The sequence below is a fragment of the Lactuca sativa genome, chromosome 4 (genome assembly GCF_002870075.4).
Source record: "Lactuca sativa cultivar Salinas chromosome 4, Lsat_Salinas_v11, whole genome shotgun sequence".
NCBI classification, from domain to species: domain Eukaryota; kingdom Viridiplantae; phylum Streptophyta; class Magnoliopsida; order Asterales; family Asteraceae; genus Lactuca; species Lactuca sativa.
Genome location: NC_056626.2, coordinates 58,957,152 through 59,029,240, shown reverse-complemented (window position 1 = coordinate 59,029,240; position 72,089 = coordinate 58,957,152). Strand labels below are relative to the sequence as shown.

The 72,089-nt window shown below is 33.6% G+C and overlaps 2 protein-coding genes, 3 long non-coding RNA genes and 1 other non-coding gene across 30 annotated transcripts; 3 read left to right on the top strand and 3 right to left on the bottom strand.

Annotated features, from left to right (window-relative positions):
• Positions 1 to 14,004: 14,004 nt before the first annotated feature.
• LOC111878466 (uncharacterized) lies at positions 14,005 to 20,824 on the bottom strand. The gene is made up of 13 exons (XR_008231524.1): positions 20,220 to 20,824; positions 19,488 to 19,875; positions 19,329 to 19,410; positions 19,182 to 19,233; positions 17,775 to 19,104; positions 17,605 to 17,692; positions 17,261 to 17,451; positions 16,129 to 16,209; positions 15,963 to 16,042; positions 15,709 to 15,755; positions 15,585 to 15,637; positions 14,542 to 14,716; positions 14,005 to 14,457 (listed from the first exon to the last, which is right to left on the bottom strand). It is a non-coding gene; the product is annotated as an uncharacterized LOC111878466 (long non-coding RNA).
• A 2,815-nt stretch (positions 20,825 to 23,639) lies between these two features.
• On the top strand, positions 23,640 to 28,231 carry LOC111878492 (uncharacterized). 20 transcript variants are annotated; one of them, XR_008231518.1, is made up of 10 exons: positions 23,640 to 24,099; positions 24,665 to 24,783; positions 24,881 to 25,196; positions 25,319 to 25,418; positions 25,842 to 25,959; positions 26,781 to 26,875; positions 26,969 to 27,090; positions 27,204 to 27,280; positions 27,373 to 27,738; positions 27,927 to 28,231. It is a non-coding gene; the product is annotated as an uncharacterized LOC111878492 (transcript). The 20 variants fall into 20 exon arrangements; XR_002845800.2 differs by having other exon boundaries at positions 26,948 to 27,090; XR_008231519.1 differs by having other exon boundaries at positions 26,745 to 26,875.
• Positions 28,232 to 34,838: 6,607 nt separating this feature from the next.
• Positions 34,839 to 39,598, bottom strand: LOC122197296 (uncharacterized). The gene is made up of 2 exons (XR_006190324.1): positions 39,475 to 39,598; positions 34,839 to 36,164 (listed from the first exon to the last, which is right to left on the bottom strand). It is a non-coding gene; the product is annotated as an uncharacterized LOC122197296 (long non-coding RNA).
• Positions 37,219 to 39,895, top strand: LOC111878464 (uncharacterized). 6 transcript variants are annotated; one of them, XR_006190323.2, is made up of 5 exons: positions 37,223 to 37,424; positions 37,489 to 37,582; positions 38,147 to 38,271; positions 38,540 to 38,605; positions 38,696 to 38,949. It is a non-coding gene; the product is annotated as an uncharacterized LOC111878464 (long non-coding RNA). The 6 variants fall into 6 exon arrangements; XR_006190321.2 differs by having other exon boundaries at positions 37,219 to 37,424; positions 38,147 to 38,605; XR_002845771.3 differs by lacking the exons at positions 38,540 to 38,605; positions 38,696 to 38,949 and adding an exon at positions 39,470 to 39,605 and having other exon boundaries at positions 37,225 to 37,424.
• Positions 39,896 to 43,477: 3,582 nt separating this feature from the next.
• On the top strand, positions 43,478 to 47,070 carry LOC111878590 (protein FAR1-RELATED SEQUENCE 6-like). The gene is made up of 8 exons (XM_023875110.3): positions 43,478 to 43,625; positions 43,732 to 43,872; positions 44,159 to 44,280; positions 44,355 to 44,458; positions 44,543 to 44,676; positions 44,900 to 44,973; positions 45,412 to 46,041; positions 46,708 to 47,070. Exons 1-8 carry the CDS (start codon positions 43,478 to 43,480, stop codon positions 47,068 to 47,070), a joined length of 1,716 nt encoding a protein of 571 aa, XP_023730878.3.
• A 14,321-nt stretch (positions 47,071 to 61,391) lies between these two features.
• LOC122197462 (thylakoidal processing peptidase 1, chloroplastic) lies at positions 61,392 to 65,095 on the bottom strand. Its single transcript, XM_052770877.1, has 13 exons — positions 64,287 to 65,095; positions 64,091 to 64,159; positions 63,935 to 64,003; positions 63,755 to 63,841; positions 63,588 to 63,655; positions 63,438 to 63,466; positions 63,192 to 63,367; positions 63,079 to 63,140; positions 62,923 to 62,981; positions 62,698 to 62,840; positions 61,727 to 61,848; positions 61,558 to 61,671; positions 61,392 to 61,455 (listed from the first exon to the last, which is right to left on the bottom strand). The coding sequence occupies exons 1-13, from the start codon at positions 64,968 to 64,970 to the stop codon at positions 61,392 to 61,394; spliced, it is 1,746 nt and encodes a 581-aa protein (XP_052626837.1). The 5' UTR covers positions 64,971 to 65,095.
• Between the last annotated feature and the right edge of the window lie 6,994 nt (positions 65,096 to 72,089).

Here is a 72,089-nt window from a genome sequence, read left to right as displayed (position 1 = left end):
GTAGCTATTCCGTAGCTAATTAGCTACGGAATAGCTACGGAATTGCGTCCGTAGTTATTTCGTAGCTATTCCGTTACTAAATTAGGGTGTACCATTCTGTAGCTAATCCGTAGCCATTCCGTAGCTAATTAGCTACGGAAATTTTCCGTAGCTATTATCCGTAAGAAAACACCCTTTTTTCTAGTAGTGTATGTCCACTTACGATTTGCTAATATCGTCTTTAGTGTCTTGTAAGTATAAAATATATAGATCTTTGGTTTACTACCCAAAATAGTTTTAATGGAGAGAATGAAACCCCAACATATATAATTGTAAACGTTCTTCAAACCGATGTTTGAGTACCATAAATCCAAAGTTTGACGAGAAAGCCGAGGTTTTGCCATTCAAGTGTGGGATTGGCAAGGGCGCCAAAGCTCATGCAACATGTCTCAAAGAGTTCAATCCAAGCATCATTATTTAACTCGTCAATGTCAAGCTAAATAGGAACACAGGTTTAGATGTTTGTGAGTCTGAAGGGCTTTTTATGGCATCTTTTTCGGAGACGTCGCTAGAGAAGGTTGAGCCACGAGGATGATAGAAAATATTAGACATAAAAATACATATCCACTAATAGTAAAACATTATATAAATATCATGACAATTGACATAAAAGACGTTATATTTTAATTTTTTACTTTGACATTGATTTGTCTTTTTGTTTTAAATCAAATATCATATTTTCTTTTTTTTTTTTCCTTTTTTTTCAATTTTGACCATTTCACTAGAACCCTCTAACGGTATCCAGATTCCGGTGTGTCATGTTATGTCAAAAAACTTTTGAAAAAATAGTGTCTTTAATACAATATTTGGAAATGACTGTCAAAATCGGAAAAAAAAAAACATAATGTTTTTTGTATTGTTGAAGAAAAATGAAAATATCAAGAATGAACAAAATTGTAAAAATGTGATGTTCAATTTAACTTGATATTTATATTTGACATGTAATTTATATAAAATTCCTAATTCTTTAATTCAATATAATCTAGTAATAATTAATAATATCATATATCACGCTCATCAACTTGTATTATACAAGAAACATTTTGATTTTATTTTCCCATAGAAATGTTCTCATTTTCATTAAACGTCTCAAAAATAAAAAATTGCTTGATGACAGTTGAACTGTTGAAGTGTCCTCATAAAACAAAAACACTACTAGTAATATTTTTTTATTATTATCAGCATAAAGATTTTTGTATTCATTTCAAAACACACAGATTCGCCGACTGAATATTATAATGGAAGAAACATATAGTTTGTGGAGTAACTTTTACGTTTTGAAGTTTAAGGTCCAAATATAAATAATGGTATATAATTGTTTGACAGACACAGCTAAAACACATTGAGAAGAATCTCTCATTTCAAGCATTTACTACTAAAACTATTCTATTCGTAAACCAATTTTTATGTGCTACAAATACATTAAAATCAAATTTAAAGTAACATTTCATTTTCATCAAGAAATAAGAGTAGCTGAAAAGCATTATCCAAATTAATTAATGTTGGTAATATAATGCCTAAAACATATTTGTTTGATAAGACATAGTTGTAGAAAAATAGTTTAACACAGATTATTGATGGACATGTTCTTAACCTTCAGCAAAAGGAAACTTTTATAGAATAGAAGTGGATTATCAACTATCTGTTTTTGCTTACTAATTTGTCGTTATTATTTTTTACCAGCAACGGATTTTCATGGTCACCGACTCTCCGATGTGTCGCTAATTCTTGAAATTACGCATCTTCAATGCAAACTATTTTTATAGTTTATTACTATTTGTTTTTTTATTACCGCTTAAAATAATTGAAGCACATAGTTATTTGTTTATTTTTATTGACCATTTAATATATATTAAATGGTCAATATATTTTTATGCTTAGGGGCTATTTGTTTACCACTTAATTGAACGATTTTGAGAAAAAAAAAAAAAAAACAAAATGTTTAGGGTGCATTTAGTTGCGGAAAAATGTGTCGTCTTCCGGAAAATTTTCCTAGAAAAATGAGAATTTTGAAAACGCGTTTAGTTCGTCTCTTTTCTAAATTTTTCACGAAAAATGAAATTTTTTGCGTTTTTCTAAAATTACAAAAAAAGCTGGAAATTTTTGTAAAACTGATAATCATTGTTTTCCACAATTTTTTAATTCCAAAATTTTTATAAAATATAAACCATGGTTCTAAAAAGCGCACCATGGCGTGCCTTAAGGCGTGCCATGGCGCGAGGCGTGGTGTAGCCGTTACGAAAACGTCCAAGGCGGGTTCGTTAGGCGTGGTGCCCAAATAACGTGTCAAGGCACGTTTTATCGTGTTATGACGCGAGTTTTTTTTGTTTTTTTTTTGTTTTTTTTTTATCTGTCCTAAAATAAATGAGTTTTTAAAACTTTTTTTCTATTAGATATCAATATAACACTTCTAAAAACTTCATATATATTATAATATTCAATAGTTATATGATTTATATTTTTTAATGTATATAATATAGTCACGCCTTGAAAAACGTCATGGCTCGCCAAGGCTTGGCAAGGCTTAATTTTTACCTTACCGCCAAGTCGCGCCTTACGATATTTAGAACATTGATACAAACACACACCCACTCTCACCTCCATCCACCTCTACCTATCCCCACCCACCCACCCATTCACATCCACATTTTTCCAAAAAATTTCTAAAATACAAACACCACCAACCCACCACACCCTTATCTGCCCACACACCCACAAACATACACACACAGATCCCCACCCCTACCCCCCCCCCCCCCCACACACACACACAAACCAACACCTACCCATACCCCCACAAACACACCCACCCACCCAACACCACTACCATAATCACTGACCTACCATTATCATCATTGTCACCACTACCACCACCCACACCCACCCACCCCCCCCCCCCCCACACACACACATACCTACACCGACCCCCACCTACACCCACCACGCACACACACCCCACACCCCCACCCCTACAAAAACACACAGACACACCCACCCACCCAACACCACTACCACAATCACCGACCTACGATCACCATTACCACCAGCATTACCCCAACCGTCGCCTGTCATCACCACCATCGCAGCCACCACGACCACTGTCGCCATCATCGACACCACCACTGCCGGTCGTCGCCGCCCCCACCTCCATCCTACCACCACTGATATTTTCTAAAAATGAAAACGAAGAGAAAAATACACATCTAAACACGTTTTGTAATTTTTTTAAACTGAAAATGAAAAATGAATAAGTTTTAACTAGACACGTTTTCTAAATTTTCCAATGAAAACTGAAAACAGAAAACAGAAAACAAAAACTGAAAATGGAAAACGAAAAATGGAAAATGAAAATTGTTTTTCCATAACTTAACACAATTAATTTTCCTTCCACTTCTTTCCAACTCGGAAACACCAAAGACAAATTTTTTTTCCTTTCTTTCTTTTCTTTTATGTCCTTACTTTCTTTTCTCCTCTTTTATTTTCTTCGCTACAACTAGAAAAAAAAAATGAAAGGTGAATGATAAATACACATCTGGGCCTAATTGAATGTATCTAAAAATACTAGCGTAGTACTCTAAATCTCAAGTAATTTTCTAGTGATAACTAAGTGTGTTACATAGCCATCCATTTCCAAATGGTGTAGATTATCATAGTTTCCCGAGAACCCGAGAACTAAAAGTGGACCGTTGGATTGGATTTAAGATCATAAGGGTAAGATTGTCTTTTACGTTTTATTTGAATATTACATTTGTACGTTTTTCTTTCCAAAATATCATCTTCTAACCTTCAAAATTATCAAAATCAACGACGAAATCATAACAAATCTACATCGATCGAATAGTTGTCGTTGTTAACGCAAATTCGAGATTGATTACAAAGTAAAATTCATACGATTCGTCATTGATTTCTTTTGATTTTATCATGTTATCTTAAATTCATGCGATTCATTCATTACAATTATATCAATGAAGGAAAAACAGATTACCGAATATTTTACGTTTTATTTGTATATTTAAGTACAGTAGCATTCGGATTTCTAATACATTGTTTTATTGAATGTAAATTGAGATTTTTTTTCAGCAATTTAATGGATTCAGGAAGAATAATTGAAGATCTGCAAAGCGAGATAAATTTTTTAGCAGGTAACGATTCATAATTTTTTTAATAATAAACGTATGGTATTAAAATATTCTTAATTGATATTCATATTAAAATCACATATGAATAATATATGAATCATATATAAATCCTATGTTATTCATAGTTGATTCATTAAAAATTCATGTGATTTATACCTGAATTAGAAGATATATCAGTTGTCTCCAGTTCAGGCCAAACTACACTTTCAATTTCTAGGAACCTGTTCTTGACAAAGATGTAGTACATGTGATTTACTCATGATTTACATGTGAATTACATAGAAATCACATGTAATTTACATATGAATTCACATGTAATACACTTGTGATTTATATGTGAATCACATGTGATTCATATGTGAATTACATGTGATTCACATGTAAATCACATATAATTCATTTGTGAATTACATGTAAATCAAATGTAATTCACATGTATCCTATATAAAGGGTGTTATGTCCCTCCCTCAGCCCCCATATCATTCCAGAGGACCTGTAAACCCTATTTTCATGTGAGCTTCCATCTTGGAGAGATCAAGAAGGCTGCTTCAAAGGAGAGGTGTGTGCTCGAGATCTACTTCAGTTTGTGTTCATCTTGGAGGTATTAAGCTGCCATTTTCCCTTCTTTGCATCTAGACCTATTTTGTCATGAGATTTGGGGGTTTTATGGTTGTTTGAGACCCAAATCGGGTTAGGGGCTTAGATGTGTTGTTGCCACTTCAGATCTATTGTTGGGATGGTCCAATATGTCATAAAGCATCAGGAGATGAGTAGTTGGTGAAGCCCTTTTGTCCTTAAACCAAACCCTAATATGTTTTGAGCCTAGATCTCTTTAGTTATACGTAAAGTTTGCAACTTTACATAGGGATTGAGCTTTGGATGTATGGATCTATGGTTTGGAGTCCCTGCATGACTCAAAAGCCCTCTGCATGTTTGGAGATCTGAATGGACTCGGCGAGTCCTTTGAGTGGACTCGGCGAGTACCGTGAAGATGAGGAGGAACTCGACGAGTGGGATAAACAACTCGTTGAGTCGGATGAAGTTGGGCATGAACTCGACGAGTTGGATGAACAACTCAGCGAGTTGGATGAAGATTGTCTTGTACTCGGCGAGTCTGTTCTTGGACTCGGCGAGTCAGGTCGCGAAACCCCAAAACCTTTGAGTTGAGACTCGAATCAGTGAGTCGGTTAGAGACTCAGCGAGTTGGACAGGTCAGGACTCGGTAATCGTTGGGCTCGGCGAGTCATGGACTGACTCGGCGAGTCATGTCGCAAATGGAAGGACCCCGAGTTTATGAACTCGGCGAGTCGGTAAGTGGACTCGTCGAGTAGGGTTGACCTGGAAAGGTTGAATTTGACCAGGACTTTGGCTTAGACCAGAATTGACTTGGTTAGCTATCGGGGGTCAGTTAGACTAAGTATTGCATTGATATTGATAGCTTGGGGAGCCAGTAGAGCAGGAGTTCAGTGAGTGGTCGGGCAGCAGGTAGTGGGATCATCAGCAAGTTCAGCCAGTGCAGGTGAGTTTCCCTTTGTATGAATGGGTCTACGGCCACAATGCCGGCCCATGTAGTTAGGAGTAGAAGACTCGGGGGGTTAGCCCTAGGCACAGTTTGCTAGTATGATATTCGGACGAGGTCCAATGATAGAGGGCGGGTGCCCAAGGAATGGTTTATGCGATAGTTTATACTTGTTGTCTGTGTGATACTTGTATGTGCCTGGTAGGGAGGTGAGGGTGGGCGAGGTCCCGTATCTCACCAATAGCAGAGTGTGGATGGTGTTCCACATCTCAGTAGCAGCAGTCCAGGGGCGAGGCCCAAGTTAGGAAAGGAGTGAGGGTGGGCTGGGCCCGTATCTCACTATCAGCAAGAGTATGGACGAGGTTCCATGACTCAATAGTAGCAGTACACGGGTGGGGCCCAGAGATAGGCGAGGCCTTAGAGCAAGAGTTGTTAGTATATGTTTAGCTTATGTGATGTTATGTGATATGTTTATGTGTTATTATATGTTAGTGGGCGAGGCCCTATGACAGGAAAGGCCTAAGTGAAACAGATCTGTATCCGAGCGGGGCTCGAAGCCAGGCGGGGCCGTTGTAGCGGGCGAGGCCCGAGGTAGGGGGCGAGGCCCAGGATAGCAGGCGTGGCCCAGTATGTGCAGTATGTGGTTTTGCATGGTATGTGGTAAGGTGGGGAACTCACCAAGCTTCGTGCTTACGGTTTTCAGTTTTGTTTTCAGGTACTTCCGGTAGCAGAGGGAGGAGCTCGGGGTGATCGCATGGCACACACCATAGATTAGTCAGTCTGGGAATGTTTACTCTGATAATAAACATGTGTTTTGAAAACTTATACTCAGATTATGTTTTGGAATGATGTCTTTGCTTAAAGTAATGCTTTATTAAAAAGAAATTTTTGGTCTTGAATTTTGGGACGTTACACATATCTTAATGACATGTGATTCACATGTAAATCACATATAATTCATTTGTGAATTACATGTAAATCACATGTAATTCACATGCAATACACTTGTGATTTACATGTGTATCACATGTAATTCACATATAAATCACATGTAATTCACATATACATTTACATGTAATACACTTGTGATTTACATGTAAATCACATCTAATTCATTTGTGGATTACATGTAATTCACATGTAAATCACATCTGCCATTGTCGTTTCCCCCTTAAACCACCAAGATACATGATCATCTTCGCCACATTCTACCACCCAAGTCTTCTCCTTTCCTTTTATTTTCTTTTTCTTCTTTTAGTTTTTCAATTTTCTGTATTTTAGTTGTGAAATTGGGTTTTAGTTATCAGTGAAGCATGTCACTAAATGAACAAAGTTCAAATACACTTGAGATCATGTGATGCAGAGGAAGAAGTGTAACGCCCTGTTTTGAATCGTTTCCCATTGCGGGGTGGTGATCAAGGAGTGGGTATTAGAAAACTTAGTACCCTTGAAGAATTGATTTTGGGCTCATTTGGAGATGGATGATGTAGTTTGGATGATCTGGGTATTCGGCTTGTGTTTTGGAGCCCAAGGGTATCAATAAAGGCGTTGGTTTCGGGCCTTTTATGAATTTTGGATTTAATTTCGGTTGGTTTTCAGACTAAATAAAGTTTATAGAAGCGTAAGGCTTCTCATTACCCTTTCGTGGATATAAAGAATGTCGAAAACAGATAAGGGATGCAAAAGTTATGACCATTTGAAGTTATAGGGGTGTTGGGCCAAAACGGGAACGCATGGCGTACAAGGGAGGTACCCATGGCATACACGGGAATTCGGACGCAAGTGCATTTGGGAACGCCCTATGTTCCGCAAGGGAACGCACTGCGTTCGTCAGGCCAGGTTAAAACCCGAATTTGGGGTCTTGGACCCTATTTAAAGACCTTAACTCACCTCCAACCCTCATTTCCTTCGGCCTCCATCCTCTCTAACCTTAAGAATGAAACCCTATCCTCCATTTGAGTGATTCTTGAGTTTCAAAGTGATTTATGTGTGTTTTTGGTGCTTGAGGAAAAATAAGGAACTTCTTGAAGAGTCATTTCTTAACTTGGAGCTTTTGGATCCAGGCTTTGTGCACCCAGATCTATCTTCTAGAGGTATAAAGTCTCAACCTTGACAAATCTTTCATATAGATCTAGCTAAGTGGTATTTTGTTATGGTTTTGGTCCCTTCGAGGTGGTTCTTGTGAGTAGAAGTTACTACATAACCTTTGATCTTCATATTTGGTCCTTGTTGAGGTATGGAGTCATAAAGTTCAGATCTTGATGGGTATAAACCTTCCATGCATGATTTGGTAGTCATTTGATGAAGTTTGGGACTTAGGGTTTTGATTTGGGTCCCATTGAGTTATGCTAAGTCATAAAGTTAGAAACTTTATTACTTAAGAAGTCTCTTGAAATCAGATCTGTAAGTTTGGGTTGAGGTCTTAAGGTATTAAGAAGCTTTTAAGACATTTTGGGGAGATTTTGACCTTTGGGGCTAATCTTTGTTGTTGGGCTTCACTAAGCCATGCAAAGGCTTAAAGCCTTCGACTTTATGGATCAAGTCACTTGTATTTAGCTATTATGAGGTTTTGGACGTTTGGCTTAAGGATTAAGTCATTGAAATGATTTTTGGGTGGTCGTCGGGAACGTCGTACGTATCACTACGGAACGTTGTGCGTTCCGGCGATGATGTCTGTTTTGGACCTGCGACGTATATCGTGCGTACAAGCCATGTATGCCGTGCATACGTCGGATCAGATGGGAATTGGGATTTTTGGACTTGGATTCTTTTGGTATGGGCCGAGTTGTTTCTTTTAGTCTTAGTTAACTTAGGGCCTATTGGGCCATCAGGTTTTGGGTTGATAATTATTTTGAGAAGGCCTACAATGGGTCCCAACTTGGAAAATTGGGCCATGGGTTGGTCCTTGGATGGTTGTTGGTATTTGGGCCTTTTAGATTATTAGGTTTGGACCTAAGTCTTGGTCCAAACTAGGTAAGGGGTAAAAGGGTCTTTTATCCTAGTAATGGATTTATGGTTATGGACTGGAACCCAATTGTTGGTTGAGTGTTGTTTTGACTTTGTTAGTTCGGGGATCTATCAGCCAACAGTCAGGGGTTTTATGTTTGATTCGTCAGTGCGATGTAAGTCTTTTCACTATATTCATGGGTCGAAGGCACCAATGTCGGCTCATTACGTGTTATGTGGTATGTTAGTTGTCTTTGTGATACTTGCATGGAAGACCCCGAGGAGGGGGGAGCATGTGGCATTTGGATATCAGACCATGGGGGAGCCCATGTCATTCCAAGTAAAGACCATGGGGGAGCCGATGACATATCAGATAAAGACCATGAGGGGGGCATGGCAACTATATGTATGTTGCATGATAATCTGTTGTTGTATGTTGTGTGGTCTTTCGGGAAACTCACTAAGCTTTGTGCTTACGGATTTTAGTTTATGTTTCAGATACTCCAGTTTTCAAATGAAAGTGTTCAGGACGATTGCAGGGCACACACCACATGTTTCCACATTATGTGAATTACTCTGATTTGATGATGTTTTTGCTAACTTTTGGTTACCTTGGTTTTATGAGAAAGAAAGGTATTAACGATTTATTAATCTAAAAACAAAAAAATTTATGTAATGATTTTCGGGACGTTACAAGAAGTACGTCTATAAATTTTTATTTTTCTATAAGGTAAATTACTTTGCCAATGCAAAGGTTTATCACGTAGAAGAAAATGGTTTCCATTGAAACGTCAAAAAAACATTTTCAAATATAAAAATAATACTGTAAAAATATATTGCAAATACTTTGATTGTTTTGTGAAATGAAATCCGTTTAATATTAAAACATATTTTATATTGTAAACCATTGTTATATCTAATAATATATTTTAGTTAATTTTACGTCCTTTTTAACCATAGTACCATACTACTCGACCACAAAGTGGACGTTGACAAATAAAAGTTGCTCTTTCAATTAAGCAAAAATAATAAAATAAATATATTTTTTTATATTTTAGGACCCATGGACATTTATTAATAGAATCATCTTTGAGTTCCTTTTTCTTTTGACTTGGTCCCACTTTTATCACTCTTGACCATGTCTGTCACACCCCCGAAAACGTCCGGGGGTTGGGTGACTTCATCTTGTAATATCATCCACATGTTCTTGATGTCCAACCTGCTTAACGATTCCCTGAGAATACAAGTTATTTTGAAAATGGTCAACATATATAATGTTGGTGAGTTCATAAGCAGTTGTAAGAAAAGTTTTGTATCATTTGTAAACTTTTAGAAAATATGATATTTTCTGCAAAAATTGTTTGAGCGTTTTGTTTCAAATCTTGTACTATAGCATGTGTGTTCATATTTTCAAAGTGTATAAAGAGAGTGTTACAGAAATTTCTATATTTTCTGTTGTAAATAAAATGTAAGGTATCTTGTTTGTTCCCCAGAAAATCTGATAGTTTCTGTCTGTAAAAGAGTTGTAGTCTTTACACCATAAGACCCAAGTATTATAGAAATGAATAGCCCGTACGTGTATCAAAAGTATAGTATAGGTATTATGTAAATTTTATTGTGTTGTTAAACTCTATGTGAGTCGTTATAACCATGTTTGATATGTCTGATCTGCCTGTCATGACGTTTTTCAGGCGTCGGCTTGTTTAAGGTAAGACATTTGTCACCCTAGACTGGCCTAGTCTAGCTATAGCGAACAGCTCAGGTGCGGGGCTGTCAACCCCGTATATATCTATACACAGACTTTCACTCTCCCTCCAGGAGACTCTGGTTATAACTGCAGGACTTAAGGTTGTACACTTGTTAGGTACGGACGAAAGAACGTCTCACAAGAACCTTAACAGAATTTACGCGAACAGTATTGTTTAGCTTTTTAAAATAATGTTTCGAGTATGCATTTGATTACAAAACATTGGTGATGAAAATACCATTTGTTTTTATCAAAGTGTTAAGTAATGTTTGTTATCGGCCCGATTAACATAAAATGTGTCGGGAGGCCCAATAAGAAAACCAATGGGTCTATAAAGCCCAAATAACATGTAATTAGGTATTTGAGGCCCAATAAACATGAAATGTGTGTACAAGGACCAATTAAGGTGGAAATGTCGTAATTAACCCGACTATTATTATAATACTTGTTTTAGTTCCATTATTTAGCAAAATGACATAAAAGACCCACTTTTAGTAAAAATGACATTCTTGGCCCATTAAGCCGAGAATTTACATTAGAGGTCCATTTTGTATAAAAATAACACTTTAGGCCCATTTCGAAAGTTTACATTTAAGGGCCCATTTTGAATAAAACGACATTTTTAGCCCACTTTTGTTAGAAATAACATTTTCGGCCCTAATAGATTGAAATGACATTTTTGGCCCAAATAAATTGGAAATGACATTTTTGGCCCAAATAAATTGGAAATGACATTAAGGCCCATTTTTATGAAAATTGATCATCTTAGCCCATTAAAACCGTGAAGGCCCAAATAGAAGCCCATTTTGTGAAAATTAACACTTTTGGCCCCTTTAAAACCATGAATATCATAAAGATCCATTTTTAATCTAAAAATGACTCTTTTGGTTCTCTCAAAACCTTAAGCTAACATAAAGACTTCACTTTTTGTTTATTTGTCAAATTTGGCCCCTTTTACGGTTTTATTTAGTTTCTTAGTATTCCTTAAGATGTTTAATCCTTTCAACTTCATAGCAAGTTTCAGAAAGTGATTTAGTTTCCAAACATCACCAAGTTTTAGTATATATTTCGAGTTTGGTGAAGGTTTAACATGTTTTCATAGCATAATCACAACATATAATATGAAAATACACACATACATGCATAAATACTTAGATCTAACACAAAAGCAACTTGTATCATCCCCCAAAAACCTAGTAAAACCGAAAACAAGGGGATATGAACTTACTTTGATGATGGATTCGGTTGTGATGAAGATATGAAGAAGATTGAAGGCGTTTTCGGTCTAGAGTATTCCTTTGAGAAGATCTTCGAAGACAAGACGATCCTATGAGCATAAACACGAGGATGGTGTTGTTTTGATGAAAGATCTTAGCATAAAGATGAAGTTTAACATCTTGAATACGAATTAACTTACCAAGAAGGATGAACTTTGAGGACAACTTATTGGAAACCCACACTACTTCACGGTTTCTTGATGGAGAATGGAGGAATTCTTTGAAGATTTAGATGATATAAGAGATATAAGTGAGAGTTAAGATGAAAAGTGAGTGAGGTGGAGAGAGGCTCAGCTGAGAATAAGAAGAGAGGAAGAGATAGGTGATTAGGTTTGGTTAATACATGGGTGGTTTAGTGATCTTCATCCTAGATGTATGGGTAAATAATAGCGATGTGTCAAGCCTTTAGTTAATCACATATTTTCTCTCTTTTTTTTATTAAAAACCAAAAATGAAGAGGGAATGGAAAGAAATTTGGATGTTGAGCTCATTTTGATTATCAGCTGAATTTGTTTAGCCCAAAAATAGATTTTTCGGCCCCTTAGGTCCTCATTAGAGGTTTATGGCCCAAAAGAGGTATGAGAGATGGGTTTTCGGCCCACTATAATTAAATAAATGGTTCGGCCCAATAATGCCCATGATGAGGATACTTATTTCAAAAGAATCAAGTTGAGGTTTTATTGGCCCATTAGGCCCAACAAGAGAATCCTGGTCCAATAAAAGTTTAAACCGGGAAATTAGGGTTACAACCCAAAGTTGAGTGAATACTATGCATTGAATAGGATGATAATTTGGCCCGAAAACCCGAACCAAACCGAAAACCGAACCGAATTAGACCCGAATAAGCAATTTGATTCGGTTTTGGGTATCTATATAAGGCTTATTCAGTTTTCGGGTTATTCGGTCCGGGTTACCCGAATGAGGGCTTATTCAGTCCAAAAGGACCGAACCGAATGTGAAAAGTCACTTTTTTTCCTTGCACGCTTGATTATTCGGTCTTGTGTTCTATCGTTTGTTACCCAAAATACCCACGTAATACACCAAAAAAATCAACGAAATCCATATTCGATGATCCATTAGCGTATTACACCAAATCGACAGTAGCGTATTACACTTAATCGACGATTGTGGGTGTTTTGGATGTTTAATGTTTAGTGTTTAATATGTTTCTTAATAACTATATCTTAAGATTGTGGAGGTTGGATTTTATCAAAAGCTACAAAAATAAATTATTTATAATCACATTGTAAATGTTATTTGGGTTATTCGGTTCCTTAATCATCTTGTATATGTTATTTGGGTTATACAGGCCGGAACCAAACCCGTATTGCTTATTTGGTTCAGTTTTTGGTTTATTCGGGTTCGAGTCGGTTCAGTTCGGTTAGGGCTTCACGAGTGAGTTTTGATTCGAATAGTTGTTTTTTTAATGAGTAATGTGTATAACATCAAACTTGGGGTTACGAGATACATCAAAAGTTAATTACATCTGGACATAATTTCCTAGCCCAAAGTGTCAGTTGTGACAATGTCTAACTCCCTTATACTCCTTTATACAGCAGTTGCTTCATTCATGTGTGCTGTTTGTAAATCTCTTATCTTCTTTAGTGAAGATGCAGATAGTAATACTTTAGTGTCTAACACCTCTAAATCCTCATCACATTCTACTGAGTTATCTCTAACATCAGGAAAACATCCATCCAACCCCACCTTTTTGTTAATGTTAAAGTGGAAGTTATTATATCAACCTCGGGATCATCTAACAAATTATCTTACAGCAACTATGTAATTACTATCTTTTTCCTCCACTATCGTGACTATCTTCACTTATACCACCTCTCTTTCATCTTCCATACTCATCTCAACATTAGTTTCCACAAGAGTGTAAGCATTTGGTACATCTAGTTCCACATGAGTGTCAGCTAGTGTTGTAAAACTCACCGAGTTGGACAATTACTTGGTCGAGTACTCTCTACTCAGCCCCTTACCGGGGCAAGTTACATAATCCGAGTAATCCCCGATCGACCACTTACTGAATCAAGCAGTGTTGTAAAACTCGGACAACTCGGTGATAAGTATGTATAATATATTTAATAATTTATAATTTAACACACACATGTTATTTTGACATATATAATTTCCCTAAAAATGTTTATACTTGAATTACCAAAACCGGGTACCCCGAGTACTCATGAGTACACCCGAGTCTCATTGAAAGGTTCAAAGAATTCAAATGTATCATCCCAATCATCAACATTAGGACATGTGTTTCCCACTATTGGTTTAGTAAAAGGGCTTTCAATTCTTGGTATATAGACATGGGTGGACTCAACTATTTCACTCAATATAAAAGGGGGTTCTTCACTATGATCGTCGCCTATAGTTGACCATCCCAAGAAAAACCTTTTACAATAAAGGGACTCAGAAATTTCATGTGTATTTGTAGGGTTTAGGGACATTTCATATGTATGCAGGTTGGTTTTCCAAAACTCTGTGTACACTTCTATATTCTTGTGTTCATAAATGTATGACCTAATGTGGTTTATATCCTGGTCACTAGCCAAAGCATACAACCCAAAATCTAAATCCCAGGTTGGTCGTTTGAAATGGTAGTAAATAATTTTACGTACGCAATCAACATTTCTATCATCTCATCTATATCATTCACCGAGAAAAAGTCGCTATCAATGCTATCAACATATTTCATCTTCCTCTTGATGTATTTGTGGCTTGAAAACTTTGTAAAAACCCCTCCAGAGTGCAATCATATCTAGAACATTGACGGAATATTAGCTGCAAAAGGTTAAAAACCTCAAATTTTTCAACCTTTTGGGAACAAATAATGGATGATCAACAGAGTAGTGTACAAGATTTTACCATATGACCTTTAGAGATCGTATTCCTCCCAATCTTATCCAATACTCCGGTTCACCATCGTAGAAAACTAGGGTTTTGTTGTGCAATGGAAAAGGTCGAAGGAGGATGAAATGACCTTTAGAGATCGATTTTACACTGGTTCATGTATGCCACCCCTGAAAAAACAAAAATGTCCCTGCGTGCAAGGCACATGGGGAGCTTCAACGGAAGCATTTAAATGTTGACGTCTATAGGGACTAACCATGCAAGAAAAAAAAACAACCATGGACGGTCCGAGTTAACGTCTCAAGTTAGACTATTACTTTTCAAAATGCTTTTTTATAAGAACAAATTCTACAAGATAGAAATTTATATCATAATTAAGATATTCCAAAAATATGTCATTTCAAATGCAAAAATAAATAAAACAAAAAACAAACAAAAAAGTGTGTTACAACTTGGTATTGTAGACATAATTTAAATGTATTAGGTATAAATTTACACACATAGGCTTAAACTGTGAGATTATAGAAAAAAAATAATTATAATATGAGCACTATCAGTGACATTATTAGGTCATATCTCCTTAATAAGATGATAAAAATTGCATGTCTTGTAAATACCATGTTATATAAATTTGAAATATTATAGCAAATGTGAAAGCAAAGAGTGAAATTTAGTCACAACATGACAGACAAAGTACGAACTTAATACATTCTCAAGGAAGTGGGCTATTCCACATGGACACCAATGATGACTCAAGGTAGATGAAAGATCCTCAACTATTAGAATATATATACTATCAAAAAACTTCATGATGTTACGAAAAGAAGAACAACAAAGGAATCAACCGTATGATCAAAGAACACATAAATAATTTGTGAAGCATAACAAAGTTTGATTTTAAGTACATAATGACTGAGAATTGTATAAGATTTTGTTGTATTTCAAACGGGTGACATGTCAGATTACAAAAACATGGATAGATTTGCAAGTGTGATGTCGTTATTAAGTGTAGAACTTATAGAAGAGGCAGAAGTCGATCAATTAATAGGTAAGCTTACCACATTCATCAGAAGGTTAACCATCAACCACTATTAGAAGGAATCACTGACAACTGAAATGTCAAAGTGATTAGCAACTAATCAGAAATTTAACCATTTAAAAGCATTAAAGGGTGAAACTTACATAAAATATGGCTTGTGCAGAAGAGTGATTCACAGCAGCATCTGGACCTACAAGATTTTTAGATTGGGAATGAACTGCAGTTTACTAATACATTTGCAGCATAAATAGGGTGAGAAGATGTAGAAGAAAACAGGGTTAGAAAAAAGATAACTATTATAACACTGCAATTTAGTTGGGTAGTTTTTTCAACGTACAATGCTTCAATAAGAAAAATTGAAAACACTTTTACTTTAAAGATTAGGTTAATTTCTTACATCTTACCGATCAGTAATATTTAAGCAGCCTCCGATATGAACCCTTCCTTCTTCATCAGTTACTTCTCTCCTGACAAAATCTAATAAATGGTAATCATGAAAATCAACTCAAAATTCTGTATTGCTAGGGAAAATTTTAAATAATGAGGGTATTTTTGTCTTTTACTCAAACGAAAGATCAAGAGTCAGTCGGTCCCTATCCAACCTTCCACTAAGATCGTCTCTTGAACATCCACAAGTTTTACTTCTGAAACATGAATATTACACATCAATTATGGTTTTAAATGCAAGAAATGGCAATCTAATTTTCTTGATTTGTGTATTATAGCATCCTAATTTCAGTGCTTAATTAGGTGAGCTTCTGAGAGGATAATGTCCTAATAAGAAAAAAAAATGAAAGTGTTATGCTATAAAATAAGTAGATTATCCAGAGTATAATGTCACAATAAGAAAAAAATAGAATTACAATGTTATAACTAGATAGAAATTTCAAAGCATAATGCCCTAATAAGAAAACATCCAAAACTATTATGCCATAATATGTGGGTAAAAAATGTAAAGTACAAAATTGTAATAGAAAGAAATGAAACCAGAATGCTATAAAACACAATTACATGAAAGTAGGTTGTTATCTATTGCATTTAGCCCAAAAAAATAACTTAAAACTTTAAGAATATCCATGACATCAGGAGACAAGGGTTATACACTTGAAACCATAAAAAAAAAAAAATCAAAAACCGCCTTTCATATTCTGAAATCATTAATCAAAATAGAATTGTCATATCATCCTTGAATTAAACTATTTTTGTATCCATAAATTTCAGTTAAAGAAAAGAATAGCATGCGAATTGCAACAAAGTTGCATAAATTTTAACTAATGAAACACATTTACATATGCACATAAGAGAGGGGGGTTTCAGGGAACCTTCAAAAGGACTAAGAGAAAGACCGTTGATTACTATATTAGCTACCATCAATCCATAGCAAAGATTTATGATGCTCTCCAAAACGCCAAACACAAGAAAGCATCACTTACGCATAAATTTCACATCAATAACTTTTATATTAAGTGAACATAGATTGAATTATTCGCTAGCTAAATGAAAGCATTTTTAATCAAGTCAAACATAGATATACACACAAATCCAGAAATGTTAAGACATCATCATCCAGGTAGCATTATATCAGTGCAGAACTTATTGAAAAAAAAAAAGGATATAAGTTTTTTTTTTCCAAAATTAGTTAGATAAGTTAAATGTTGAACCCATGGATGTTAATTTCTACCAAAAAGAATTTACCATTTTTGATCAATTTCTTTCAGCTTCTTCTTAATCTGCTTTGACAACTGAAGAAACTCAGGGGTCTGCACACTCAACAAATCAGAATATTAATAAAATAAACTGCAACTAGTGTTTCCAGTTTCTCTTTAATTCCTCTGATTTTCCATTGCATCATCCACAATCTACAAATAAACTTATGCAAAAAATATCTGTGAAAGAAAAACACAAGGAATCAACATCAAAAAGCCAATCCAGAAGAATGCTAAGTGCATACATGGAAACAAATAAAAACACCCACAAGTTAAAAGTATATTATATAAGAACCCCAAATTGTTTCTAGTATGTTGCCCCTATGCCTTTACCTTCCTTGTATCAATTATTAATGCCATTCAATATGCAATATTCAACATCTTTTTTAAGAATAATAGATAAGCACAAACACAACATTTCCTGCAGATTATGAATAAGCACAAGTTTTAGGAACAGAGAGGTATTTCTGGAAATACACAAACAGTGTCATAGATATGGTTACCTGTGTCATAACCACCCAACACAACAAACACCCTTATTTGAGATTCAATGGAGCTAAAAGTCTATCTTCAAGCATTAACAAAAAGCCTAAATAATAAGAACAAATAAAAGCATCAAGTGTTAAAATACTGATTCCCAAGAGCTTCTTTTTTCCTTTTCTCCACCATAAGTTATTTATTTGGTTTATAAAACTTTTTCTTGTTGCAGAGTAAAGAATGGAATTTATCAAAAAAAATTGGAATTAAGCATAGCAATTCATCTCAGAGTAATGTAATAGAACTTGTGGTTCACAGAATATTTTAGACATAATTAAAATTTGTCAAAGGAATTGGAATCTGTTATGTGTATGGTTGACAGCAAAGAGAAAAAATTTTGATTCCATTCATCTGTTGTGTTGTATTTATTTTGTAAATCTATCAGGAGAATTGTAGTGTAAAATGACCAAAACACCCTTTAGTATTTTTTTTATAAAATGATAAAGTTGCTATTTAGGTATCACATGCAATTATGAAATTCACGTTTCCTCCAATATCTTAGTTGCTTTGTATCACATGCAATTATGAAATTCACAGAGTGATTTCACTACATTATTTAGGGAAAAGAAATTAGAGTATATTAAATAAATTCACTCCTCAAATACTGACATCCTATGAGTCCAATTTAAAAAATTATTAAATAAATTTATAACGAAAATTTCCTTTCTTTAAACTAATTGATTTAAATTTACCTAGAATATTATGAGGCACCGAATAAGTGATGAAAACCAACACATTTTCAAACTTCTTGCATTGTTTCGTTGCCACATCAAACTTTCCAAAGAAAGCATACCACCTACCTGTGTCTAAAGAGGCTAATAATGTAATTTCAACCAATTCGGCATGTTATATCAAACTTTAATAGCTCATTTAGAAATTAACTTATTGCCCTATATGAAAATGGACATGATCCCGAATATGAACTACTCCCAGTTGTTCCTCTAAAACCAAAAAGCACAAATCACATGGATACAAAAAGGTAGAATATAATATTTAGAAACAAGAGTAAAATACAATTATGGTCCTTGATTAAAGCTAGTTTATGAATTTGGGTCCTAAGTTGATGTTCTTGTAACATTTTCAGTCCATGTTCCAAGTAAGGTGGCTATTTTGGTCACTAAGAATAGCTGGTTCTTGCAGTTTTGGTCCCAAAAATTGTCATTTTACTCGCAACAAGTAAAAAAATGTTACAGACCTCAATAAAGGAACGTAATTGAATAAAATCGGCTACACTCAACTAAAGTTTTTATATTGACCACACCGTGTGGCATGTCCCTTCCATGATGTCCCAATTCACTACATAAAAAATTACACTTTTTAAATAAATAAAAGAATTGATTAAAAAATAACAAATATCTTTTGTAAAGAATTACCAGAATCTTTTTTTGATTGATTCAACATGGAGTATGTTAATCCCATCATTTCCTGAAAATAATAAACAACCACAAGTGTTAGAAGCAGAGGGGTATTTATGGAAATACACAAACAGGATCATTAATTCATAGCTATAGTAGCTATACCTGTATTGCATTTCATTTCCATGAAAGCATAATCACCTAATACAACACCCTTAATTGAGATTCGATGGAAATTAAAGTGTACCTTTAAACATTAAAAAAACTTAAATGAGAACAGAAAAAGCATGGAGTGTTTTATAAGTGTCAAGGGTAAAAATATACATGTTTACACTTTGATTCTCAGGGTCATCTTCTTTTCCTTTTCTCCATCATTAGTTCTTCTTTATCTGGTTTCCAAAACCTTTTCTTATTGCAGAGAAATGAATGAAAATTGTCAAAGGACTTGGAATTAAGAATAGCAATTCATCCCAGAGTAATGTAAAAAAGTATCAATGTCAGGAAATCTGCAAAGAAACCTCAAAGAAGAGGCAGCATAAGATCTGTTACTTAAAAGGAAAGCTTTATAATTAACATGTGGTGAATGTTGCGAACATCTAAACAGATAAATTTACACCTCAACATTTACATCTGAAGCAATTTGAACTTGTTTAGTCTAGCCTCATTTGATAAAGATATATGCCCCCAAAAATCGAATTCAGTCTCTAGAATCCTGCAGTAAGAAAATTACAAACATAAGTCCAATATTTCTGTAAGAATGACAATCAAAACAACTTTATATGAAACTTTTATCTTTCGCTAATTGAATTTCTAAATCTCAATATGTTAAATATTTTACTTTGGCTTGTGATTAACTACTCTAAGCATAATTTAATCCAGTAACATTTTCACCCACAAAACAACTCTTTAACTTAACTAAAACATTTCATCAAACACCTAAACTGCACAGAAAAACAATTAACAAGTAAATATTTTTTGATATAGTTCAAATAGATCCTTGGGTATACTTTAGGGGATGATTATGCATGCATAGAAGAGAAAAGAAATTTGTAAAACCTTTTCTTGTTGCAGAGTAATGGAATGGAATTTGTCAAAGGAATTGGAATTTGAGCATAACAATTAATCTCAGAGTAATGAATAAAAATTCTGTGAACCACAATTCATCCCAGAATTGCGATTCCTTTTGCTATCAACACAACACATGACAGATGACTTCACTGCATTCATAACCACACACCTAATTAAGCATCAATAAACATTACTGAATAAAACACATAATACCCATCATATATAATCGTGGAACACTGCAGAACACAATAGATCTATATTCTGCCATGTCATCCAACAACTTCAAGTTGTTCTACACAAATGAAAATACAGTGTAAAGTTTTGTCCCACATTAAGTCAAAAAGAAAAAGAAACATAATTTTTGTAATGATGTGATTTAAGTACATACAATAAAGAAATCATCTGATTGGACCTTTCATAGATGTGACGTGTGACAATGCCAAAGGAAAATAAGACAGATAACTGAAATAAGCATAAATTAGAACAAAATAATGGTGAAAAAATTGCAATTAGGTTTCCAAAATCTTATCACCGTGTATGAAAAGGAATAAGTTCCACTTAGGGTAAGAAAAAATTCACCTTTAGTTAGACTTGAAAAGGAAAAATAAAGCATAAGTGAATAAAAAATAGAAACCTTTCATGTATGGCAAAAAGTGTAGTAACATCATTTGGTTTTGATAGACAAAAAGGGTGATGGTTGTAACTTCCCTAAATTTAAATGGAAAATAAATCAAATAGCAGAGATCATGAAAGATTAGCTCAAATCAAAGAAACTCATGTTATTGGAGATGTTTTCAAGCCTCTGATCATAAGATAGAGTTAGCAAAAAGCAGAGCAAAATCAAACACTACATTTTGATTCAACAAAAGGATTTGAAGTTACATAAAATTTAATAAGTTTTGAAAATGATACAACCTTAACCCCAGTTTCTAATGGAAGAGATAGAATTACCTCATCTAGCCCTTCATATATTACTAGTTAGGTAAAGAATCATATCAGTGCAATTGATAATCAATGATCATACCACTATCAGCCGAAATGTTAAAGTGATTAAAACTAATCACAAATCTAAACATTTAAAAGTATTAAAGGCTGAGAAACTTACAATATGCAATGTCTGTGTATGCAGAAGAGTGATTCACAACAGAAACCAAACCTGCAAGATTAAGATTGGGAATTAACTAAAGTTTAATAATACATTTGCAAGCATTATTAACAGGGTGAGAAAAATAAGAATTAAAATAGCAACTAACCAGATGACTTCACTGCAAAAGAGAAATTATAATGTTGTAACAGATAGAAATGGAAGTACGATTCTATTATGAACAAACTGTAGAAAACTGACCACAAGCAGGGTTATTGACATCAAGCTCCATAGAACTATCATCCACATCATCTGTTGAAGAATTATCACTAAAAGATTCCAGATTGTCATTCTCAACAGTGATAGCACTAACAATTCATCTGATTCACATTGTAATATCAGAGTTTTGCATCTTCCACAATTTACAAATAAACTTACGCAAATTAGAAACAGACCATCAAACCAACTACATAGATTAAACATAAGAAACTGTTTCTCTTGGTTAACCAAAATGTTCCATGAGAGAGTAACTGAGCAACCTTGTTAATTGCTACCAAAAGAATGTACCATTTTGATCAACTTCTTTCAGCTTATCCTTAATCTACTCTGACAACTGAAGAATCTTAAGGGTCTGCATGTCTAACAAATCAGGATATTAGAAAAGATAAAGTGATATGAAAATGTATAAGGGGAGGTAAGTTCAATCCACCTGTGTAACTTCTGATATAGAGTTAGCAATAGCTGCTATAGCATCCTCTTCAATGCAACATTTAACCAACTCCATTTGGTTACAGAATAAAGTCCCTGACATAATCATCTCAACCTAACCAAGTTCCTAGTTCAAATTTAAAGTCTGGGCTTCAAATGATTTCCCAGGCATTTCATCGAACAGATGGAGGTTGAACATTTAACCCTGAATCTTGGGTTCTTACGCTTAAATAGCTTCTGTTATTACTGTTTCTTTGGCTTGTTGATGATCTTACAGAGATACATCAAAAATTAAAGGCAGCTGAACAAACTTATCATCTTATTAGTATGATGAAAATCAGTGGAAGAGAAACTGGAAACAAAATAAACATTAGATGATGGAGTCTTCCATGATCACACATACACAAAAAGGTATTTGACAAGAACATCGTGATCCGATAAAATTGGTTATTCATAAGAATGCTGACAGAACTGAAATACATTCTCAAATTACCAACAAAAAAACATTCAAACACACAAGACATTATCAAATGATTAACAAAACCAGATAAACACATTCTGAAATAAGCCTATCAGACACGCTTAATCAAGATTTTACAGAAAAACAAAAAACTCGATAAAAAGATAAACAAGAAAACCCCAACAAAACTACAGAAAAACTATGTAGTTTCCTTCTGTTTTTATGTTGCGATACAGCTTGTGCAGTTGAAAAATCAGATTTTACAGAAAAATCCGCCAATGAAAAGACGAAGAAAAAGACAGGGTGATAATAGAAATCCCAATCAGAAAAGGAGAATTAAAAAAAAAATAAAAAGCAAGTAAACTTAGATTTGTTATTATCTAACACATATATAAAGGAAATTTCAACATCATAAACGAGAGAAAATCCTTAGAGAACGGAGAAGAGAAAAATGATAAGAATGAAAACTTACAATGATCTTGATAATTTCTTTGGATTGTAGACATAGTTGTGAGCTTGCTCCCACGGGAGAGAGGAGTTACAAAGATCGGGATGAGTCTCTGACGGTGTTTGGAGAGAAACGAGGGATGAGTGAAGAGTCGAAGAGCGAAGAAGATGGGAATATTAAGCGCCAATACACCGACTCAATCCTTCTGACTTCCAATTCCAACGGTTCTTTTTATAAGAATTTTTCCGAAATTAACACCTTTCTAACCTACTTCTTATATAATATAACAAATCATTTATTTAATTATTTGTAAAACAACTTAAATATATTATATTGTTTAATTTCAAATTTCTAAAGAAAGGCTAATTTACTAACATGTTTATTTATTCATTGTTTGTATTTAATGTTTTAGCTTGAAAAGAAATTATGAAAGTCATCACCATATGGCAATATGTTGAAATTAATAGTATAGGTTAAGTTATGGTTGATTTGCACCGAAAATTAAGAGGTATGATACATTAGATTTGATGGTCATACATTGCATTTTTGGTAGTCATTATATAATATATTAAAGTTCTCAAACCTTAGCTACAGTAAAGTAGCTAAGATATTGGCATAAATGGTCCCTCAACTTTTGTCAAAATATACTCTTTCTATTATCGTGTTCTTGCCTTTGGTTTTTTCACCCGTTTTGTTAATATTTTTCCATTTTCTATTTTCTGTGTACACCTGTAACCTGTTGTTCTTTTATCTCCTTATAAACCCACCGCTCCCTGACTCGGTAAGCCAATAACATTACGATTGGTGTCATCCCTTCTTCCAAGAATCACTACTGACATCCTCGCTTTAGACTTCACTGCCTAAAGACCTCAGTAGTTTCTAGGGCTTTTGTTCCTTTTATGCCTTCGGTTGTGTTTTGGGGATATTGCCTCTTCCTTTCTGATTATTCTCATAAATAGAAGGAGGTCACAGAAGCAGTTCACTCCAACATTCCGATGACGGATAGAGTTGCCACAGGTGAAGAAGCAGCCCGAGAAAACGTTGACAGAGGCCAACGCCACCGCCATCGTATTTTTTTAACCTCGATCACCACCACCATTAGCCGCCTCATCTGGACCTGCAATTTGGGCTTGATGAAGACCATCGCTACCGCCGGACTCACTACAAGGTAAGGAATTCGATCTTTTGCTTCTCCTGGTATCTGGTCTTGGTTATTTGCTGATTCAGAGGTACCGTATCTTGGATCCAATGCAAAACTTTCCATCAACAGAATTTTAATGGTATTTTCGTAAACCCTAACCAATCTGTTATATGAAATTGAGTGAAATGTCTTTGATAAAAGTTGTAAAAAGTGGAAATTATGCCGCAAGTTGAGTTGTACGCTCTAAATTTTGTCAGTTCGATAATAGAATAAACAATCAGAAATGTAAGTCAATGGATGTGGAAAAGATTAGTTGCAAAAGGAAATACAAAATAATGAAAGAGTATTTTAGTTATTTTTGGAAACTAACAACAAATAATTTAACTGAAGTTTGAAATTTTTTAAGAATATTATTTGTATTGAGGGTAGTATAAATAAAGCTCATTTATAGTTCCATTCCAGCAAGGAATAAAATAAAAAAACCAGACTATAAGAAGGAATCACATTCCATTCTGTGTTTGATTTCTACATACATTATACATATAATTTTGAAGGAACCAATAGATTAGTAATTGTAGTGGGCTCCATGCAGAGAATACTTCATTCGGCATTGCATAATAAATATTGGACATTAATAGATCCTGCTGGAAAGCCACCATGAGTCATGGGGTGGTGGTCCTCACGTGCTGTTGCTTTACCGACTAAACACAGGTCACAACTCCTCCTCCTTTATTTCTCAGTCACATATCACATTATATCAAATTTTTGGTCTCATAGGTATTTATTAATTTGTCACATACATATACAGGGACATTGGCCATTTCCATGAGATAAACTTATGCAACGATATGCTTACATCTTAACCCATCCAAGGACCATAAGTTCCATCTGAATATTATTTATTATTTTGTGACAAAAAAATCTTTTCTGTTACATTTAATCAATTTATATTTATATTGCAGCCTGTGGTTTTTTATGACCAATTTTATGATTTTCGGATCCATGATGTGATAATGGAGCTAATTCAGGCTAGGGAACGACTAACGTGTAAAGGATCAACGACTTTATTGCTTTTGGATGCGATTGCTTATAAGGCGTTCGGTGAAATGCCCGAACCAACTAAGGTATTCATTCAACTTTACGTTATATTACTGGATTATATTCGCTTGATCATCAGTTCACTTCGGTTATGCTTAACAGGATCACCATTTGGAGTTTTGAGATCCAATAACACTTTGTTTTGCAGTTATTAACAAATGAAGGACATATTCATTGTGGGCATTAAAACTCCCAGCTAATTTTACTTTCTGCCCCTCTCTTTCTAGAAATTGGAGAATCTTGCTGAGGTATAAGTCCTTTTCTCATTGAAAATTTTTATGTTTTATTTTCATATTAACGCCCGATCAGTGTATATAGGTGAGTCTGTAGTTGGATGAATTTATGACATGTGCTAATAAGAAAAAAATTGCTACAAACACTTTGTTAGCTTAAAAATCTGCTTAGGTGGGTGATATTTAATTACTATTTGTTTTCTATACTCTGAAACTGGAAATATTTTCTATTGCTTAGTTTATTAACAAACATTCTACAATGACCTATGTATGTGTATGTGTATGTGTTTTCTATATGTTTCATTTGATCATTATATAAATTATACAATATTTTTAGTTTCTTAAATATGGAAATGACCAATAAAATGATTCACATGTTAAATTTAGGTTTCATTACTCCTCTTATATATAATAACTCTTTTTCAATTTTCTTTGAAGTTTACCTTAGAAGGATTGGATATGTTCTATGAAGAAATCATACGTGGAGTTTATGTCGATGGCCACTTTCATTACTCCTCTTAGCCACAGAAGTTGTATTTCATTTAAGCACCAAATGGTTAGCATTATTTTCTCTAAATATGCTTTTCGTAACAATTTTTTAACTTTTGCTTCATTTGCATTATGGTGGAGGATTTTATGATTTGTTTTATAAAATTAAAGCTTTCATATCTTTTGCATGAATTTCTTTGCCCCATGGTTATTGTAGATTATCGATCTGTTTTTATAATTTTATGCTGTGTTTTTATTTATGATTCACAAATATATATTAACATTATTGACTACGAGAGATGCATTAACAATATTGACTATGTTCTACACAAGCAAACAAAAAAATTTGATTATGGTCGGAATAAAAAGAAGTGAGGAATTTGCTTTCTGCCTTTGGTAATATAGAAAATAAAAGCTATTGGTTCTAAAATTAGTTTCCTTTTAATAGAAATCAAATGTTGGTTTTATTATTTTCATTTTTTTTACATAATAAATTTGTAATTTACCATTGTTAGTTTAAATTATTAATCTAATGAGAGAATAATAGATTTTTGTGATATGTTTGTATTTTATTGTTAAATTAATTATCAGTTTTACTGATTTATTTACATTTGTTGTATTTGTTACTTTTTTTTTTTTTGTGTTTTTAATCATATATGTTAATTACAATATACATGCTAATTAATATTTATAATACATCGTCAAAAGTTTGAGGGGTAGTGTCATAAAAAATAAACAGGTTGGGTATTGAACAACTAAAAATATATTGATTACAACATTCTACCTATATTATTATTTTCTTTAGCTGAAAAAGAAGTTGTTATTATTTTTTATATAATTTGATATATTTAGGCAAAACAAAGCCTTAAGGTGGTGATGTTGTTGCAGTTGAAGAAGACATGACAATTAGGTAAAACAAGGTGTAAATTGGTGTCAACGTAATAAAGTATTTTGTTAATGTTAAAGGAGCTCGAGATTTAAATGTATGTGATGGATTCTTTCAGTGTGATAGTTTTAAATGACTTTGTATAATTATTTTGAAGACTGGTACCCAGTTGTATACTCCAAGTATGCAGGGACTGAAGTTGAGTTTAATGGGTCAAACCATCTCATACCGAAAGAAGATGACATCATTGGTATTGTTGAAATAGAAGATGTTACGGATTCGAAATCTCTTGATGGCAGAGTCCCTATCAAGGTTAGTAACCCTTATACTCTTAATTCATAGAACTCTTAAGGGGTATTTTGGGTAGGTATCCATAAATATGACCATAAATTCCTCTTAATTTGATCTTCTACTTTGTATAAAAGGGCGAGGAATCCGAGGAAACGACAGTTGTCGGCTTATTGCTTACACAAGCAAGCAAACAAAAACCCTCTATTGGCAAGTGTGTGACACCTGTCACATTTACTCAAATCTTAAAAATTAATTAATTCTTTTCTTTAGCGTCTAATGAGCTTAATGTAACCTTGATTGCAGTAGGACCTGGTCTTTTAGATGATGAAGGAAACACCGTTCTTTACTCAAAATATGCAGGGAATGACCTTAAAGGAACCACACTCGAATCCGATTTTTCCACTTGCTTTAGCTATACCATCAATCTGATCAGATTTTATTTTAAGTTTTCATTCCCTACAAAATCTGGAAAGGATTTTTGTCATAGAGTTCACTGTGATTGGATTAAAAGCAGCCTCTGATCCATCTATTACATTTTTTACATGATTGATGGTTTACTACACTACATATATGTTCCTTGCACTTGATAAAGATATGAACGGAGCACTTAGCAAGCAAGAGCTTCGAGAATATGCAGATGGGACACTCACATATATTTTTATCGAGAGGGTAAGTAAGGATTAGTACTTTCTTATTTTATCTTTATTTTTTTTAAGAAACCCTAAGCAAGGACAGATTTACTAAACGCAATAAAAAACAGAAAATGAAATAAACCTGAAGATCAATATAAAATTAGATTCACAATTTTGTCCTCTCAAATAGCAACACACTTGTGTTTATACTTTGTATGACATTAGTTACGAGCATGGGAGCAGGTGCAACACAAGAAGATGGTGAAATAATTGCAAACTCATTTGGAGCAGTTGGTAAAATATGGAAAGCTGATAAAGTCATTGGCTTGAAGCATCTCCTTTCCAATATAGGCATTTTACTTTTTTTTTTTTTTTTTTTTTTTTACATTTTGAAATGAAAGTATAATGGCATTTGTACATTGTTATTATGAGTAAAGAAACGGTAAGTATGTTGTGATTATTGCATGTAAAGAGATGTATGTACATTGCTAATACGACTGAAAAGTTTTAAAGTTGATTTTATTACGAAACGAATACCCTCTGACCTCCGCAAGCTATCTTTTGATCATTATCACGTAATCTTTTTATCTATTCTTACTGTTTCTAACGAATAACAACTTTTGATCATTATCACGTAATCATCCGCTCTATTAACAGAGTACGAAATATGTTACAGAAAACTTACAACCGATCCCTCTGCCCCCGCGAAGCGGGGGTAACGAATCTAGTTTTTATCTATATTTGTGTTTTTCTATAATCATTGTGTATTTTTTATGATAACTACCCAATTTACTATATGAGAGAGAGAGAGAGAGTTTGCAAAAAAGTCATTAAGAGCCTACATATGACTTTACTTTTAATGTCATTATTTTATGATTTTACTGTTAATCCGTCCTTCTCTTCATGGATAAATTTACCCCTTTTATAATCCATGTTTTAGTAAAATTATTTCATATTCTGAAACTACATTTACTAGGCTTTTAAGGGATATAAAGAACATCCCCCAAATGATGTTTTGTTGATTTCATAGGCATTTTACAAGTTGACAATAAAATCAATTAATTTACAATACCATTTTATAAAGATGACAACATTCACCCTAGAAAAAATGATGTTCACGTCTTGGTAAATTTTTGTAGATTATTAGACTTCCATATTAAAACATATCTCTTAACCCCATGTCTATTTGAATTTTATAAATTTAGTTATAATTTCTTCATCTCACACAATGAAATTGGTGGGCTGTTAGTAGACTGTTTGGATCGGTTTATAAAGATTTCACTTTCCCCTACACTTTGGAATAGAATCAAATCATGAAATATTTATTCATGATATTATACATCCATACACAACTATATGCTTTGGATCCACCTCATTTGGAGTCTTCTAGAATTTATAATGAATTTCCAAAGTGGGCTGATGTTTGACACTGAACTGCGCTTACCACTTTGGAAATGTTGCAACTTTCCTATTAAATGATTGGAAATTCAATTATGAAATTTTGGTGGATGAGATTAGACATCCATTCAAAACTCCAGCCCCTTACCTGGTCCTTAAATCATCTTTGAGCTATTTTTAAAGATTTATATCTTCACTTTTATCCATGTATTTTAAGATTTTCCTATATTTAATAATTACTTTTCTTAGGAATTCATCTCCTATTTTTTTACATAGTTGTTTTCATTTCTATAGTTTTAAAAACTTTTAAAAGTTATGTTTCTTTTTTACATATCCACTTTAAAAAAACCAAAAGTGCACCTTAAGAAGTGCACTTTTATCTTATAATTAAATGTAATCGTATCGTAAATAATGTATTGCTTATTGTATATATTATATTTTCTGAAAAGTATCCCTTGCATCAATTTTTTTTATACTTATGGGCCAATTTTTTCATTCTTTTTTTTTAATATCCGGTCTATATTTTTTTTTACAAAAAACCTATCTTATTTTCGATTAACAGACATTTTGACATCAAAATTTTGCATTTGGCAAAAATTTAGACGCGTCTTGAAAGCAATTTCAAGTCAAAAGGGATAATGTAAGTAGTTTCTAATTAACTTTTATCTTTTATGCATATAAAATTTTCATTGCAATGTGCAAGGATATTCCTACTGGTTACAACTTATTATACAAATCAACATATTAGATCATTTCTTTATTTATAAAACAACATAACTCTATATCAATTTGTTTAATTCTATTGTTTTATAAAATAACTTAGGTCTCGTTTGATACGCATCTTTCCAAGTCCAAACATATCTTTTTGGCTGAATGGACCGGAAAGACTGTTTGATTTTCACAAAAGAAGGGGTCTTTCCCGGTAAGATATGTCTTTCCCAGAAAGCCCCAAAATCATATCTTTTTGGCTGAATGGGCTAGAAAGACAATTATACACCAAACCCCGCATCTTTCTTTCTTTATCGGATTATTAATTTTTTTTAAATAACTTTTTTTAATTTATTTTTTATTGAATTATTACTTTTTTTCATCATTCAGCACAGTCAATCAGATGTACAATCAAACAACATGGTTTCTTTCCGGGTCAGAAAACTTTCTCATACAGCACTTTACCAGACAGCACTTTCCCAGACAGAAATTATTAAACGGGACCTTAGATTTATTAGTATCTTTATATATCCATCATTTATATTAACATGTTAGGGTGGTCTTTATAATGCTCAAAGAAACTTATATTTGACTTGTGTTTAACATGTATAACTAAACATGCTTGATACTTTATTTTCTCTACATAATAAAAAATAATCATATGTAATATCCTCATATATATACTTTTAGCCGAATTTTAAGTTGATTTTCAACGTGACCACATTATCTGATTTTCAAACTGAAATGACCTCGTATCTATTCATAATAATATTTACATTTCAACTAATTTATTTATAAATATACATTTATATCTATCCATAATAATATTTACATTTCAACTAATTTATTTATAAATATACATTTATATCATTTTAGAGTTGTTATCTTACATTATCAACTAGTTCTACCAAACATTATAACTTTATCAACTACTATTTATCAACTACTAGCTAGCTAGCTTATTAGACAAAAGTTAGTTTTTCATAAAATCTTCCAATTAAATAGATAATTACATGAACTTTATTGTTATTACTTTGTTTTTTAGCCTAAATAGATTTTACCAATGTAATCATTTATTAATTTGTTCATTAGTTCGTAATAGATTAATTATGTTTGTTTTATTTGTATTATTATAATTTTTATTTAATGAAATTTATGTTTGCTAATTATTTTATGAAATTAAGTTAGTAGATAAAAATATTTTTTCAATTTATTCTAAAATTTAGTTATTTATTAAAAAAAAAACAATTACATATAAACATAAAAAATAACTATGATATATATAATGTTGTAACAATTAGAAGGATTAAAGCTATAGTTCTATAACTGCATATAATTTTCTTAATGCAATGCCCTTTTAATAAAAAGTTGAAATTATAATGTTGTAACAGATAGAAATGAAAGTACGATTCTATAAAGAACAAACTATAGAAAACTAACCACAAGCAAAGCTATAGACTTCAAGCTCCATAGAACTATCATCCACATCATCTGTTGAAGAATCATCACTAAAAGATTCCAGATTGTCATTCTCAACAGTGATAGTACTAACAAATTCATCTGATTCGCATTGAAATATCATAGCTTTACATTTTCCACAACCTACAAATAAACTTATGCAAATTAGAAACAGATCATTAAACGAATTACATAGATTAAACAAAAGAAACTGTTTCTCTTGGTTAATTAAAATGTTTCATGACAGAATAACCGAGCAGCCTTGTTAATTGCTACCAAAAGAATGTACCATCTTGATCAACTACTTTTAGCTTACCCTTAATCTACTTTGACAACTGTAGAATCTTAAGGGTCTTCATGTTTAACAAATCAGTATATTAGAAAGGATAAAGTGATATGAACATGTATAAGAGAAGGTATGTTCAATCCACCTGTGTAACTTCTGATATTTCCTAAACATTTCATCAAACAGATGGAGGTTGAACATTTGGACTGAAATCTTAAGTTATTTGGCTTGTTGATGATCTTACAAGGACACATCAGAAATTAAAAGCAGCTAAACAAAAAACTATCAACATATTCAAACCATGACAATAACCAAGATTTTGGCTAGAGTTATTATCTTATTAGTAAAATGCAAATCAGTGGAAGAGAAACAGGAAACAAAATAAACATTAGGTGATCGAGTCTTCCATGATCATACATCCACAAAAAGTGATTTGACTAGAACATCATAATCCGATAAAATTGGTTATTCATAAGAATGTTGATAGAATCTGAAATACATTCTCAGATGACCAACAAAATACCATCCAAACATAAAAAATAGTTTCAGCATGGTAGATCTATTCCTGCTACCTTACAACCTCCCATAGTCTCGCACAAAGACAAAGAAGGAAGATAGTTTCAACATGAAGCTTGCTTGGCTGGAAAGAGAAAGTCTTCAGCCTAGCTCGACTGAAAGGAGAGGAAGCGCCAATGTGGTTTTGGGCCTTGTTGGTCCTATTGGGAGCTTGGAGTATCTTTTAGGGAATTGATTCTCCTTGGATTAGGCCCATGATGGGTTTTGGGCCCAATTAGGAAGTTGGACCATATTGAGCTTTTCTATGCTATTAAGTTGGGCCTTGGGTGTTGGACTAAGTGAAAAAAGGGTGAAATGGACTTTTACCCTAAAGTTGGACAACCAGACTTGGATCCAAGCTATGGGTTATGAACCAATTTTTAATTTGGTATTATTTGATGATGTTAGCGCGGGGATTTTCCCGGATTGGCAGTCCGAGCTTTTATCTGAGATATTCGGCAGCTTGAGGTGAGTTTTCTCATTGTGTTTAGCGGGTCAAAGGCACCAATGTCGGCCCACGGTTTATTATGTTAGGATGCTAGATGTCTGCGTGATTCTTACATGTGTATGCGTTGGCATGTATACCGAGGTGGAAATAACTATAGAATATCACATATCGGTAAGAGTAGGTTGGAACGAGAAGTTAACTTTTGTTTTAGAAGTTAAGCACTTGTAGCTAGACTTACTTTTGATTCATATTTTATATTTATATAATTTTGCTTCAATATGGAGGTTTTGATATGAAGTTGTAACCCTCAAGTTAGACTATTACTTTTAAAAATGTGTTTTATTAAGAACAAATTCTACAAGAGAGGAATTTATATCATAAGATATTCCAAAAATATATCATTTCAAATGCCAAAACAAACAAACAAACAAACAAACAAAATAGTGTGTTACAACTTGGTATCATAGACATAATTTAAACATCTTGCATGGCTTGTAAATACCATGTTATATATATATATATATATATATATATATATATATATATATATATATATATATATATACACACACACTAGCCGTTTACCCGCGCTAAGCGACGGGTGTGAATAATTTCTTTCAGAAGTTAGTTTTCTATAGATGATTAGTTTTCTTGTACAAATAGTTACTACATCTAAACAATTATCAATGATAGTTATGGTAGCAGAAACGAAATCAATAAAAATTAAAAATGAAAAGTTGTGATTCTTTACAAATGTACATGAACATGTGATTAATTGTGCATTAATAATCGTGTAACACTTCTTTAAATACCAAATTTTATGTATAGACTTCACTGTTGTTGAATTGTTTGTTAGACTTCATCAATTCGAAAATGATTCAAAGAGAATACACGTCCAATCAAATTCATGTTCACAAATAATGGCCTAAAACAGTATGGGACATTGCCAACATTTTGTCCCATTTAGATATGTAATATAATAGTAGTTATGTAAATTATAAATAAAAAATTTAAAAATGATATTTATTTTATTGTATTCATACTTAAGTTAGGGCCAATCATCCAAATGAAAACTTTGTTATGTTTACCATCATCCCAAACACATGGGTAATGATAAATCGGCATGTAGGTGGAGACCCATAATCAGTCAAGCGAATAATCGACGACGAAACAGGTTATTAGAATTTATTTTTGAGAAGTATTCCTTGTATCCTAACAAAATTAATAAATATGATAGTTTTTTATTGTTTTTATTTGAACATAAATAATTTATTAGAAAACTTTCAAAAAAATTATCCATCCTAATAAATTAAATATTTGAAATTTAGAACATTTAAAATTTTGAAGTTTTAATATTTTAGTGTAATATTTGAAAATTTGAAATTTTATAAATTTAAAAAGTTGAAAATTTAAATTGTTAGAAATTTTGAATCAATTGATATCCTCTGGAATCGAAGCAATTTACAATTAGCATGCTTTTACAACTAATACAAATTTTTACCAAAAGTAGCGTAGTATGTCCTGGTTAATTTGATAATTGATTGCGTCGAGTCTTTGCAATTAACATCATATTTTGGATCCTCGATAACAAATGAAAGATGGGTTATATTAATGTACTAACCTTAAAGGTGTTGCCAAAAAATGTCTTTGTTCGTGGGTTCAAGCCTGTAATCGAAATATGTAATTTATAAATATAACAAAATGTGTGTGTTTGGTGTTTAAAAAAATATTTACAATTATGTAACAATTTAGTGCTTTACATGAGCTATTTCAAACTGTTATGTTTATAAACAATTATTAAATGTAACTTACGAAGGATCGAGGTGGTTCAACATTAATTATTATAAATAATAAAGTTATTAAAAACATAAAAATATCATAACCGATAAGATTTGTCCTTTCTAAAAAGTTATTTAAAACTGTAACTATTTTATCCAGGTTTTAGTATTTTCGATTTGCTACAAATTTTGCGTTTTTAATTAAATTATTTACTTGCATAACAACTTATTCCACCTCATTAGCTCCATTAAATACATATCTTATGTATGTATTTTCTTATTTTCTATTACTTTGTCCGTCATTGTCTATGTTGATAGGTTACCATATGTTTTCTTTATTGGTATTCCTTTAATTTAGCAGAGCATCCTCCGTTTTATTGTTTCGGCCTTTCGGGAACATGGAACAACAATAAGCTAACACTTTTGACCATATTTAAAAAAAAAAATACCTTTTTTCCTATGCTTTATTTTAGAACAGCAAAACAATAATAGGAACATAAAATGAATAACATGAACAAACATCAAATTAATCACTAAGCTAAACACAACTAATGTAGAGATGAGTATTGTCAAATTCAGTGAAAACAAAGCTAATATGAAGACACCAAGGGGTCTGTACTCTTTACCACAAATATTGTTAGATTCTTCTGCCTATGTAGAACAAAAGGAAATTTCACAAATAGATTATATGTATATGCACAAAATACAAAACATAATGCAGAAGTTGAGGTAAGTATTGTATTTGATTTGGATTAAGGATGTTATACCATGTATCATGTGTTTACGGCTTTTCTTTGTTTACCGTATGCTGAACACTTTTGCCAATGTGGTGGATGTTGTTGCTGCTTATTTTTATATGGTATGTATCTCTTTTTGGGGAGTTGGACGTTTTTGCCCCTATGGTTCCTTTCTGAAGTTTGATGTTTAGTATTGTGGGCTCTTGGCGTGATGGTAATCCTTCACCTTGTTGCATAGTATTTGCCCCTTTGGAGTTTTTTCCCCTACTGCTCTTCAGATGTGTTTTTGGTTCTATTGCAAGATTTTTGTGTGTGTTCCAAGTTGTCCCTCTTTTTTGTTGCTCATCGATGCAAAATCTTATGTTGTTATAGTTTTGCTTGGCTGCTGTGATGTTGCTTAAATATTAAACAAAATTACCTTGTATATTCCAGAATAACAAAAAAAAAGACCCAAGATTTGATTTTCTCCTATTAAAATCATCAAAAAACAAATATTTAAAGTCCTACAATAAATTCCACAAAAAAGAAGTTCAATCCAATCTTGCTATGCAGAAGAAGTGTTTGAAATGTCAAACTATCTAAAAACAAAAATGGTCAATAACAACCTATGAAAAAAACGAAATATGAGAGTAATCATATGTTTAACTTCTAGTGATGTCATTTCAGTGGGCATGACCTCAACATAAGTTTCTGTAAACCAAAAATTGTTAGAAACCAAAAAGAACAGCAAGATAAAGACTAACTGGTAACTACCTTCTTCCAAACATAAAAATACCAAAAAAAAAAATGAAGGTACATCTTATCTGGGGCATTCTATCGAAAACATGGAGTGCTTTGCCTTGTTCTTCAAAACATGATAACTACAACAACAAACAAAAACTTCACGTACTGGGTTAAAAGCTTAACTGCTTCGGGTGATGTCGAGGATTTTTAAAGGGAGAACAGGGTGGTGTGAGGTGGTGAGGGGAACGGATGAAGAAAAGAGAAAGAAAGAAGATGTCCAAAGCTTATGTGAAATCGCAACTGGATCTTCGAGACTGGAACAAAAGGTGTTGATGGCGGTAATGGTGGTGCAGACTTCGCCGAAGTCCAGTCCTGAAATCCAAATAACATATAAATTAGAAAAAGATGTAACAACAGATGATGGTGATGATGGTGTTGTGTGGTGGTGTGCGGGTCTAAGATTTTCACAAAGAGCAAGACTATACCACTACAAGAAAAATCCTTATTAGTGACTATTTTTTAGTGACGACTTAAAATTTGGTCACTGAAAGCATCTATTAGTCACTAGAAATTAAGTGGTCACTGCATTTTGGTAATCCTACAAATTTAATGACGAATTATATGTGGTGGTCACTAACTCGGTCATTAAAATGCTAAAAAATTAAACTGCTTTTGTTTCATATCATAACAATTATTTAGTGACTAAAAATAATGGTCACTATGTTAACTATATAGTAATTAAGAATAATGGTCGATATGTTAGAAATTTAGTGACAAAAAAGTGGTCACTGTATTGAAGGTCTAGTGACCAAAAATAGCGGTCACTACTACTCTTGTTCAAAACTATACGCTACTCTTTAAGGTAAATGTAATGGGGAAAAACAATTAGTGACCACCCAATAGTGGTCACTGATGAATTACAAGAAAAAAACAATAATGACCACAAGTAATGAAAAGTTGAAAAAAAAACACATTAGAAAAAGTACTAGTTGTATTTATATTTTGACTAAATAAGGAGACTTTATTAGGTACAATTAAGGAGACTTATTAACCGCATTACCAAAACGTCAATAACATATACTATATGTCACAATCTAAAAAAAAGTACAAAATTCGTATTCTTGTTCTAAAAAAAGAACAAAATTGGTATTCTTGTAATAAATGGTTTATAGATTAATTGGTAAATAAAGTTACAATTAAAATAAGAATCAAAAGAACACTATTGTAAATTGATTATAAAATTGCTAAGGCTTCTCATGGACAAATCATTTTGAATACTGTCGTCAAAGCCATGATATGGAACTTCAAAATCAGGTCCAAAGTTGAATCCTCAAAATGAAGAAAAAATAATACCTTCACAAATTGACTTGACTAATTTTGACCGACTAATTTGACCGAATTAATTATACGTATAAAGAGGATAAACAAAAATTTTGACTAACGATAAAATAATGTGCCCTAAATTAACTCAACACATCTCTTTTGCCCTGAATCGATACACATCTCCAGTCCATCGCCCGATCGCCGCCGACCCATCGTCGCCGGACCGTCGTCGCCGGTCTATTGTCGCTCCACGCCCTCCCATTGACGCACCTCTGCTCTCCACTCGAAGTCAAACTCGAAGCCAAGCAGGTACTCCATACTCGCATGATCAGATAAGTGAATCGATTGAGTGACAATCAACTTCTTTTTATAGGTCGGCGGTCCATCGTCGTCGGTCCATCGTCCTCCACACCCTCCCATTGACGCACCTCTGTTCTACACTCGGAGTCAAACTCGACGCTAAACAGGTACTCCATACTCGCATGATCCCAACATGCCATTTCTCCTTCCTTGCATCATTTGATGGATAAAGGAAAGGGTTTGGAAGCCATACAGAGATCCTTTCAAAATATTGATTTGACTTTCAATTCCAGGAACCCTAACAAGTTGGCCAAGAATTATAATCCTTTGCTGCTATCTTCCTATGAGTTTCTATATACTAATTCTCGTTTTCTAATTGTTTATACACATAAGAGCTGTAGTGAACATGAATTTCTATTAGGCTAGTTATCTTGAAATCTTGTAATTTCTTTATAAGGGTAACACACTAGCTGAACATAAGGGCAAGGGAGTATGTAGATTCATATCCAAATGTTCGTGTTATGTATGAATGTGTTTCCTTTATCTTTCGAGTTTCGATGGAAACGATGAATATCATATTTCGCAATTTAGTAGGCTGAGATAAATTTTGAAGAGAAGTTTCTGATTGTTGCTGACGGATTTCAGTTTTTTTTGGTTTAGTTTGAACTTGAATATGTGTATTTTATTGGGCTGCTATCAGCTTGCTTATAATTGTTTTGTTTGTGTAACAGGGTCGCCTTTGGAGAAGAGAAAACCTCCTGCTCTTGTAAGCTTGTGTCTTGGATTTATAGGCAAACATCTTGAGGATATTATTGAGGATTTAGATCTTGTGGCCAGTTTCCCACCAGACATTAAGGTAGGTATTATGATTCTGTTATTTTACACTTATGTATATGAATATCCTTTTTATGCTCAAGATTGTAGCAAAATATAATAATATGAACAATTAGGTTTTCTTGATAAATTGAGATTTTCTACTTTTAGACCATATCAGTGAAGGCTTTGGCTTTTGTTTCTCCCTTTCTGTTAGAGCTTCCCTCTTGTTAAGCTCTTTACTCAGTGAATCAAGCTTTTTCCTCCTTTTCTCCAAGTCTAACACTCTTTTCACATGCTCTCGTGCAAAGCACTGCATGTTTCTTGTCTCTGGGTTAGCATAAAACTTAATATAATCTTATCAAGCAAAAATCGAGGTAACACCCACCCCCACCATTTCATGTGCAAAAGACAAGAATGCCCTTCTCATTAAACGAAAAAACCTAAATGATGTCTTTGTTTTGTAGGCAAGTAGGCAGTTAGAGATGCAAAAGTCAATTAAAATGGCCTTAGAGGAAGCTAGTCACAAGGCCTCCAAACAAAAGCGCTTGATAAGGATCTATATCACATTATTTTGTAGCTATTATTTGTGTATAGTTTATAAAATGAGTAAGCTGGGTTAGAATTGGAAAACTTACTGTTTTTGGAAATCTATTTTGGTGGTTGTTTTTAACTTTGTTCTAAGATTCATATGATATTCTAGCCATTTCAGTATTGTATATTGTAGGTTCGCTTAAAGTTACTTAAATTGGTTAAATACAAGAAATTGCAACAAAAAATAGTGATGTTTTTTTTTCGTAACGAGTTGGATAAATTAGTGACTACTTTTGTGGTCACTAGTTGGATAAGCTAGTGACGACTTTCTATGGTCACAAATCAGATGAGAGTGACAACTTTTTATGGTCAGTGATTAGATAAACTAGTGACGACTTTTATGGTCACCAATCAGATAGGAGAGTGACGACTTTTTATGGTCACTAATTAGATAAAACAGTGACGACTTTCGTTTATTAGTGACAACATTTAATGACGAAGCTCGTCGTCACAGATTTAGTGACCATTATATTTTGGTCACTATTTAGTGACCGCTTTTATATTTTGGTCACTAATCTATTTTTGTGACGGACCTATAGTGACCACAAGTGACGACCAAACGTTTGGTCACTAAATGATATAGTGACAACTCCTTTAATTGTTAGTGACCATTTCATTTTCGTCACTAATTGGCATTTTTTTTGTAGTGTACCCTGCAAGCAAAGCTATAATGTGAATTGATGATAGTGACGTTGGGTTTTATATCATTTGTATATCAAGTTAATAATAACTTTGAATGAGTCTACCATTTTGAAGGAGTCAGTCACTGATTGCCAAACTGTTCAATTGCAGCTAAAAATGAGGGAATGTGAAGATAAGGGGTTTTTGTTGACTGGATCAGGTTGTTTGACGTTTTCTATAGTTGACCGGATACATCTTGTACATATTGCGTATATTGCGTTATGGCTTGTACCTCTTAAAATTCAACAAAACATGGTAAATGTTTTTTAAGGTATATATATACTAGCAATTGGCCCGCGCAAAGCGGCAGCAAAAGATTAGTTTGTTATTAGAGAACATATTCCAAAACAACAGTTACCACATTGGTCAATTGAATATGGAAAATTTTGAACTTTCGCGTTTTATTGGACATGCGTTCTAAGTCTATTGATTGTCTTTGTGTTTGTTCGGTATGTATTTTCTTACATTGGATTCGTTATACCAAAAACAGATAATATACAACTACATTTTCATCTGGTAGGATACCAGGAAAAGTGTCATCGGTGAATAGTTCGAGACTTTTGGTTTCTGAAGGAGTCTCCCACTTCAAATGAACTGGGAATTGCTCACGTTAACTAAAAAAGGGATTTGCCAAGATACGTGGAGAATTAATAAGCCAGGTCAATAGGATAATAATGTGAGATGAGCTGCGTGAAATTTGGATAAGATGGGTGTTGTTAAACACACCCGATTTTAAAGATAAAACCCGCTTTAAAAAGTCAATACCATCTTTACATGGGTTAAATAACCCTAATTGATATGACTTAGAGGTAATAATTACATATTAACATAAATTGTTACATTTTTATTTTTATTTACCGATGGAAACAATATTTTATCAAAATATTAAGTAACTTTTACATCTTAACCCCTTTCAATTAAAACATATTTTCTATTTATATAATTTTCTATTTTGAAAAATTACTTTCAACCCTTATTACTTCACTTTAATATATATATATATATATATATATATATATATATATATATATATATATATATATATATATATATATATATATATATATATATATATATATATATATATATATATATATATATATATATATATATATATATATATATATATATATATATATATATATATATATATATATATAATACTTCTTTGTTGTGCCGGTATTCGGAGGGTTTTGTGGAAAATAATTTACAAGTCGGTCACTGTACCAAATAAGAAACTAAATAAAAATAATTTTTATACAAGTCGGTCAGTGTACCAAATAATAAAAATAATTGTTATTATCACTTATATTTTTTTTTGGTTAATATAATTTTTATACAAGACGTTTTTAAATAAGAAACTAAGTAAAAATAAAGTATAAAACAACCAATATATTCTTGCTTTTAATCTTAAACAATAATATATTTATACATTTAACCCTAAATAACAATGTATTTTTATTTGTCACCCGCGTATTTTTTATTTTTATCTTGAATAAGCTTACGGAATGAAAAACTAATTGTCTTTGGAAATTAATCACCGAAAAAATTACATATATATAACTAATTAAAAAAAATAAATATAATTTTATAAAAAATCTATACAAACTCTATTAAAATAAAGAACAAATAAAATTGTTATATAATAATAATAATAATAATAATAATAATAATAATAATAATAATAATAAATTGTTAAAAGAAAATGAAAAAAAAGAAGATTAAGTTAGTCTTTTTATCCCAAAGGACCAAAACTCTATATATATAAACCACAAGGATACAACCTATTAATTTTTTAACTTAGGGACCAAAACTTATTAACTTTTTAACTTATAGACCAAAACTTCAATCAGACCAAAGCTCAAGGGTCATTTCTATAATTTACTCTAAAATAAACGTGAAAGTAGTTTTGAAAAGTGGACAAGTTATAATATTTCGTTAGTTCATTACATTTTTAATATTTTTTTAATTGAGTTTTCCAACAATGGTTTTGAATGGGTGGTTTTGACTTTTCATTGGGTGCCTTTAAAATCCCTCTGGATAAGATTTCAAAATATAGTTAGTTTAATATTTAATTATTATTTTAATAAGAGATAATTGTACTTTAAGCTTATATCATTGTACAACTTAAAAATATTATTATTTTATTAATGGTTACTTGTACTATTATCTTAATGACTTGAACGTCTTAAAAAAATATTATTATTATATTGAATCTATTTTTAGAAATAGTAAGATTTACTTTATAATGTAGTGTATATATATATATATATATATATATATATATATATATATATATATATATAGGGTTGAGATCGGTTGAGAACTCATAGTTTCCCGAGAACCCGAGAACTAAAAGTGGACCGTTGGATTGGATTTAAGATTATAAGGGTAAGATTGTCTTTTACGTTTTATTTTAATATTACAACATCTGTACGATTTTCTTTCCAAAATATCATCTTCTAACCTTCAAAATTATCAAAATCAACGACAAAATCATAACAAATCTACATCGATCTAATAATTGTCGCCGTTAACGCAAATTCGAGATTGATTACAAAGCAAAATTCATACGATTCGTCATTGATTTCTTTCGAGTTTATCATGTTATCTTAAATTCATACGATTCATTCATTACGATTATATCAATGAAGGAAAAATAGATTACCGAATATTTTACATTTTATTTGTATATTTAAGTACAGTAGCATTCGAATTTCTAATACATTGTTTTATTAAATGTAAATTGAGATTTTTTTCAGCAATTTAATAGATTCAGGAAGAATAATTGAAGATCTACAAAGCGAGATAAATTTTTTAGCAGGTAATAATTCATAATTTTTTTAATAATAAACGTATGGTATTAAAATATTCTTAATTGATATTCATATTAAAATCACATATGAATAATAAATGAATCACATATTCATATATAAATCATATGTTATTCATAATTGATTCATTAAAAATTCATGTGATTTATACCTGAATTAGAAGATATATCAGTTGTCTCCCGGCCAAGCTACACTTTCAATTTCTAGGAACCTATTCTTGACAAAGATGTAATACATGTGATTTACTCATGATTTACATGTGAATTACATTTGATTTACATGTGAATTACATATAAATCACATGTAATACATATGTGATTTACATGTGAATTATGTAATTCATATGTGAATTGTATGTGATTTACATGTAAATCACATGTAATTCACATGTAAATCACATGCAATTCACATATGAATTCACATGTAATACACTTGTGATTTACATGTGAATCACATGTGATTCATATGTGAATTACATGTGATTCACATGTAAATCACATATAATTCATTTGTGAATTACATGTAAATCACATGTAATTCACATGTAATACACTTGTGATTTACATGTGTATCACATGTAATTAACATATAAATCACATGTAATTCACATATGAATTTACATGTAATACACTTGTGATTTACATGTGAATCACATGTTATTCATATCTTAATTACATGTGATTCACATGTAAATCACATATAATTCATTTGTGAATTACATGTGAATCACATGTAATTCACATATGAATTCACATGTAATACACTAGTGATTTACATGTGTATCACATGTAATTCACTTGCAAATCACATGTAATTCACATATGAATTCACATGTAATACACTTGTGATTTACATGTGAATCACATGTGATTCACATGTAAATCACATATAATTCATTTGTGAATTACATGTAATTCACATCTAATTCACATATGAATTCACATGTAATACACTTGTGATTTACATGTGAATCACATGTAAATCATATGTGAATTACATCTTATTTACTCATGAATTACATGTGAATCATATTTGATTCATATGCCAATCACATATGAATAATATTTGTTTCTATGTAAATCAAATTGTATTCAAACATTATTTTAATTTTAATTACATACACTGATGATAAATAAATATATGATTTTAATAGGTGATGCTGATGAAGAATCTACTGAATTTAACATAAACAATAACGATATACATGTTGAAGATGCATTTTTCAAAGATATTATTGAAGAGGATGAGCAAATTTCTTCGACATCCCAGTCGAATGATAATGAAGAAGGTATGTGTCTATTAATATTAATATTGATTGCAACTAAATTATTAATTTGATTTTAAATGACATGTTTTCATATATATGATTTGATTTAATATTATGTAATTTGCAGCAAAACATTTTGAATCAAAAGATGAAGATGAATTAAGCTGCATAGAAGTAAAATCTCCTTGTGGCGCAAAAACAATTGAGTGGATCCCAAGAGTTGATGAATCATTCCTGCCAAAGAAAGATATGGTGTTTTACAATACAAGTATGTTATATGTAGTAGGGCTGGTGAACCAGATAAGAAAAATGTTGACACTTTGAATGGAGTAGAAGGCAGACAAAAAAGAAAACATCCAAGCCAAATGATGTCTTGCGAAGCAAAGATATGTTTCAAATTTATAAAAAATATTGATCGGTTTTTCATTAATACATTTGTTGAAAAACACAACCATGAGCTCTACACAAACAGTACAGTGCACATGTCAAAGTCGAAAAGAAAGTTGGATCTTATGAAAAGACAATTATAACTCAGTTAAACACATCAAATATAGGAGCAAGCAAAGCAGATAGCATGGTTACTGGTTTAAAGGGTGGTTACAGTAAACAAGGTGCAAAGAAAATCGACTACAAAAATTTTTCAAGAGACTTAAACTGCTATATAGGAGATAGTGATGCAAATATGTTGATAAATCTTTTAACACAACGACGTAAAAATGTGCCTTCTTTCACTTTTTTTACTTGTTGGAGGATGATGAGCTAAGGGCACTGTTTTGGGCAGATGCAATTGCAAAAAGAAACTACAAAAAATTCTCTGATGTGGTATCATTCGATGCTACATACAAAACAAACAAGTAAGTAATACTTAATTTCTTTAATATTTATATATTAAAATATTTGCATTTAATATTTATGCTAAATATTTTAATGATTTTCAGATATAATATGATCTTTGTTCCATTTACTGCAATTGATAACCACAAAAGATGTGTCACAATTGGTGCTAGTTTGCTAGCTAGAGAAACAACGGAATTCTATACATGGCTTCTCAAATGCTTTCTCAATGGCTTTGGTATACAACCTAATGTTGTGGTCACTAATCAAGATTCAGCTATGGCTAAAGCTATAGTAACCGTTTTTAATGAATCAACTCGTCGTCTTTGCATGTGGCACATTGGAAAGAAATTAACAGATAAGGTAAAATTGTATAATAATGTTTAAATAAGTTTTCATTTATAATTTGACTTATAATTTGATTAAAAACTTTTTTTAATGTCCCATTTATTCATTCACAGATGAAAGCATTGAACTTTTGGGATCTGTTTATATAATTGTATACAAAGCTGTATACGGACATGTATACATGCCTGTATTTTTTTTTCAAAAAATAAAAAATAAAAGAAAGCATCCAATGTATTATGACCAATGATTCACTACATACTTGATATATGACCAATTATTCATTTGATTTTTACATATGATTCATATGTGATTCACTTGTAATTTGCATGTGAATTACATATGATTCATATGTGAATAACATGTGATTCACCTGTAATTCATATGTGATTCGATTGTTATTTACATGTGAATCACTACATACTTGATAAATGTATTAAGGAAGAAAATCATGTTGTATAAAGGGGACAAAATATGAAAATAAAACATACTTTATAGCCAACTCTGTATTGTCACCAAAAGTGTAGTTGATCACCTATTTTATTATAATACTAAAACAACATTCACTTGTGAACATTAAATATCATGTTTTCAATTTATTTATTAAATGTAACTTTTTCTTTTGTAGGTTTCTGCAAAACTAATAAATGAGACTAACTTTAGAAAAAGAATGCAAGGTCTAATTTGGAATTCTTGTATTGATCCGGATATATTTGAAGAAAAGTGGAAGTATCTAATAAAAAGATATAAACTAGAAGATAACAAATGGCTGAAAGAGATGTATAATATTCAAACAAGTTGGATTGCTGATTATTTTAGAGACACTACACTGTCAGGTCTGATGAGGAGAACATCAAGATCAGAGAGTGTAAATAGCTTCTTCAAAAGATTTATGTCAAAAGATTCAAATCTAATTATGTTCATGTGCAAATTTGAATCTGCAATGGATGAGCAAAGAAATCTTCAATCAACAAATGACTTTAATTCCAAAAATAAAAACCCACCAATTCAAACAAATCTTCAATTTGAAGTACATGCATCAAAGTTCTACACACTTAATATATTCAAATTATTTCAAAAAGAAATAAAAGATTCTATCTGGACATGCTCAGCCACACCATATGAGAGAGTTCAAGATCATGACACATACTTTATTATTGAGCAAATAATGGATGAAGATATACAAAACAGAAGTGTGTTCTTCAACAAAAATTCATATATTTTCAAAAGTGACAACAGAAAGCAATTTCAATACCAGGTATGTATGTTATTAAATAACTTTATTTATAAATAAAATAAATATGTGAATTACATGTTATTTAATCTGATATACAATTTATTCATTTGTGAATCACATATGATTTACTTGTCAATCACATATAAATCACATGTGAATTACATGTTATTTAGATGTGAATCACATGTGATTCATATGTGAATTATATGTGAATTACATATGAATCACATGTAATTCATATGAATTATATGTGAATCACATGTGAATCATATATGAATCACATGTAAATCATATGTAAAACAGATTAAATAATATGTGAATTACATGTTATTTAATCTGATATACAATTTATTAGTTTGTGAATCACATGTAAAACATATGTAAAACTAATTAAGTAATATGTGAATTGCATGTTATTTAATCTGATATACAGTTTATTGATTTGTGAATCACATGTAAATCATATGTGAATCACATTTAAATCATATGTGAATTAGATATGATTTACATGTAATCACATGTAAATAATATGTGAATTACCTGTGATTAAAATCTGAATTTAATTTGATGAACAATTAATTTTGTTGTTATTAAAATGAAAAATTTTATTTGATTAAGTTATGAAATATTATAAATTTAAATGAAAAACAATATAATTAACATGTGTCTTGTATAAATATTTTCCAGGTTAAGGTATTTCCAAATGAAGAAACATATAAATGTTCTTTCCTGGTATTCGAGCATAATGGAATTTTGTGCAGGAATATACTATGTGTTATGAGATCAAATTTTGTAAAAAGTATACCATCAAAGAATATGCTGAGAAGATGGAAGGAAAGTATAATAAGACCTAACGAATTGATAAAAAGTCATGGTATTGCTGACAATATTAGTGGATGTGAAAGAATGATACAAGATGCATATTCTATAGTCACAGAATGTATCAATATTATTGGACATGATGCTGAAGCAATGACTCAGTTTCTTCAATGGCAAAAAGAAATTCTAACCAAAGTTGAATCAAATCCACCAAAGAATTTTTGGGACTGAGTGTTTCCACTTCGAATGTCAATAATAAGAATGAAATTTCAGAAACATATAAAACTGATGATGCTTTGTTTAAAAAAAGAAGTTGTTGTCCATGTTCATTATAAAGTTGCTAAAGAAGAAACAACTCATGCTGAAAAAAAAAACATAATTTTGAAAAATCATTTTCAATGTTTGAAGAAGATTCTTCATCAAAAGTTGAAGAAGGAACATCAACAAAAAATGGTATGGAAATTAATTTTGGAGAAGGTCAACGTCAATATGTGGTATACATATGAATAAAATAATATTCATGTTTAATTAAATGTGAATCTAATATGATAAATTAATTAAAGTGGGATTTACAAGTGAATTACATGTAAATTACTCGTGAATCACATCAAATTCATATGTGATTTACAAGTTAATCACATATAAATTACTCGTATATAAATTGCATCTGATTTACATTTTAATCACATGTAATTTGTATGTAAATTACATTTGAATCACATGTAATTCATATGGGATTTTACAAGTAAAACGCATATGTGATTTACATGTGAATCATATGTAATTCATATGTGATTTACAAGTGAATCAAATGTAATTCATATGTCATTTACAAGTGAATCATATGTAAATTACTAGTGAATCACATGTCATTCGTATATAAATTGCATCTGATTTATATGTTAATCACATGTAATTCATATGTGATTTACAAGTGAATCACATGTAATTCATATGTGAATTACATATGATTCACATGTGAAACAAATGTGATTTACATGTGAATCACGTGTAATTCATATGTGAATTACATATGATTTACATGTGAAACAAATGTGATTCATGTGATTAAAATATGAATTTAATATGATGAACAATATAATTTTATATAACTAATTTTGGAATAATATGTTATTTTAATGATGTACCAGATTCTCAATTTTGGGACAATGAAGAAATTCAACAAGCTCTTCAAAGAGATATTGAAATTCAAACAGAGAATTTTAAAATAGATATGTCCAACACAAAATGTGATTATTTCTATAATGATGAAGACTTTTGGAACAATCCAGAACTTTACAAAATCGTTGATTATTTAGTTGAAACATTCAAATCTAAAAAGAAATTTCAGAATAGTCCTGTGTTATACTCTGATATTGAGAATACTGAAAGTTCAAAAGATAGATTCATGGAAGAGAGTTTGAGCAAAAAACATACTGTTCAACAAGAAATTAGCAGAATGCCAAGTTTTAGCCTAGGTCTTAGTCAAGAAGATATATCTGATGAACAATTGAATGTTAAATCTGAAATAAAACAAACAATCAGTTTGAAACATCATGTTGTTGCAAAATTGAAGATAGAAGAAATGGAGAATCACATCAACCATTGTTTAAGATCACCATATAGGTTGATAGAGGTTGAAACACATAAACGAGTTACATGTGATGAAAATATTGTGTGTGATTGGTTGTTTAGCTGCAAAGGAGAACCAATGTAAGTAAATTTCTATTTAATAATTTCTATATAATTTTAATAGTGATGTTCTTTTTTAATTTTTAAGAAAAATGAAATATTAACATATTCTTTATATTGTGTATATATTTATTATTGTAGTGATGAAGTTATAAAAACAAAAGGCGGTGATACTACAATTAGAGTAACAATGGAGAGATTAGTTCCATCATTCGAAATAATTGCAGTTGTTCTTGATTGTTGGTCTGATCATCTTAATTATGATGAAAATGCTCGGCATGCTAACTCACCATCAAGAGTTTTCTGTAAAGTGGCTACTACTGTAAGTTAACAAAAAATTATGATTTAAATTTTATCATAAAATTGAATAAAATTATTTAAATATTAACATGTGATTGTATAATTTGTAATTTTAATAACATGTGGATATATTAAAAATAATATGTCTAAAATAAATATTATTATTGTAGTCAAATATTAATTATATATAATATTAACTAATCTTTTTTTCTTAGTCTTCATACTTGGAGCTATATTCATACTCTGATGAAAGTAGATATGCATTATTCAAAACATATATGCTTGATAGTCTTGGTGAGGATGAAGATAGAAGACTATTGAAGAAAGTTGATTATGTAAGATATTTAAAGTAACGAATTCTTAAATTTTCTTATACATAAAAAATAAAAACCAATTTATATAATTTCAGGTTTTCTTCCCTGTTATACTAAAGGAGAATACTTTTCTAGTTGTATTCAATCTAAATTCAACTGTTTACGAGATTATTGATAATGTTTCTGGAACTATAAATGAAGTCGTTTATGATCATCTTGCTGAAAATCTTGTAAGTGCAATTTAAATAAAAGTTTTGTCATTCTAATAAATCATTTTCTCATATTATATATTTATTACTTTTTTCTTGCAGAAAAAAATGTTTGCAATGTTTTTGAAGGATATTCAACACTCATCTGCTACAAAATGTACTTCTGAATCTATGAAACTACATATAACTGATTTGCCATGGAAGACAGTAAAAGAAACTAATGATAAATGACTTTTTGCAATGCGTCATATGGAAACTTACAAAGGAAAATTATTAAGGATGTGGAACACTGGTTTGTTAGAAGAAGGTCCTAAGCAAAAGACTGTACTTAGCAATCTTAGATATAAATATGTTGCAAAGATGTTGTTGTCTGATTTGAACATACACCTTGACAAAATTATTCATCTTGCAAATGAATACCAAAAAATACCCGATATTGAAAGAAAAGAAGACATGAGGAATGCAGTCTCAACTCTTAATGAAAGATTGAAAAATATTTATTAATATATGTATTCAAAAAATGATTTGATACTTTCTTTGAAATATTGAAAAATGTTTGTTAGTTTTAATGTACTTTGAATTTTATACTTTCTTTGAAATATTGAAAAATGTTTGTTAGTTTTAATGTACTTTGAATTTTATATTCATTTGAGATTTTAAAAATAGTATTATTATTGGTTTTTATTAAAAGTTATTAGATTTTATGTAGTTTGCAGTTTGTATTCATCCTATTCATTTATCTACAATTTTATGAATTAATTGTGATTCACATTTGAATGAACATATATCCCAACATGAATGAGTGTAACAGATTTCTGATTCATATTTACATATAAAAACAAAATTATTTTGATTTATATAACTCATTTGTGTTTCTTAATTGATTAATATGTAATTTATTTGTTATTAAAATGTAACTCCTTCATATGTGAATCACATGTGATTCTCCCTCTAAATGTAATTAATTCTCATTAATATGTGAATCATATTTGCTTCAAAAAATGATTAATATGTGAGTTGCACTGAATTTAACTAGATAATTTTAGGTTATCCATATTGTTAAGTGCATCTTTGTTGAGTTTTGATGACTACAAATTGAGTAAACTTATATCAATTCCATAAAATATAACTCATTTAAATATCCTATATAGTTTTGCAATGATTGGTTTTATAATTAATATTTGATTCACATGTGATTAACATATGATTTACATGCCAATCAATTGTAAACTATACGAGAATTACACATTTTTAAACAATAAATCATTTATATATACATGTGACTAAACCAAGTGTATATTAAAATGTATTTTATATATTATATATTCATATGATATGTGATTAATATGTATTTTATATATTATATATTATTATTTTTTTTTTGTTGAAAAAAATGTTTTTACTGTTTTTAAAGTATATTCAACATTTATCTTTAACAAAAAATAATTTTGAATGTTTACCGATATAACTGATTTGCCATGGAAGACAGTAAAAGCAACTAATGATAAAGAATTTTAGAATATATAGTATTAAATATATAAAAAATTTAAATAGAAAAGAAATTAAAATAATTTTGAATGTTTACATATAACTAATTTGCTATGGAATATAGTAAAAACAATAAATGATAAATAATTTTAGAATATATAATATTAAATAGATAAAAAAAAATTAAATTGAAAATAAATTAAAATAAAGTAACCATAACGCCTATTTTCGTAAAAACAAATTTGACTTAGGTTAGAAAACTTAACTATGGTAAAGGAAAGATCTAAAATTTATATACACTTCATTACTAGAAATTTAATTTAATTTCACATCTGAATTCATCTATCATTTCACAAAAGACGATAATCGCAGACGATGATCATTAAAGCTTGAACCGTGTATTTCGAATCAAAATGATAAAAAACATGGAAGTCGAAGGTATTTCATTCAATCGATACTTTTACTGCGTTTTGTTTATACATTATATAGATTCGTTACTGAATCATAATAGTAAAACACTAGATTTTTTAAATCAAGTTTGAATATTAGATTCAAACTTTTATTATAAATACAAACCCTAACGTGTTGGTAAACTATATTAAACAAAACTTTGATTTAATAAACATGAATGATTATACGATTATAAAAATGATTATGAATCTAAAATATAAAACCCTAATTTTTATAAAAGAATTCAGCGTTTAATTGGCTGTTTGGCAATTTTGTGACCTGTTCTAGTAGATAAAATACGAATTGCTCATTTTGAAATTTTATGAATTTACAAAGTTTTATAGTAATTTACATGTTTCGTTTCTAGCATCTAGGTTTCTTTTAATATCAGTGCAACTATTGTGTTTTTGTTTCATTCCCAATTTAATAGCATACGTATCATCAACAATCTATCATTTGTCCCTATTGAAGTTAACTATAGTCATGTTGATTTGATATGTAGTATGATATTCAAATTATCTATATTAAAACATTCACATATTTTATTTCAAATTACTTGAAAAATTTTTATGGTCTAAAAGTTAAATGAATATTTATATAAACAGAAATAGATTACAATATTCAAAATGAGATTGAAGAGCAAAAGAATCAAATATGGAGAAAAAGAGTTGGTAAGAATAATCCAAGCAAAGTACCTCAAGGTTTGTTAAATATATTGTTATTTAAAATAATTCATTTGAGATTCAAAATTATAAACAGATTCTAATTAAATTTTTATAAAATATACATCTTTATTTTAAAATAACAAGACAAAGTCCAAGAATTAAGGACATTATATGCTCAAAACAGTCTAGTCCAATTCAAATAGACAACACTGTTCTGAAGACACCTGGAAAGCAAAAACAAAAAGGTTCGTTAATATTAGTTTTTTTAGTTTAATAATAATTTGTACTTTTATATATTTTGCAATTAATTTGAAACATGACAAAGAAATAATAGCCCAATAGAATTAGATAGTAGTGTTATGAAGAATGTTGAAACTAAAATGCAAACAGGTTTGTTAATAAAACATATTTAATTAATTGTATATAGAAAAAAACTCAAAAATATATTTTGAAACAATTAACAACTTCCAATGAATTTGAAACACGAAAAAGAAAGTCAATGGATATTGTTTCAATAAATGAAAGTTCAATCCAAGAAGATATCAGTGGTGTGAAGTATCCTAGAAAAAGAAAACAAAAAGGTTTGTTAATAAAGATATTTGTATATAATTTTATTAATGATTTTTTTAATATGATATTTATATAATTGTTACAAAAATAACTTAATAAAGTTATTTTCAAACAATTAAAATATATAAAATCAATTTGAAACAGGAAAAACAAAAAGAAAAAAATATAATTGTTTAATACAGTTAGCTATCATGATTCTGAAGGATAATAACAATAAAGAACATTTAACTTTGTTAATAAAAGAATCTATATCTTAGTTTATTAATCGAATATTAATAATTTATATTTCATCTTAATCAGGAAAAAGAAAACGAAAAGAAATTACTGAAGATGATGCAGAAATTGATAAGGATGTAAAAAGTTCAATTGCAAAAACTTTCAAAAAGAAAAAGAAGTTGTCAAGAAAGACAAAGAACCAATAGATCCAGAAAAGCCAACATCATTGAGAACAAGAATGTGTCCTAAAATGCTTTTTGATGTAGTCAAATCAATTAATAAACAACAAAGGAAGGCAGTCAGAGAAATGCGATTAGGATCTTTATTAATAATGACAAGTAATGGAATTCCAGGAAAACTTTCACGATATGTTCTTAACTGCTTTGATCTAGATAAAATGAAGATCAATCTACCGGTTGGATCAATAGATATCACATCAGATCTGATTCACAATTTACTTGGAATCCCAACAGGTGGAAGAAAAATCAATGAATTTGATTTAAATGAAAAAACTAAGACTGGTCTTTTGGAATGGAGAAATATATATAATGGAAAAATATGAGACCTAGTCAAATTGAAAAACATATCTACAAGTCTTTAGATTCAGGAAAAATATTCCAACTTGACTTTGCAGTTCTCTTTTTAAATTTGTTTTGTGAACAAAATAAACTAGGAACTTGAAAGAACATACTTTTGCCACATTTGTATGAAGCTTTGCCATTAAAAGATGTAGATTGGTGTGTACATATAATCGATTGCTTAAAGGTTTGCAAACTTCATTAAGATGAAAAAGATAGAACCGATAACTTCTGTGGACCACTACTTGTATTACTGGTAATAAAAATATTTATTAAGAAATTAATTTTTATCATCATAATAAATATATTTAATAATTTTTTTATTACAGTTGGCTTATTTAGATTTCATGAAAAACTTGAAGAAAGATTCAATCAAAAGATTAGAACATCCAATACATTTCTAGGATATTGATAAAATGTCAAAAAGAGAAAGAGTAGAAATTCTCAACGAATCTTTTGGAAATGTAGATGTTGATGAGAATATTTCTGATTTTAATGAAGATTCTAATTCCGATGATTAAGATGATATGAGCGTTGAGGTAATTTATATGAGAATTACATATAAATTAAATATAAATTCATACTTAATACTTATATTTTAATTACATATAATTCATATTAAAATATTCTTGATTGATATTCAATTTTAAAATCACATATGAATAATATATGAATCACTTATTCATATATGAATCATATATAAATCATATGTTATTCATAGTTGAAATACATGTGAATTACATATAAATCACATTTACTCATGATTTACATGTGATTTACATATGATTTACATGTGAATTCTATGTGAATTACATATGATTTACATGTAAGTCACATATAATTCATTTGTGATTACATGTAATTCACATGTAAATCACATGTAATTCACATGCAATACACTTGTAAATCACATGTAATTCACATATGAATTCATGTGTAATACATTTGTGATTTACATGTGAATCACATGTGATTCATATGTGAATTACATGTGATTCACATGTAAATCACATATAATTCATTTGTGAATTACATGTAAATCACATATAATTCACTTGTGATTTAATATATGATTTTAATTGACGTTGTTATTAAACATTTGATTCAAATGTTTTCAATATATCAATTACATGTGTTACTATATCTATTTCAGATCAGAAATACATGCGATTAAATGGTGATTTAAGGTTATATATAAACATGTAACTCACATGTGATTAAATATTTGATTATATGTTATTCACATGTGATTCATATTTTGCAACACATGATATAAACATATAAATAAGTATAATTATTGTCATATGATTTGGATAAGAATCACATGTGAATCACAAAATATGATTTACATCTAAAATCATATGTAAACTGTATTATAAATTGGAATTTTTAAATTATTATATTAACATTCGCATGTTAATATTAATATTTATTTAGTATTCAATAATATAATTTTAATATAAGAGTTTTCTTTAAAGTTGGATGATATTCTTTTCAGGAACTGAAATGTAAATTAATATGAATTTGGTTGAAATGAAAAAGAACATTTAAGAATTGTTAAGTTTTTCTGTTTCAAAATTCAAAGAAAGCAATGAGCTTCTTGAAAATAAAAATAAAATTGAAGAAGAACTAGCCAATTCAAAAAAAGGAGAACATGAAGAGCGGAGTAATCAAACAAGTGAAAAAGCAGGACAACATGAAGTCGATGTAGAGCACGAAGTTCAAAAAGAAAAAGGAGCTGAAGAATTGGATGAAGTTGAAGTTGGAAAAGACAATTCAAATAAAGCAGAAAATGAAATTGTAACACCCCAATTCTCAGATATTATTTACATAATAATTATTGGATGAAGCCCAACTCGACGAGTCGGTCAACCTACTCGTCGAGTAGCAGCGGGGTGGGACCGCGTGTTAAGTGACCTACTCGACGAGTCCACTTTGGGACGCGACGAGTAGGAGCTGCCAGATGAAACCCTAAATCCCGAGGTTTGCACCCCTATTTATAGGAGCCTCAACCTCCTTTGGCCTCCTTGCAGTCTTTGAGAGCCCTTAAAACCCTAATATGTATGTGTGTGTGCCATTATGTGATTGAAGCTTGAAAAGAGGATTTTGGAGAGAGAAGGCCTAGAGGAGAAGGGTGTTGGAGCAAGTGGAGTGTGGGAATCAGCTCTTATCTCATTCATCATCTTCTAGAGGTAACCAAATCGCCTTTCTTCTTGTGAATCTCTTTTATTGTTGAGTTTTAGGGTTTGTGGTGAAGTATTAAGTTGAAAGGATGAGCTACGGGCTAGATCTGAGGTTGTAACTTCAAATCTGGACCCTCCTTCGATGATAGAATCATAAAGTTGTTGTATTGGTTGTGATTGAGGTCCCTCTTAGACTTGAAGCTTCATTAAGAACTTAAAGTAGACATTTAGAGCCTTTATAGCCATGCATGCACGTAAAGTTTGCAACTTTACGTGATAAGTATGACCTAGAAGCTTGGATCTGTGATTTGGGGTTGTTGCATGGCTCAAATCAAGTCTGTATGGAAAAAGAACGGAATGGACTCGGCGAGTTGCAAGGTGACTCGGCGAGTCATATGAAGATGGTCGTGAACTCGACGTGTTGGATGAACAACTCGGCGAGTCCGATGAAGATCACCATAAGACTCGACGAGTTGAAGAACAACTCGGCGAGTCGGATGAGTTTTCCCTAGATTATGTATGCGTGTATATCTGTCGAGTTGCAAGGAGGGAACTCGACGTGTGACCTTAAGTTTGATCGAGGATCAAAGGAACTCGACGAGTCACTCCGATGACTCGGCGAGTTGGAATGTACTTCAGGGAACTCGGCGAGTAGCCAAGGGTACTCGGCGAGTTAAGGTCAACATGGACTGTTAACCTTGATTGAGGACTTTGACTTTGACTAGGGATTGACTAGTGGTTTATGGAGTACCTTGTAAGGTTAAGGACTTATGAGTATGATGTTCTATGATGATAGGTGGTGGAACCTGTGTCAAGTGATCCGAGAGTTGGCGTTTACCTTTTGTGTTGACATCTGCGAGGTGAGTTATCCTCACTATATCGATAGGGTCTACGGCACCAAGGCAGGCCCTTTAGTTGTTACTGTTATGGTATGTTGCATGTGGTTATGATTTGTTAGCTCGGAATCGAGGTAGACAATATGTTATGCTTTTATGATCCGTAGGGATTGGTGTGTTAGTGACCTGATAGGTCGGTACTCTAGTTACGGGAGAATTCTATGAGTATGATCAGTGAGATAGATATGCTTGATGTTTATATATGCCAGCATATGATAGCTATGCGCACATGGTTATTTGCTTGTTGGTTGGGTTGAGGCGGTCATGCTTTGTGCTGAAGGCCAACATACCCTATGAGCGGTCTGGGGAGACTGTAGGCCCACGTGGCAGACCAGTCATGCCGAAGGCTCGGGATAGATTCAGACAGACTGTAGGTCCGGTAGGGCGGTCCAGTCAGGCCGATGGCCCAGTATGCATGATGATTGATTGATTATTACTGATATGGTATTGTCAGTGTGGTATTGGTATTTTGGGGGTAGCTCACTAAGCCCTCGGGCTTATAGTTTTCAGTTTATTATTTCAGGTACTTCAGGAGTCCATGGAAAGGCGAAGGCGTGACCGTACCGCTCCTCATCCTTATGTTATGATTTTTGGGACACTCTGATGGAAAATGATTTGAAAACATTTTGTAAACTATGCTTTACGGTTTTTATTTATGATTAAAAAAGTTTAAATTTGGCGTAAAATTTATGGATGTTACAAGTTGGTATCAGAGCCTTGGTTTGAGTGAATTGGAGGAACACTTGTGTGAATCCAGTCTCAAATCAAGGAGATTTTCGGAACATAAGTTTTAAAATGGTTTTCAAAATAAGGATGGAGGATGTAGAGGGTACGATCAGCCAGAGCCTGTAAGTGAACCCCAAAATACCATACAGTTATTTGTTATTCTGATATGCTAGAACAGCATGCTAGTGCTAGGCTAGGGATCTTCAGGAATCGCATGATAGCCTTCCCTGATTATATGATGCCTATTAGCCTAGGGATTCTTGTATATGGAATTGACATCATAACTGTAGATGTTTGGTGTATGCATCACGGCTGTGTATAATCAAGATCTTATAGCCTGAGAATGTCTGATTCGACCTTAGTGTAGGATTAGATATTCGAAAGTATATGGGGTCCAGCATTACGTGCAACTAGCGTGCACCGTCGCTGCAGGGGATGATGGATGTTTCATGGATGTGTGAGTTGTGATAAGTGGTGAGGCTAGATGCGAGATATTTGGTATTCCCCTAGAAGTGAGGGTTGGGCGCATTCTATGTTGATGATATTGTTAGGGAGTTGTGATGATATTTGAGACAAATATGGGTAGGTGTGGAAGGTAGTATGGGCCCGTACTACTGAAAGCACAGGAGCCATACGCGTAGCAAGGAAATCACAACCCCTGGGGTTTTTGGGGTTTTGGTCTCCCGACATTATGTTATTTATCTGATGACTTGTATATATATATATATATATATATATATATATATATATATATATATATATATATTCCAATATGGTGGTGACGAGACGTGTTGCTTCGGGATCCGGATCAGGATCAGGATAAGGATCGAGGTCGGGAGACGGAGGGTTGGAGGTGCCGGTAGCACCTGAGCCCGTGGTTCAGATAGGGACTGAGGAGTTGGATGCCAGGATTAGGGAGATCATGCACGACGAGATTGTTTCCGCATTTCGAGCGCAGCTACCAGAGATGTTTGGGTCGATTAAGACCACGATGGTTGAGTATTTTGATGAGTGATATGCAGCTCTAGCAGAGACATCTACTACTGCAGCCACTTCGGCTTTAACTGCGGCAGGGGTTGGAGGAGGAGCCGGTAGGGCTTTCCAGTACCGGGACTTCAATAATATTAAGCCCCCGACGTTTGATGGTACACAGGATGCGATTAGGGCTATGAGGTGGTTATCTGACATGGAGGGCTGTTTCTTCACGTGCTCGTGTCCTGCTGACCAAAAGGTCAGGTGTGCCCTGAACCTGCTGAGGCTTGGGGCAAATGATTGGTGGAGGCTGACGAATGGGTCGTATACTGATGATCAGTGGGCTGCTGTTACTTGGGAGCAGTTCAGAGATATGTTCCGCACCCGCTACGTTCCACGCGTTGAGCGGGAGCGGCTTGCGCAAGAGTTTCTGACATTGAGACAGGATGGGGAGTCTGTGATGGAGATTACCCATATGTTCACGGAGAGGGCTATGTTTTGCCCGGAGTTTGCTTCAGAGCAGTCTCAGATGACTCGTTATCTGAATATGCTCAAGACTGATATTCGACAGTTTGTGTCTACTCAGCGATGTGATACCCTCCTGGACCTTCAGGAAGTCGCGCGGCGATGTGAGTTGGAGATAGAGCTGCAGCTGAAGGAGCAGCGTCAGGCACCGGCACAATTTCAGCCGGCGCCTAAGCGGTCTAAAACCGCTGATACACGGTATGGGGAGCATTAGAGCCGCACTTGTGGAAAGTGTGGCAAGGCTCATTCGGGGGTTTGTCGAGTAGGAGGTGGGTGCCACAAATGTGGAAAGGAGGGGCACTATGCCAGGGACTGCCGTCAGTCCGCCCCTCCAGCTGATATGAGGATTTGTTACCATTGTCATCAGGTTGGTCATGTGAAGACCAACTGTCCGCAGCTCACTGCCAAGCCGGTGCAGGGTTCCGCACCAGCTACTGGGAGGATTGGAGATGGGAGGTCAGTCAAGGTGGAGCCTCCGAAGGCTCCAGGTCATGCCTTCCAGCTCATGGCCGAGGAGGCCAAGTCAGCACCGGATGTGGTTGCTGGTACGTTTTCTATTCTTTGTCTCAATTATTGCATTCGTGTTATGCTTATTGATTGTACCTGTGATTAGGTACGTTTTTAGTGAATTCTTTGCCCGCTTTGGTATTATTTGACTCGGGGGCGAGTCGGTCGTTTGTATCTCAGACCTTCTCTAGAGGGTTCAGTGTGCCGATAGATGATCTTGAGTGTCCGTTGCGAGTTTCGATCGCCAACGAGCACGGGGTCTCTGCTTCTTCGGTCTTCCGGGGATGCGAGTTGGAGATTTCCGGGGTGCCGTTCTCGATTGATTTGATTCCTATTCCCATTAGGGATGTATGCGTGATTATAGGGATGGATTGGCTTAGCCGTTTTGGCGCCATGATCGACTGTGAGGGTAGCGAGTGGTGGTTCGAACCCCAAGTGGGGGAGAACTTGTAGTTTATGGTGAGGGCACCAGGTTGGGATCAAGGTTTTGTTCGGCAGCTAGGGCTCGACAGTATATTCAGCACGGGTGTGCTGGTTATTTGGCGTATGTTGTAGATATGCGGGTTAGAGAGCGGCTCTCAGTTTCTGAGGTTCCGGTAGTGAGGGAGTTTGCTGATGTGTTTAAAGAGGAGTTACCCGGAGTGCCTCTGGAGAGGCAGGTTGAGTTCAGGATTGACCTAGTGCCAGGTGCAGCCCCTATCGCTAAGGCGTTGTACCGACATGCACCGCCAAAGATGCAAGAGTTGTCATCTCAGTTGCAGGAACTGCTGGGTAAGCAGTTTATTCGTCCGAGTAGTTCACCCTGGGGAGCACCGATCCTTTTCGTCAGGAAGAAGGATGGTTCGCACAGGATGTGCATTGACTATAGGGAGCTGAACAAGTTAATGATGAAGAACCGTTATCCGCTTCCGAGGATAGACGATCTTTTCGATTAGCTGCAGGGTGCATCTTGGTTTTCCAAGATTGATTTGAGATCAGGATATCACCAGGTCAGGGTAAGGGAGGAAGACATGGAGAAGACCGCGTTTTGGACTCGTTATGGTCATTACGAGTTCGTGGTGATGCTGTTTGGACTCACCAATGCGCCAGCAGTGTTCATGGATCTGATGAACCGAGTATGCAGACCGATGCTTGATCGCTCGGTCATTGTGTTTATAGATGATATCTTGGTGTACTCCAAGACTCGAGAGCAGCATGAGGACACTACTAGAAAAACAGCCTTTTACGACGCTCATTGCGCGTCGTAAAAGGCTCAGACGACGCGCAAATGCGTGTCAAGGAAGGCCCTGTCATAAAGAGAGACGATGCACATTTACGACGCTCATTTACGACGCGCAATTACGACGTGCGTTTACGACACGCAATGCGTATCAAGGAAGGCCCTGTCATAAAGGAAGATGACACGCATTTGCGTGTCGTAACCTTACGACGCGCGTGTTAATGACACGCAATGCGTATCAATAAAGCCCCTGTCAAGAAAGGCCATGTCATAAATGAAGATGACACACATTTTTGCGTATCGTAAATTTAAATGTTTTAAAAAAATAAATTTATATATTTATTAATTTTTAAATTAAATTTGCATTTAATTTCTCATAATAGAAATAAAATACCATATACAAAAAATACAATCCATTTCATAATATAAAATAAAATTTCATACTCAAAAAATAAAATAAATTGCACAAATTGTAATGTCATACAAAGAATCATTCAAATGTTAAACAAAAATAATACATTGCTAAAATGGGTTATACATTCCTATAAAACTAACAAATAATCATACAACTCTGTTTCTTACTGGAAAGGAATGTCAAATATGATTACAAGTCTCCCTTAATCTTGATTACTCACCTGCTTAAGTAGAATGTTGTTGTTGAGAAGGTTACCTAGCAATAGAGAAAAACACAACACCTCTCCCACAATCACAACATCATTTACAGAGAAAGGGTTGTCAATTACTTTCATTAAGACTTTCATTCAATCACAAAAATATTAAATAAAAGGGTGAAACAGTAACTTACTTTTGATAAGTTGATCTCCCTTAGAGCAAACACAGCTCAAGCATTGAACAAGACCCTATTTCAAAATTTTATAAATACACAAATCATGATACCTGATATTGGAATACACACTTTGAGACATGAATAAATACGAGTAGATTAACCTGGATACATAGGAAGTAAAGATGGAAGGTGCCAGAACTCCGGGGGCATTGGGTTGGTTCCTTCCCACTCGCATACACCAAGCCAGAACTCCACTTAATCCAGCACCAAAATAAGCCTGCATTCAGAAAGCTGCAGGGGTGAGTCACAATTCAAGAATCTGTTAAAATTTGAGGAATAACATGTTCAACCAAAACAATATTAGAAAACAGGGTTAAATGTGAAACATAGCAATGTAATAATTATCAAGGTGCTGGAATACTTGAAATCTAGATTATTTGCTTGTTTGTACATCCAGACGATTTTATCACGAACATAAGTCATGTTATCAACTTTCTGAAGAAGTATACCAAGACATTTGTAGGAGAAGAATACTCTCAATAAGATAATTTAATTAAAAAAATGTAATGATAATGATAATGAGTTCATACCTGTGAAGTAGTGCAGAATGCTCATCATCATATGTATAAAGCTCATACTGCTTTGCGAAAGCATTTCCAAGAGAAATGACCCAATCAATGTCTTGAACAACATCCAAAGTTTCTGCAAGAAACTGCAAACAAAAAAAGAAATAAATAATAATCACATGAAAAGTAAGACTATCAGTCTATAACCTCAACAATAAAACAAAACAAATTATTATTAAAATCAAATAATGATAATACAAATTGTTACAAATTATGGGACAGCAGGGTCTTCTATGATGACATATAAAGCAGCCCTATTACAATATTACCCTTGTCGGACAACAGGGTCTTCTTCTATGATGACAAATTGTGGGACAGCAGTACATGACTAAATGCATGTAGATTGATAAGGTTGTTTCTTTTTTACTTAATAAAATCAAAATGACTTGTCGTGCTAAGTGAGAGGTTGGTCACTTTATGTATTAAGACCCTCCCTATTACAATATTACCCTTGTTTATTTTTTTATTTTATTCAACTTTTGACAATCTCATGAAAAAGGCACTATCGACCTCGTTTTTTTTCAATGTTCACAGAATTTTAAGCAAAATGTTGGCATCTATTTACCTGTTGTTTTTTGTTTTAGAATTTGGAGAGAGAGAGAATCTTCATGCCTTTATGGTGTATCAAAGGAGGGCGCGAAAAGACAACCCAGTTGCCATCCTAAGCAATTAGTGGTCCTAGACCATGTGAAAAACAGAGCTCATATCATAAGCTGATTTCATAAGGGGCAACAACCAGTCTGGCAATCCTAGCATTCCAAAATTTGAAAACTCAAAGCTTGTCACTGGCTCACAAGTTTTGTTGTATTTCCGCACCACCTGACCATCTAAACACTCTTGTTTCTTAGAGGATATTGTAGTTCATCAATTAAAACAAAAGAAAAATATTTAATTTTACCTGTGTCACAAATTACGATATTGTCCTTAAAAGTTACCACAGAATAAAGCAGACCCGCACGTGAAATACCCTCCACCGAGAAATTATTTTGTGGCAGCTGCTGACTAGGCAGTATTTCTTTTACGAGGGATGATTTCTCATTTATCAACTGTCCACAGATCTCTATAATCTTTGAAGATCCTTCACACCACAAAAATATTATTAAATAACATCATAATTAACCTAGAAACATCAAAAAATATGTAGACAATAGAAGTCAAACCTTTGACCATTTCTTGAATGATACCAGATGACAGATCCATGATCCATAAAGTTTCAAAACTGCATGAAAACATTATATAGCAGATTAACAGTATATCATGTTAATTAAAATATGACATGTAAAATGTGGTAATTTTCCAATGACTTGAGAAGATGCCAGGGGTAAAAATGTAATTTAGGATCAACTTCCTCAGAATTTGAAGGAATGTCTTTTGCACTCTAAAGTTTATCAATGATCCAAGTCACTAAACTACTTTTTGTCTCACTGACATTAGGTTTTTGATATAATGTCTCAACTGTCCTGCTCTCCATATCAACAATCCCATCCATTTGAAGTGCATCTGAGTTTGCCAAATCTGAATTTGCAGGTGTAATGGCTAAGATTATACAACATGGCTGCATAATGTAGGAGAGTATCATTTCACGGAACACAGTAGAGAAGGGACCTGGACATGATGATAAAAAAAAGTAATCAAAACTATGAGTAAATTAACCTAATCACTGCATATAACCTACCTACAATGTTTTTCACCGGAAGTGGACCCCTGCACCATCACATCACAAAAATCATAAGGATTGTAATCTTGATACAGGACTAGACTGACAGACTGACAATATCAGTCCAATACATGTCAAACACTGTATAAAAAAGGACGCAAGCATTACCAGTCGTGCGACTCATAACTGTTGTTACGGTTGTCACCCATCACAAAGACACACCCTTCTGGCACAAGCTAAACCACAAACAACATAAACATGATTTGAGATTAAATCTTTTGTTCTAGTTAGCATAATGAAGGCTTTATATGGAGTTAAAGGAAAAAAAAAGTTACCATAGGTTTCATTTCGTATTTTAATGGCTCTAAGATGAATTCTTCATCTTGTGCTACACCATTCACTAGTAGTTTACCTCCTCTTACCTAAAATATGGAACGAATTTAACATCTTGGAAAGATAAATGATGTAGATAATTCTCTTGAAAAAAGGAGGTTAATCATAAATCATAATCTTACCTCAACCCAATCTCCAGCCTTTGCTACAATTCTTTTTATAAATACATCACCAGAACTGTAGCCAAATTCCTACAAGATTATTGATACAAGACAATGAGCAAACAACAAAACACAAAACTAATCAAAGATACTTATAATCAAGAAGTGAAATCGCACCTGAAGAATGGGAGGAGCCTTGAAGATCACAATATCTAAAACTTCTGGCTTCCGAAAGATGTATGAAACCTAAATCAATAACAGGCAAAAACTCAAAATCTTACATACAATCACTATGTGAATTGAAAAGCCAAAATGGCGAAATTGGCAACCATCATTCATATAGTGTGTAATAAGGTTAGAATTGGGATTATACCTTTTCGGCCATTATGCGATCACCCACATCAAGGGTAGGGCTCATGGATGTAGAGGGAATGGATCTTGATTCAGCCAACTGCGATCGGAATAAGATACTGACACTCAAAGCGGTGAAGGCAGCCTTAGCATCATCAGAGCAAACACTTAATAGTTTTGAAAACCAATTGTTCCTCTCAACGATGATTTTGGTACTTGCAACATTGCAGGTTTTCACGCAATCAGTAGTAGTCTGATTGGACTTCGTCGAGCTAGTATCGCCTTTATCAACCTCCGTACTGTTAATCTCGTTACATGGGAGCCACTTCGACCCTTGGAAAAACGAAATCATGGAAGACGCCTTCAACGGCGAAATCCCAAAAACCCCAGAACCACCACCAACGCCACCACTGGTAGCTGTTGACTTTACCAACGAGATCAATCCAACAACGAGGGGAGAAGGTTTGGAGGAGGTCTCAACGCCAAGAAAATCACATGCGAGAGTGGCATACGCCGAAACCGAACACCTTGAACCCGCCGTTGCTGCCAGACCGTACCCGGCGACGGGATCTCGGTCGGGATTCTGGAATATACGAGGACGAGAAAAAACCTCGTGAAAAATTCGGCATGTATTGGATTTTCCGGAGGCGGTGGCTAGGTTTTGGGCCACGTAGCCGGAGTAAGAAACAGTGAATCTGATCGCCATACACGCAATTTTGATTAACAACAAAAAGATTTGGAAAATTGCTTCTTCGGTGATCAACTGTTGTGACGTGAAAATAAAACTCACAAAGAAAGAGATCCCATTGAAAATGAAGGAATCATTGAGATTAGGAGGGTGGGGTGGAATCGAAGGGTAAGATTAGAACAAGAAGGGAAGAATCGGGAGCTGAAAATTGGGGAAAATGATGAAATCGAAAAACCCCAAAGCTAAAAACAACCTGAGATTTCCTCCGGGAAGCGATGGAGAGATCTCAAGGGTGTGGAGACAAAAGAGACTTCCGGTGAAAAAAATTGTGGGTAGGTCTGTGTTCAAAATTGATAGGGGGTTGTGATTCTTTAGGCTTCAAAATTGATAGATTTTTTTTTCGATTCTTTCAAGTTTGAATCAGAAAATGAGAAAGAGTTAGGGAAATCAAGAGTGCAATGCTCGTCCTTGTTAGGTTGAAGATGAAAGATAGATAGAAGATAGAAAAAAAAGGCGGGTTTTCAAAATTTTGGGGATTTCATTTCCCCCCTTGTCTACTAAAAGCGCGTTTCATTAAAATTATAAAGCGACAGGTACAGACGACGCGCATTTAAGATAAAGCGCCCTCCGTGTTTTTAATTTTTTTTCTTGAGACACTAAATTAAGGGCACGCAATAAAGCGTGACGTAAATCCTTAAATTTTTTGGAGAGATGACACTATTTTAAGGGCACGTCCTTTTGCATATCGTTAATTATCGCGTGTCGTAAAAAGCGCGTCATTAAAGGTCTTTTTTCTAGTAGTGGGAGCATCTCAAGGAGCTGCTGGAAGTTCTGAGGCGAGAACGGTTGTATGCCAAGTTCTCGAAATGCAAGTTTTGATCGCTCGGTTATTTATGAGTTTGTTTACTGCCTTTTGTCAATTGTTTATTATTATGTTTCATATTTTGCATGTTTTACTTCCCGAATAATATGATTGTTCAAACTCCACAGTCGCTCGTACTTTTGGAAGTAAGTAGTGAATAAAGACTGTCATGAATTGGATTGCAGATTGTCTAAGGATAGACATAGCAATAAGAATTGTTGCAATGTTCATGAGTACTCAGAGAGTGAGATTTGAGTATTGGATAAACCCACGCTCAGAGTATTACTTCATGGAATTCATCATGAGTAATATTGAGATGATAATATCTATGATCTTGAAACAGAGATATATGAGTTGTAATTTGCAAGTCAGCTATGTATTGGTGATACGAAAACGCATCAGTAACTTGGTGTTATAAAACGTATTATCATGTATGGTTTGATGAGTTAAAGACACAAGCATATGAGTCAATGTTTATTCGTTCCTTTTGCCCTAACGGGAAAAGCAATATCTGTGGGCCCCTCAATGATTTGGTGTTGACTTTTGTGCTGGGCCCAGCTAGGACTAAATTGATGTGTTTGATTAGAAGTCCTATATCATCACAAATCAGAAATCGGGAAACATAGATTCTGGACAAAGAGATTGATTGTATTCCATGTCTTATGTCTAGGGATATCTAGTAGAATGAAGGATCATGTGATCACTTATCTTAGGACACATAACTGACTAGGTCAGAGTTCGACAGCAGCTTTTGTAAGCTACAATTTGTTGGTCAAATTCAGAAGTCATACTAGAAATTATAGTTATAGACTTATCCAAGTGGGAGACTGTTGGATTAGGTGTCTAAGCCCATAACTATAATTAGTATGTACTTGAATTGATAGCAGCACAGTCCTTTTGGGTTGCCCTCAAACCTAGCAACCGGACAAGGAAATTATGAAAGGAGAGATATTAGTTTATTATAAGATTAATAAATTAATATAAATGAATTTATTAATATGCTAAAAGAATAATATATTAATTAGAAATCATTATATTTAATTAATAGTTAGCCAGAAATTAATCAGAATTAATTTTGGGGTTAAAAGTATTAATTATAAGCTGCAGGGACTAGCTTGCAATTATCTAATAGTTGAGTGGAAGGCTCTAGAACCCCCTTGGAAGAGGGTGGACGAAATATATAGGGTAAACCCTAATGATTTCGTCCATGGGGGCTTGGATAAGGCCCTTGGGTTTGCTTAGGCCCTAAGCAAGGAGCATTAGGGTTTTTCCTAAACCCTAGATCCCTCAGCTATATAAGGAGCCTCCTGGTTCACATTTTGGCCACTCCTTCTTTTGAAGAAACCCTAGGCCGAGAATTGCATACTCCCTCCCTCTCTCTCCTTCAAGTTTCCTTCTTGCTAGTTCTTGGGTGTGATTCCATTAGAGGCATTACATTTGTGGTGCTAAGCTTTCAAGAAGATCAAGATCAAGATCAAGAGGATTGTCAATTGTTTGCTATAACAATTGAAAGGTATGTAACTCCTAAACCCTAGTTTGTTATTTTCGAAAATAGCCTCTCTCCTCTAGGGTTCTTGTTTTGCAATTCAAAGTTATATGTTCAATAGTTAAAACATAGATCCAAAGTAGGTTGCATGTGAACTTAGGAATTGTTTTTCTACTTTATTTGTTTTACCTAAAACCCATCAGACACTCCCCGAGGGAGTGGAGGATTTTGTGGTATTTTGTGATGCATCCATCACTGGCTTGGTGGCAGTCCTCATGCAGAGAGGACGGGTGGAAGCCTACGCATCGCGGCATCTGAAGCCGCATGAGATGAGGTACCCTACGCATGATCTTGAGTTGGGAGCAGTGGTTTTCGCTCTCTAGATTTGGAGACACTATCTGTACGGGGTCCGTTGCACTATATACACGGATCACAAGAGTTTGAAACACATCATGGATCAGCCGAACCTGAACATGAGGCAACGCAGGTGGTTGGATGTGGTCAAGGACTATGATTGCGAGATCCTTTACCATCCTGGTAAAGCGAATGTGGTTGCGGATGCTCTGAGCCGCAAGTCAGCTGGGTCCTCGACCCCAGCCAGGTGTATGAGGATAGCAGTGGATTCCCCACTTGTGGGTTTGATCAGGGATGCTCAGATTGAGGGCATGAGACCAGAGAACTGGAAGTTGGAGAGGATTAAGGGCAAAAGTGCCCGGTTTGTTCAGGATAGCCGCGGATTGATGACCCATTACGGTCGAATTTGGGTTCCGGTGTCTGGAGGGGTCCGACAGACAGTGATGGAGGAGGCTCATAAGTATCGTTTTTCAATTCATCTGGGAGCCACCAAGATGTACCGTGATTTTAGTTCGAGTTATTGGTGCTCGGGCATGAAGCGAGATATCGCTTGGTTTGTTGAGAGGTGCTTGACCTGTAGGATGGTCAAGGCCGAGCACCAGAGGCTGTATGGTAAGTTGCAGCCCCTGGAGATTCCCATGTGGAAATGGGAACGGATCATGATGGATTTCATCACGAAGTTGCCAAAGACGGCAAAGGGTTTCGATGCTATATGGGTCATCATGGATCGATTGACCAAGAGTGCCCATTTCCTAGCTATACGGGAGAGTTCGTCGGCAGAGAAGTTGGCCGACCTATATGTCCGCGAGATTGTCTCTCGCCATGGGGTTCCAGTTTCTATCGTTTCCGATCAAGATGTCAGGTTTACTTCCCGTTTTTGGCAGAAGTTCCACGAGGAACTAGGTACGAGGCTGCATTTCAGCACGACATTCCATACTCAAACTGATGGGCAGAGTGAGCGGACCATTCAGACCCTCGAGGATATGTTGAGGGCGTACGTTATTGATTTCGGTGGGAGTGGGGATTCCCACCTACCGCTTGCAGAGTTTGCCTACAACAACAGCTATCATTCCAGTATTGGTGCCCCGCCTTTCGAGCTGTTGTATGGGCGAAAGTGTAGGACCCCAGTCTGTTGGGGCGAGGTTGGGCACAGAGTGATGGGTCGGACGGAGGTAGTTCTGCAAACTATCGAGATGATACAGCAGATTAGACAGCGACTGCAGACCGCTCAGAGCCAGCAGAAAAGTTATGCCAACCGACGCCGATCTGAGCTGTAATTTTAGGTGGGTGACATGGTTCTTCTGATGGTCTCACCCTGGAAGGGTGTGATCCGCTTCAGGAAGAGGGGAAAATTGGGTCCCCATTACATTGGGCCGCTCAGGATTATGGCCAGGGTTGGCAGGGTGGCTTATAGGCTAGAACTTCTGGAGGAGCTTAGCCGGATCCACAACACATTTCATGTTTCGCAGTTGCGAAAGTGCGTTATGGACCAGGAGGCAGTGGTATCGTTGGATGACATTCAGGTCGATGAGCGCCTGAATTATGTGGAGAGGCCGGAGGCTATTTTTGAAAGGAAAAAGAAGATTCTGCGAAACAAGGAAATACCTTTGGTAAAGGTACAGTTGGAACATCGTAGGGGATCCGAGTGGACATGGGAGTCGGAATCGGAGATGCGCGTGTATTATCCGTCATTGTTTATTCCAACGAACTTCGAGGGCGAAGTCAAGTTCAAGTGGGGGAGAGTTGTAACGCCTCGATTCTTAGGTATTATTTACATAAGAATTATTGGATGAAGCCCTACTCGACGAGTCAGTTGACCTACTCGTCGAGTAGCAGCGGGGTGGGACCGCGTGTTAAGTGACCTACTCGACGAGTCCACCTTGGGACTCGGCGAGTAGGAGCTGGCAGACGAAACCCTATATCTCGGGGTTTGCACCCCTATTTAAAGGAGCCTATGCCTCCTTTGGCCTCTTTGTAGTCTTTGAGAGCCCTTAAAACCCTAATACGCGTGTGTGTGTGTGTGCCATTGTGTGATTGAAGCTTGAAAAGAGGATTTTTGAGAGAGAAGGCTTAGAGGAGAAGGGTGTTGGAGCAAGTGGAGTGTGGGAATCAGCTGTTATCTCAGTCATCATCTTCTGGAGGTACCCAAATCTCCTTTCTTCTTGTGAATCTCTTTTATTTTTGAGTTTTAGGGTTTGTGGTGAAGTATTAAGTTGAAAGGATGAGCTACGGGCTAGATCTGAGATTATAACTTCAAATCTGGACCCTCCTTCGATGATAGAATCATAAAGTTGTTGTATTGGTTGTGATTGAGGTCCCTCTTAGACTTGAAGCTTCATTAAGAACTTAAAGTAGACATTTAGAGCCTTTATAGCCATGCATGCACGTAAAGTTTGCAACTTTACGTGATAAGTATGACCTAGAAGCTTGGATCTGTGATTTGGGGTTGTTGCATGGCTCAAATCAAGTCTGTATGGAAAAAGAACGGAATGGACTCGGCGAGTTGCAAGGTGACTCGGCGAGTCATATGAAGATGGTCGTGAACTCGACGTGTTGGATGAACAACTCGGCGAGTCCGATGAAGATCACCATAAGACTCGACGAGTTGAAGAACAACTCGGCGAGTCGGATGAGTTTTCCCTAGATTATGTATGCGTGTATATCTGTCGAGTTGCAAGGAGGGAACTCGACGTGTGACCTTAAGTTTGATCGAGGATCAAAGGAACTCGACGAGTCACTCCGATGACTCGGCGAGTTGGAATGTACTTCAGGGAACTCGGCGAGTAGCCAAGGGTACTTGGCGAGTTAAAGTCAACATGGACTGTTGACCTTGATTGAGGACTTTGACTTTGACCAGGGATTGACTAGTGGTTTATGGAGTACCTTGTAAGGTTAAGGACTTATGCGTATGATGTACTATAATGATAGGTGGTGGAACCTGTGTCAAGTGATCCGAGAGTTGGAGTTTACCTTTCGTGTCAACATATGCGAGGTGAGTTATCCTTACTATATCGTTAGGGTCTACGGCACCAAGGCAGACCCTTTAGTTGTTACTGTTATGGTATGTTGCATGTGGTTATGATTTGTTAGCTCGGAATCGAGGTAGACAGTATGTTATGCTTTTATGATCCGTAGGGATTGGTGTGTTAGTGACCTGATAGGTCGGTACTCTAGTTACGGGAGAATTCTATGGTTATGATCAGTGAGATAGATATGCTTGATGTTTGTATATGCCAGTATATGATAGCTATGCGCACATGGTTATTTGCTTGTTGGTTGGGTTGAGGCAGTCATGCTTTGTGCTGAAGGCCAACATACCCTATGAGCGGTCTGGGGAGACTGTAGGCCCACGTGGCAGACCAGTCATGCCGAAGGCTCGGGATAGATTCAGACAGACTTTAGGTCAGGTAGGGCGGTCCAGTCAGGCCGATGGCCCAGTATGCATGATGATTGATTGATTATTACTGATATGGTATTGTCAGTGTGGTATTGGTATTTTGGGGGTAGCTCACTAAGCCCTCGGGCTTACAGTTTTTAGTTTATTGTTTCAGGTACTTCAGGAGTCCATGGAAAGGCGAAGGCGTGACCGTACCGCTCCTCATCCTTATGTTATGATTTTTGGGACACTCTGATGGAAAATGATTAGAAAACATTTTGTAAACGATGCTTTACGGTTTTTATTTATGATTGAAAAAGTTTAAATTTGGCGTAAAATTTATGGATGTTACAGAAATTGAAATTGAAAAAGAATATGAAAGAACAACTGAATCAGAGAATGAAAGAACACCAAGTCCACTATTGAAACTCATGTCAGAACAAGATTATTTGTTAAGAAATTCAAAGGTTAGTAATTATTTATAATTTTATTTTAATTATCGATAAATATATTTAATATCTCATCAAATGTTTTTTCTATTGGTTTAACACAAAATTTAATGAAAACAAAGGGAAAGAAAGATGATGAAAAGTACAATATTGAAGATGATGAAAATGATGATGAGGATTAAGGTAACAACTCCGAAGAAATAAAAGATGATCAGAGAAACTTTGAACTTGAAAATAATAAAGTGGTCAGAAGAAAGTTCTCAAAAAGAAAGACAAAACCATCCTACTTAATATGTTCACCGTATATTAAAAAGTTTGTTTCAACAGATAAACTGATAGAAGATGCTGATGTAACAGCCCGGAATTTCAGGTATTTCTTTAAATTATTTTTGGGGCACATTTAGGAGGGGACTCGGCGAGTTGGTGCACGACTCGCCGAGTAGGGCCATGGTCATGGTCGCAGATGCGCGACTGGACTCGACGAGTCCAATAAGGGACTCGGCGAGTCGACGCTGTTCAGCTGAACCCTAGCCGTTTCGATTCTGAACCGTATATAACGATCTTATGGCCGTCATGTCGCGTCTTTTGGCCGGTTGAAGATCCCCTGGGA

Excerpts from the sequence above, each read along its gene's own strand:
- LOC111878590 (XM_023875110.3), top strand. The coding sequence starts at position 43,478 with ATGATTTTAATAGGTGATGCTGATGAAGAATCTACTGAATTTAACATA. Across the intron at positions 43,626-43,731 it reads GTCGAATGATAATGAAGAAG|CAAAACATTTTGAATCAAAA; the intron begins GTATGTGTCTAT and ends TGTAATTTGCAG. Across the intron at positions 44,281-44,354 it reads GCTATATAGGAGATAGTGAT|GATGATGAGCTAAGGGCACT; the intron begins GCAAATATGTTG and ends TACTTGTTGGAG.
- LOC122197462 (XM_052770877.1), bottom strand. The coding sequence starts at position 64,970 with ATGGCGATCAGATTCACTGTTTCTTACTCCGGCTACGTGGCCCAAAAC. Across the intron at positions 63,656-63,754 it reads AATACGAAATGAAACCTATG|CTTGTGCCAGAAGGGTGTGT; the intron begins GTAACTTTTTTT and ends TTTGTGGTTTAG. Across the intron at positions 62,841-62,922 it reads CATTCAAGAAATGGTCAAAG|GATCTTCAAAGATTATAGAG; the intron begins GTTTGACTTCTA and ends TGTGGTGTGAAG.